Below are 72,089 nucleotides of genomic sequence, written 5' to 3'. Positions count from 1 at the left end.
CTATACTTGCGCGCACACGTCAATAATAAAGTATTATTAAATTAATATACAATTTACCTATTTATTCAACGATATATATATATATATGTATATAAATGTATAATACCTAGGTATTGGGTGTGCTATTTGCGATCTCTTTCTATTGCCTTCGTACACCGCTCGCCTGCGTGGTATGCAGAAATTTAATATACGCATAATATTATGATCTTAGTGGCGCCACCGCGTGCAATACGACAGCATTCGATTCATTCATTTCGTGGACCAAATATAATATTTGTGTTTACTTTTAAAACGAATCTTATCTTATTTTTACAACGTCACAGTTGTCATATCAAACTCCGTGGTATTAAAGTCATTTCGCCCCGTAAACAGGTATAAACCTACAATGGCTATAATACCAACAAATAATATCCGGTGTGCTTAATTATCTAAATTATCATATATACGTATACACTATACATATTATATAATATATGGTACAATATAATACACATAAATATATTTTTTTTATTCTTTGTACAGCAGTGGCGTAACCAGGGGGATGGTTGAGGGGACTGCAGCCCCCCCACCCGAAATATCGAGAAAATTTAAAAATTATTTAATTTTTAATGGTCTATGAAAATCGCTACAAAAATCTTAAATTGTATTTTACAAAAATTTATCAGCCTCCCCCGAAAAAAAATCCTGGCTACACCACTGTTGTACAGCATCAACAACTTAGGTTATTAGCGCTCACAAATGAAATGAAAATAAAACGTTACTACACATGAATTAATACATAAGTTTTCTTAGATTGAGTTATACAAATCAATAAGTTTGAGAAATAAAATAATGTTTTTGTTGTTATCTTTATTTGGGCTCAGAGCTTCGAAGAGGTTGTCTGGTACCAGTGTACCACTGGCTTTGTACCTCTAGACTACTACTGGTTTCCATGTGGTTTTGACAGTGCACAATGAGGTGTTTGACTGTAAACAGTTCTCCGCAGGTATGACATGTGTTGGTTTTTCCTTTCGCATAAGATATCCGCGGGACATTTTTGAGTGACCTGTAAAATATAATATTATTATACGGGGTTTTTGAAAAAACTAACATATTATTACTTTTACGTATTACCAATGTTAATATTGTCAGTAACAAGTGTTGGGTAATTAAATGACACAGTATTTAATATTACTTCACACATTACAAGTTATTATTACAATAATTATTTGTATAGGTATTTTAAAACCTTTGGTATTCCTATTTGCCAACTGATTATTATTACACACTTAATATAAATTTAAAAAACTAATACTTATTGCTACAAAAAATGTATGATAATCCGTATATTAGTGTCAATAATTTTGTTTTAGGTGTTTCTTTAAATTCTATTTTTGTAATAAATCATGTAAATAAATGTAAATAAATAATTAACAAATAAAAATTTATTTAAAGCTTCATTATTATAAATTTTAAGGACTTCATAAAGCCTAATATGTTAAATACACTATTAATTTCCTTAGTCACATCCAAACTTCAATATGGTTCTGTTATCTCCTTACTTTTAAAAAGACTCATATTAAATGTTTAAAGAATATATTAAAAATCGTTTTCTATGTTTATGGTTTTTAAATGTAATATTTCTCACGTGTACTTACCACGTTTTCCTTACCAACTATTATTAGATACATTCAATTGTCCAAGACTCCAAGCTTATCAAATTGAAGAAAATCGAAAAAACTAAAATTTTTGTTTAAATTTTTAATGGATTTACGTGTGGTTATCATATTTATTATGTTATTTGCTTTTATATCCATATCTTTATGTTTGAGATTTTTTGTTATAACTTAAAATATTTAATAGTTTTTAAGTGCATTAAATTCACAGCCTTGGTTATAAGATTTTTTTAACTAGTAAGTAAATAAAAGTTGTTTAATGTAAGAATAATTAAAACGCGAGAAACTCAATATTACACGTCAATCAGTTTCAATCAGTTCCGTATTCTACATTAACACAATTGATTGATTAAATATTCTTGTTTTCAACAATATCCTAAACGCAAAAATGTATTGAAAAATAAAATACCGATACAAATGAAAAATTAAAAATTAAACAAGAATCTTTTAATTTCCGTGTTTCGCAGTTTCTACACATAAATCAAAACACAGAAAACCTTGATGTGATGATATGCTCCACACTGACTCGGTCATAATGTAATTCTTATACACCTGTAAAACTGACGCTGGTGGCTGGTATATTATATAATAATTATATTATATTACAAGTAGCCGTTGTAATGATATACTATTAATGCTACTACAACAGGTTGAATGTATATAGTAGTGTAAAAGGTCATTCGATAGTTCCCCGCGAAAATACACATACACACACACACACACACATATTATATATATATATATGGTAAGTATCGTATTTGGACATTATTTTGCTTTTATTTCTGTTTTAGGGTTATCAACAAATGTATAAAATTATGCGTAAAACGATTCATGGTTATACTTATGAAAATATCAAACCGTAACATATTGTCTTCTGGACATAGGAGTTTAACTTCTTTGAAAATGCCTGCATAGGTACCTACTTATTTTTGTGTTATACTTGTCCTTGTAACATAAAAATCTGAAATGTTTATTTTCAAATATTATCTATATGACCTGTACGAATTTACACAACAGTTGTAATACGATGTTTATTTGTTAAAAGTACTTGAAAATCCGTTATATTGTCCGTCTTATCATATATTATGCATTATTTATTAGTCATTACAACATTTTTCATTAAGGTTTTCAAAAGTAATTTCAAAGTAAAGTAGACGCTGGTACATAAATATCATTAAAATGATTTTAATGACAATTTATGGTTACCCTTGGTCCATTTTCAACACAAAGTTCTTTTTTAGCATTATATTAATGTACATTTTGATTTTAACTATAGGTAGGTACGTCTTAAATTTGGCTTGAATAAAAATAAATCAATACGATAGTTTATGTATATAAATACGTGTGCGTATAATATTATGTATTATGCGTATATATTTTTAGAATAATTTGGTTTTATTCGATTGGTTTAAAATTTAAAAAAAAAATGCACTCATAACCATGTTAAATATTGGTTGGTATTTAAAAGTTCACGATTTTTTTTTTATGCTTATTACTGTGTTACTGCACAATATATTTCTGTTAGATATAATCTGATTGGATTTGCATTATTTATATTTGAAAGCATACCTATAAAGTTGTATCACAGATATGGCAAATCGTGTTGGTCATTTGTATGTCTATACAATAGTATACGTGCATACATTTGTATTTAGATAAATAGTTTTAATGATATTTATGTACGATGATCTATAGTGACCTATAATAATAAACATTTTAATGATACAATTACTGATGTCTTTAAATAATGTAGAAATACTATTGCATTACATTGTACTACTAATAATACAGTTTGTCAGTTCAACACAAAAACATTAAAATGTCAAGTCATTTGGATTTTTTCTTTCCCCAAGGTCTTTAATTTATTATCTTCATAATGTAAGTTTGAACGGAATCCAGATCCAGATCTCCATCTGTACCCGTAAGTAACATACACATACATGTTTCTCACAAGAACATCTGATTTGTTATCAGATTTTACGTTAGATATTATATTTTATTAAAGCATTTGGTATCACAGTTTTTATTGCCAGAATTGTACTCAGGGCTGTATCTTAGACGTGTAACACGTCACGTGTTAGCATGTATTATAATATAAAAATAAACTTAAAGATAACAATTTGTTAACGATTATTGTTTTCTCAATGAATGTAATAAGTTATGGTAAAACAATGAAGAGTTTGGGAAAAAAACGCGACTTATATCTATTCTGTAAACTACGCGTTATTTAATATATTCTTATGCGTTATTATATTGTTTAAATAAACAAATGTAAGTTAAAAAATAAATTAGAACATTTCCAGAAAATATTGTGTATATATCCAATGTATAAAGTATTCATACATTCTAATCATATTTAATGCATAAAATATATCATACATTTTTGCTTTTAAACGTTTATAAGTTCCTTTATTTGATAAACCAATAGAAAATGGTTTCCTGAAAATTATTCAATCTTTGAACGAGTTATGATGAATTTATTTTAAACACTTAAGAGTAGATTTCTGAAGTAGAATCAGAACGTGTAAGTAAATATGTGAGGTTGAGCACTGGATAAAAAGTAAATATTTTAAGTTTGGACCGGGAGAATAGAAATTGAGTGGGCATATAACTGCTTATTTATATTTATACCTATGTAAATATAGTAGGCAAAGTTTACCAGGTGATTCATTTAAGTATGTACACTCGTTATTTTGAAGTTTTAATTTGTTTAAAAATATTTTTTCATATAACTTGTTCACATTTCAATACAGAATTTCTAAAAAAAAAAAATAACAATATTTTCATCATTATCATTTTTAAGTTTTAAAGTTTTTAATTTTTGAATGATACTACATTTTTAATTTTATCTTACGAACCCATAATATAATTTAGAGAATTTTTATTTACAAAAATCATATTTTTTTATAAGCATTTAACTATTTATTTTAGATTCAATTATTATATATCACAATACTTTGAATAAAATTCCGCTGCAATGATATTAAAAATGTATAGAATCATTCAAAAATTAAAAACTTGAAATCTTAAAATTGGTAACGATGAAAGTTTTGTTATATTTTACCATTTTAAATAGTAAAACACTTTAAAAATAATAACGATAAAACATTTTAAAATAGATTATTCTTTTTCAAAATTGTTGTTTTAAAATTACATTTGGTTATGTAAAAGAAATCGATCACAAACTTTAAAATATATTATTATAATTTAGTATTTATCGATATTAATATTTTATTTAAATTTTGTATTAAGTCATGTTTTAATAATAAAAAATAAATACATAACATAATATAATATGTATTGTATTCAAATTTAAATATGTTATTTTACACACAAGATTAAATAATAAACATGCTTGTATTATTCCAGTTTACGTATAATTGTATTAATTTAAAGTTTTCGTAACAATTGTTTTATTTAAATTTAATTATATTGCCGATTTATGTTTATATTATATCATTTATGAACAGACCAGGTCAACAATATGACTACACAGTAATAACAAGACATACCTATCTTAAAAATAATATGTTTAGGTATAATGTTATAATGTTTACATAATAAAATATGATTATTTTAGGAAACTATATATATATTAGTTTAAGACAATCCATATAATTATATAATTGATACGAAACGATTAAAAATACTTTTAATTCCGGGAAAAACTGTTTGTATAATAGATCAGTCATCGTTGTTGGAATAAACAGATAATCATATCCAAAATGTACAATCATTACATTCATTTTAGTGTTACATTCTAATCGTATCGTACACAGCATAGCTTTTATCAATATTAATTTATCAAATAATTCCTATTAACAACGATGAGTTTTTATGTAGGTCACAATAATTGTTATGTAAGGTTCATGATACTACAAGATAATATTAAAATGTTAAAAAATTAATTTTGATATCAAATTTATTTCCATTTGTCCATATCTTAGTTTATTTGAAATCGTTTTGTTATTGTTTAGGTATATCTAAATACCCAGCTTTGCGCTTTACATTAATACTTTATTATATTTGTTTTTTGTACTTAAAAAATTAAAACTTTTATCGAAGGCTTAAAACTACATTCAAAAGTACACAGTAAATTTCAAGATACAACATATATATCAGATAAATAGTTTTTTGATCATTAAACGTAAACATTAATGCAATAATACCGCGTTTTTGTGATTTTAATAATAATATTAATTTAAATAAGAGCAAGATTATAGTACGTGTTGTAAAAACTTAATTAGTTTTTAAAATTACTAAGTTAAACCGGGTTCTTGGCCTCATATATGACATAATATGTTTGAACTAATTATGTCAAAAAGTGAACAAAAAATGTAAAACATGTGGGTTATTTTTTCCTTCAGTTTTGAAAGGAAATTCGAAGACCATTATAATATGACCCACCCGACTTAAAAATGATAAAACGGACGCTAGCTATATTTTTTTTTTCTTTACTGGGTCAAGGATCAATCAAAATATTTAATTTTAACATTGACTTTTGTATGTAAACAAAGTTTTGATTAATTCAAAATCCCATAGGTATTAACCAAACATTTGTAATGCATTATGTGATTTTTTTTTTTAAATTCAATTTATAATTTTTTATTATTATTAATATTTAATCGCTAAATTTAGAAATAATTATTTGAATTTCAATGTAAAGCTGATAACAAAGATGTGACAATAATATATAATGATATACGATCGTTGTATTGGCTTTATAGTAGGTACAGTCTACCAGTCTATCTACTCGGATGGAGAAATAAAACATAAAAATGTACATAATAGTTAAATTTTTTTTATAAAATGTTGTAAATTACATTGAGTACTTATTTTAATTTTTATATTGAAAACTGTTCGATATGTATAATAATATACATAGTGTATTATCAAATATTTTATTCAATAGACCAAAATATTATGCCTAATATTTATAGACATTGCAAGGTATGTACATTGGTGTAATATTAATTAAGTAAGATAAATTTTACCCGATAACGAATTAAAATTAAATGTGGTTTAATTTTTACTGTTATCATATTATATATATATATATTTTGTTTTTAGTGGGAGGGAAACGTATACAATTATTCCTATATTTAAAATTTTTAAATACCTTCGAAATTTTGGACTTTAATTAATTAAGGTCTATGCATTTTTTAATCTAGCCCTGGCTCGCATTCGTATGGATGTTACACATATGGACAAACTGAAAAAATTCACTATTTTCTAATACAAGTACTATTTTATTATTTTTCCTACAATACTTAATTAATTCCGTTATCTTAAATTTTAATAATGAAGACAGTATTATGGAATTATATTATTATTCGTCAATATAATATTATATCTATAATATTCACTTACACAACGATCTGCTATTTTTATGAAACGCGTAAGTATACTATTTTTCTGTTAAGTTAATGTGTATCGTAATTTATTACACGTAGTTGAAATTTATTGACTATTTTTAATTGTTTTCTTTGTCGTTTTAGATGAAAAGTCATAAATGATTGATTTGTGAGTATATGAGAGATAAATAAATAAAAAAAAAACAATAAATAATTCTCTACAGTTATTGCATAATTATACTATCCTTAGAAATAATATTTCTAAAGATTTTACAAAAACAAAAAATAAAAATATATATTATGGCTTACAATTTCATCGAGTATCTCTTTAAAAGGTTAAATATAATAGAACCGACATGATCGGTAAATTAGACGGTTGAAAACTGTATTGGTGGGAGAGTAATAAAATAGTATTGATTGTAAAGGACTTTTGTTGAAAGGACTTTATGAGATTTGAGATAATCTGAGAGGAATACACATTGGTATAATACAGTATGTGAAACTATAATGATATAGCCGCGAGGGGTGGCTTAACTGACCGAGCTAGTGCTGATAATACGTGTACACAGAATGAATAAATATTTTATTATTTTATATATTTAAAAAAACCATATTTTTTAATAAAACACAAATTTACAACTATAGTTGTACACAATAATATGTACATTGTGCGTATTTATACAATATTCATTATTAAAATTTAAAAAAAAAATCGTTACATCTTATACTTATAACTTCGTATATTATAAATTATATCTTATCAGTTATAATAATTTATAATAAGAGTGTCACTCGTTAAGTAGGCGGTGTGGATAAACAGTAAATATTGATTTCACTAGAGGCATTGAAGGAATCAAAATTGATTTTTAATAATTAATTATATACATTTAAAATATTATACTGAATAAATATGGATATCTTTTTAAAAAATAAATTGAATATAAATATAAAATTGCTTACTAGAAATTGATTAAAAAATATTTTAGAAAGTCGAATTGGAAGTCATCACGTTTATGTTTTTAATGCGATAATTATAAATTTATAACTATTATAGGCGTATATAAAATTAATCGTTCCCTAGCTGTACCTATACTTGCATGTATGTGTAATATCCATTGTATATGTGTGTGTGTGTGTGTGTGTGTGTGTGTGTGTGTGTGTTTTGAGATATCTGTCGTTTGGTATACTTCTACTTAGTAAAAAACAGCTGAAACTATCTTATAATCATTACCATCATCTCGTGAAATAGAAAATATTAATAAAACCTAATATTATTAATTTTAACTTTTATTACATCAAATATCTACCGTCGAATATTTCCGAAGATTTCCATTCCAAATTCATAAATAAAATGCGAAAAGAGTCTTAATATTATATATATATATATTTTTTTTTAATTATTGAAAACCGACTAGAATTAAATAAAATATTTCATAGCTGCGTGTGTTTTATAATACAGTCATTCACCATGGCTCATCCTATTTTTGCATTTGATAATATTAATTTATCCAAATTCTGGTTCTTGAAATTTTGAAATTTATTTAAAGACCATATTTTTAAATGTTTAAGATTTCATGTATTATTTATGAAGTGTACTGTATTGGTGCAATGTTATAAAATTTTCAAATCACCTCGATAGGTTTCATGGTATCTTCTTAACCCATTTTCGTGGATCTTAAATACAAAAAATAAATAAAATAAAAACATAGAAAAATACTCATTTGCATTTCGATTTTTAAAAACTTTAAGAAAAAATATGTTCACTAATAATAATTTACAGTAGAAACGGTTGTTTGTTATTGGAAAAACAGGAGTTTGTATCTCCAAAGGATACCTCTAAAAGTAGAAAGGACATCTTAAAAATTTAAAACACGGTCTTTATAAGTAGGTCTACTTAAAAATGTCAAAAGTTAGAATTCAAATAAATTCATTATTAAATAAAATAAAAATGGGGATGAGCATAATATGCTCGGTTAATCGGCCTGTATAGGATTGCAGTATACTACACATGCATACACGATCGAATGTCATATTTGCATGTCATATCATAATTTATAATATTATATTATTTTCATTGCCATCCCCGCAACATTGGTCATTTGTATATTTTGTAAACATGATTATTATTATTGTACACAACGGTGACCGATATTACGACGCGCTACTTGTTTACGTCAGGGAATTCTTCGGGTGTCCGAGAGTGGAGACCTTCCTCCGGCCAGGGGTAACCGGTTTTCCCCTATACACACACACACACACAATATAACGTTATATGTATCGATTCTGGTCCGAAAAGAAAGCTTTCACCTCGGACATTACACATTGTTTAGAAAGTCGTAATCGGCGTATTGTTATCACATATATGATATTACACAATGTCGTCTTAATTTTTTTTTTCTACTCCCCGGTTTTACACCGAAAATAAAATCGTGCACGTTATTCGAACGGTTTCTGATGAAACTCTATATATTATTATATATAGACACGAAACTCGTCTAATTTTCTCGCCACGCCTAAAACCGTTTAAACGCTCACACGCCACAGCATAATCAAACTGCAGATAAACCGTTTATTCGATTGAAAAACATTTAGACTCTAAGTACGCGAACAAATAAAAACGGTTGTATAATAAATAGCCTATTAAATAATCAATTTAAGGTTTATCGTTGTTCTGGGTTGTGAACATCATAAATCGATTGAAAAAAAAAAATAATAAATAACAAGACAATATAAAAGCTATGAAAACGATTGTGTAGTATATACGTATAGAGTCGAGAATAGGTAGTTTAGACTGTTTAGAGGGAATTGCATACACGAAGTCACGAGTAAAGTCATGAGATGTGATGATTTAATAACAGATGATGGATAAATGGGTACACATGTATGAAGTTCGTGAATTCTGACAGTTAATCAATATACAAACAATGATGACTTAACAAGGAATTATTTATAGTTAACACAGACCTCATCCGCTATGTCTTCCTTTATAAACATTTAAATATGTAAGAAAATACTTATCCAAACTTATAATTATTATTCACGTGATACATCAATCTGCATAACACATAACACAATCTACAAAGTGTTATTAATTACATTTTAAAATGAAAACATAACGTTTATATATTTTTTTTATTAATAATAATACAAAAATGACACAACATCATGATACCGATAAATTTAATATGTTTTGTACCTACGTGAATATATTAATAATTATTATAATACATTTGTTGTAATATTTTCATCGCAATGATTGCATTAATATAATATATACCTACACAGTTTTTACATTTTTATACATTGATATATTGTATAATATGTGTATTAATGTATTATTATAATACGCGTCCAAGTCTAATGTGCATGCATTGCATTTATACAAACGTCATTTAACAACTATTTCCTAGTTTTATTTTTTAATGACGTTTGAATATGCGCGTACATTGGAATTATCTACCACAGATATAGAAGGTATATATATATGTATAGGTATAAATTACTATTTCTAATCATTTCAAAAACGATTTCTGTATACAACTGGCATATTTGATATGTACCTACATGCAGCGTTATTTCAAATGATTGTAATCGAAATGTAAAACGACACAATATCAACGTGTTTTCTAGTGTCCATTTAAAGCATTCAAGGCAAAACGGTGGTTTTCACTTTACAGTATACTCACACCACGAATACCAGGTAAATATAGGCTATCTTGGCTACGTGCACATTGCGCACGTGGAATCTTCTGCACACGCACTTACACGTATTATATTTATGATTCATTTAAAGTTTTAAATTTGAAGTAATAATTATAGCACTTTGTTTTTGAAAACAATTCTAATTTATTGGATAACGGTGACCTTTAAAAATTGTTTTAATCATTTATTTGACGTCGACGTATATATTATATTATATTAAATTATATTGATGCACAATAGAATATTGAATAAATATACATATTTTCTATCAATAATCATTCAAGGTTCAAATGAACATAGTGAAATTGCAATAACATAATAGATATATGTCGCGAATTTTTTAATACACTTTACTGTTCTGTTTATCTAATAATAAACTGGTTGATAAAATAAATATAGGTTTTCATTGTGAAAACTTAAAAACATTATAATTGGATACTTTGTTGTAAAAAAAAAAAATATATTGAATTATATTAAAAATACTTACTTAAAATCATATTATCAAAACGTATTTTTTTTTTTTCAAGACGGGAAAATTGAAAATCAGAAAACTAACCATTTAAAAGGATCGTCTATATTGCATCTTTAACCGTAATCATTATATATTATATATTCAAAAAGAATTCTTCGTTTTCATACAGAACGACTGTAGTTCGTATTCATCGAAATGGCGATAAATAACCGCGCTCGTTTTTTCGGCCATCGTGAATTATTTCGTTTGCTTCGTATAATATAATAATGGCTGACTGTACGCTCGCATTCTTCGGCGTCCGTCCGACCGCTGTTGACAATGAGACGGTTTTAAACATTCAAATCATACGCTCGAGCTCGGTCACCTGAAAAAAAAATAAATATAATTTATTGCCGGTTCGCTATTATCGCGGAGCCCTCGGTTCGCTGTTATGAAAACACGGTGTTGGCGGCGGTGGCGCTGAGGTCGTACTTATTCATCGCGAGAGACTGCTGATGATGCAGTGTCCCAAGGTTTGTGAACTTAACGTTATTATTATGTAGACGACCGTTTTCGGACGCGAGCCACTGGACGAGAATCGATTAGATTGAGGACAAATCATAATATTATAATATTAAATTTAGTGTCGCCTTCGGGGTGCGGACCCAATACCAGAGATCCTATTAACGACAATGATGCCTACAGTAATAGAATACGCGACACACGTAGCCTCCTCATGTATAATAATAATAATAATAATAATATGTAACGCGTTTTCGCCTGGCACCGTGAATGCCAAAACGATGAGTCGGTTCCCGGCGGACTTAACGCGTATAATATATTATTTTATATACGTTAATGTTCACCACGTGCAAGGCGAAAACATGACCGGTAAGCCGTGAAGTTAATTATAATACATACGCGCGCGTAATATGTACTCGATTTTATTGATGAGCTTGCGCAGGAGGCTTCGCGTACCCGCGGGATGTATACGTGGTAAATACGGTATTATATTATCTCTTTTAAAACGGGTGGTTCCGGAGGCGGAAATTCGTGGTGATTTTTTTTTTTTTTTGACTTTAACATAATATTATACTATAGGTACCGTGCAGGACGAATACCGCCGTCGTTGGTGAGACGTCCGAGAAGGTTATCAAAAACACGTTCAACTTCACTAATAAATTTGATTGTTTATACGGTTTTAATTATATAGTATAGAAATACGTGCGAAATCACAGATTAGCATATTTTACAAGTATCGCGTACTTATTATAGTAAATAACTAATCGATCTAACGTTTAAAATATATTGGCAACTTATATTTTACATAGATATGTGGCTGCTTAAAAAAATTATCTGCATTTAATATACCAATTAATATGTGTTTGTAATATGTATAAATATTTATTTTGTATGAAAAGCTGTTAAAAAAAAAAATCATGTATTACAATAATTTACTAGCACGGAATTAATTTACAGGTACGCCACACTTATTAACAATTATAATATTATTATTAATAACTTTTAATATAATATGATGAGATATAAAAATGGTTTAAAAAAATCATTTAAATTATTGTGTGTCTATATAAAACGTATATAACATATATTGTAGTTAGGCCTGTTATAAAATCTAATTTAGAACTTTGAATAAAAGCGGTAGTAAATAGCAGGACATTAACCGATAGATAATATCGGCGATGTGCACGGCACGCGTCTGAAATCACTACACTTTGTGCGTAATGCAGAGAAAATTCGAAAGTGAAAAATGTAAGCAATGGTACAGGAAATTTCTACCGGTCCATTTGATAAAGATAAAGTATTATTGTTTTGATTATAGGCGTGATGAGAAAAACATTTTTAAGGTCGATATGACTAATATTTGTTCTCTGAGACTTAAATTATTTTAATCGAGTGCAACATTAATAATTTCTTACGATGGTTTATTTTATAAAATTATAAAAGAGTAATAAACATACAAATACATACAAATGTATAAAACAGTAACACATATTTTTAAAGGTTGTATATTATAATCATTAAAAAAAGAGATTAACATAAATAAACAATTTACTAACGAAAACATAATGACAACCATGTAATTATTGTTACCACAGTATTGGTATACAACTGATGTGCTCATTAATCATATCAAGATCCGTGTAGTTCAGTCGAGAAAACATTGTGTATCTAAACAGATATTTTTAAAATGCTCTATGCTTTCCGGTACAGGACTTTCTTTCGTACACGCGACCTTGATCACGAGTGCTGCAAAAGTCACGTGTTGTCTGCGTAGAGACTATTAGGTTTTGCAAAAAAAAAAAATACAATATATTCACTATTTTGCGTGACAATCTCATTATCTTTACGTCGATTGTTCAATAAACGGTTTAATGTCAATCAACAAAATAATAATACAGCCATTCGTTTTCTCGCGTTGAATAATTTTTACAAACATATCTGTATACATTTTGTTTAAGTTTGTTCGCAATTGGTTTTCAACAGAATATTTGACTAGATAATTGTGAGCGCTCGTTATACTACATCAGCGTAGGTATTGTTTGCAGCGACAGATATTTCGTATTCAAATGGGTTGAAAATCATTTTATGAGTTTTACATTACGTTTGTCGCCTTCGCATCGTACGGTAATAATATTCGAAACCACATCGATTTTCTTATAGTTTATTTACAATAATGTGAGTTGAGATATTCAGTGGGATACAATTATAGTTTTTTTTTTTTTTTTAATAGTACTATAGATTTAGTTTGCTTCCCTCCAAAACGAATCACTGCAGAAATCTTTGTAAAATATTACACGTGGAAATACGTTTTGAGTTGTAAAATCACAACTTCATGCGTTTAATATAATCGTTTGTGTAAGATTTTGTCGAGTAGTTTAGTTCTATTCGTCATCTGTTTCGTTAATGTTGCTCGATAGTGCCCAACCCCGTAAAGTTTGAAAGATCGCGATCTATATCCATCATCGTACTATCACGCATACGGTATTTCGATTTTCTACCGAGACAGGAGAAATTTAATCAGCGATGACTGCGATATTGCCTATGTATATCATATAAACGCAGAGAGTTGCTAGAGCAGCAGGTACTGCAGCTGAAAACAATACTGACAACTAAATCAATCCATTAGATCTATTTAGATTCCAATCAATCGTAATATACAATCAAAATGCTATCAATTATACCTGTACGGAGGGGCGTATTTATGAATTTATTATGTCCTATCATATGTAAATTGTATAGAAGTTCAATATAATTAAAAATACTTCAGCCCTTCCCAAAAAAAATTGCTTAATACATCCTGCCTGTACGAACAATTTCCTATATAGAATGATGTGATGTTTGATCGGGGTAAGTCATAGTCCCGGGATACATATATATGTATATGATTTTAAGTAAGTATTGATTTAAGATTGTTTTTATTAAAGATAAAGTATCGACGGACATATTATTTACATATAATTTTCACTAAAAATCGTAGGAACTATAATAGTAAGTTTGAATACTGTGTGATTGGTAGACGGTAGTCAACATAAGGGCAGTGTATTATAATTTTGTGCATATATTGTGTTCGATTTTCCTCAAAGATAATTTTGCAAAACGTCGATAAATAATTAACGTCAACTGTTATAAATTATAATAATCATTCTGTATATATAATATATGCCACTCCAGTATCCAGTAGCGAATCATTTGTTACTTTAGCCTTGTTTACATCGAGAATAAAAGCTCAGGGAACATTCCGGTTTTCGTTAAGTTATACGTTTGTTTATCTGTACCACGTTAAATATTCATAACTGCGTATCGGCAACGAACCTGTTCCAATATCGGATTACTATGTTACTTATTACACCCACTCAATGTGAAATGGAAATGCTTTCGTACCGTTTACCACTAGGCTATTTTTATAGATTGGCATAAGTTGACTAATTGCACATACAATGGAAACTTACCCAACTTATAGTTCACCCACTCAAATGGACTTGTAAACAACAGTTATGAAATGTTGGTACATATTATAAATTTATCGAATCACTCGTGTCTTGAAATTATGAGTGGAATATTTGTATGTAGATATTTATATAATATATATTAACGATTAGTTGTTCATAAATAAATTAAATAAATATATAATATATATCGCGCATATAATATCGACATGTTATTCACAACTATTTTGTTGATTAACTACAGTTTTTATCTACACATTAATACATTACGTTTTTGATAATGTAATAATGTATGCCATATAGAATAAAATACCATTTATTTATGGTTTTTATTCATTTATTGGTGATTAAAAATTAAAATACTGTACACTTTTAACAGTTTTTTGTTATCCGTACACTTACAGAATTATTCGCATTACAGTAAATGACGAAGTACTCATAAAATGATATTATTAAATACATATAGTACTAAATTATTATTGATAGCCTTGAGACTATTGCTATATTTTTCTTTATATAGACGTTGTTTATAGATAGAAACAAAAGCCAGAATATCAAAATGAAATCGAAAAGACACAAGTCTATAATTTTGTTTAATCAATAATTATATTAAATATTAAAACAGAATAATAATAGTAATAACACATCGGGAGCAAAGTAATAAAAAATATAATTTAATCATATAGGTACACAATAATATCTGGATGCTCATTTTATGGCCATCAACTAATGTAATTGGTCCGTAGTATAATAATGGTGAGGGAAAATGTCCGCGTGAGGTCTTCGTTTATTAATATTCAATGGTGGAGAAGTTCTTCCGAACAATAGCATCGCAAACAAAAGTTAATATTCATAATAATAATTGCAATTATTGTATGTACGTTTATTGCATATAATTATATAATACAGTTGCATACTTGACATTGAATTTTTTTTTTGAATATTGATGGTGTGAATTATGTTTATGAATGTTGTGTTTATGAAATGTATGTACATTTAAATAATATATGGAGTGTTAATAGTGTTATAGCTTACACAGATATTAAATTGCAAAGTTTTAAATTTTAGGGTAGTGCTTAATGTAGTAATCGATAGTCCTTAATATTATATGTTATAAATAAATATACCATGTTGTTGTATTTATACTATAAACATGAAGGGTAGAAATATAAATAAGTATGTATATAAGTAAGAGGTTAAAATCGGTACCTATACGTTTTTATTCAATAATCCACTGAAATTTTAAGATGTATTAATAAGAAAAACAAATATAAAAATGTATCACCATATTAACTAAATATTATTGATTTAATAATATACATTATTAACTGTTTAACTCAAAAATGTAAATTTTAGTTTTCGTCTGATTAAAAAGTTAAAATTACTATTTCATATTTTTCTATATAAATGTTTTATTGAATACAAATTCATCATAACTAAACTTTAAAATTATTATTAATTTTAGTAAATCGCTAATAAAATATAATATTGAAAACCACAAAAAATAACTTCAACAAAATTACAAAATAGTAACTGAATACATAAAGATTATAAATTTGTTTTATTTATTATGAGTCAAATTAGACACATACAATATACTTAATAGTTATTTAATACTCAGTTTTATAATACCTATAATTATCATATGTATCTATAAGTGATTGAATTCATGTGTTTAAAATTTATGTTACATATAATAGAGTTCCATACATTTTATTAATTATATATACTTTGTATAATAATATAATGTTATATAAATATAATTAGTTTGTCAATTTCGGATATATACCTATATAATTGTTTTTATATACAATTATCTATATAATATATAAAGTATATAAATAAATATATATATACTATATATATGTTTATTAATCAGACCATTCAAACCCAGCTTAAAAAATATACTACACATTATTAGATCTTGATAATAAAAGTGGTAGTATTTTATAGCATTAAACAATTCTCAAATATGCGCTATTTATATCTCAAAAATCGTAAAATATACTCATTAAATTAAAATTATGTCGTTTTTAATAATAATTTTTATATCAAAAAACTTAATTATAAAATTAATTTATAAAAACAGTTTTTACATTGTTTAAAAATTATTAACATACAATAAATACATACGGTTATAATTGAAAAACGTACAATTTCGATAAAAATTAAATTACATAACTTTTACGGTTATTAGCCAATTGTATGCGATATCGACTCTTCGATAAAAACTAAACAAATGTATAAACAATAGGTAATTGTAAGTTATAAAAACTGATAGAATAACCATAGATTAAAATAGCATAAACCATTATTTTTCTTCTATTGGTATTTAGGTGATTTTTGTAATCCACATAAAATTACTTTATGACCGCATTTTTCTAGTCGTTCGATGATAAGAATAACAAATTTCGATTGAAAATTTAATACAAAAGCAAATAAAACCGGAAAAGTGAGGCTCAAAAATGCAAAATATGCACATTTAACCTAACCTTGGTAAAATATGAAATTTTATATTTAATTGCTTGACATTAAATAAAGAAACAAACTTGTAATTTACTTTGTTATTTTTATGGAGCATTCTATAAAAATATATATTTGCTATAAAATCCAAACACTGAAAATAATATAATTATAATGACATTAATAATACAATAAAATAATTAGTACAATTGATAAATAAATATAGTTATCAATATTTCAACAATCGAATAAATTAAAGCTTAATATGTTTAACGATAAATTCTTATCAATACTAACTTTATGTACTATTTTTATAACAAGTAATAAAAATGATTTTAAACATAATATTATAATTAAAATTGACTATAAAATTATTCATATACACTCAGTATTATTATTTTATAATGCATATTGAAATTTTAATGAAAAAAAAATCAATAATCGGCTTAAGAAAATACTATATGTATTGTATTTGTCTTACAAAATATGTACCACATAAGACATTTTAATTAATCAGAAACAATTCTGTACGGTAAGTTTTTTATAAATATTACTTGAATAGTCCAATGAATAATGTATAAATTGATCTTATTTATTATAGATATATATTAGATATATATTATTATAGATCTTATTTATGATAGATTATAGATGTTCGTTATCTGTATTTGTATGTTAGTGTCTTATGATATTTAAAATTTTAAGCGAATTATAAGTATATATAATACATTACATTACAATCACGTACGAGTAAGCTCGATTCTAGTTAAATTCACTCTCATATAAAGATAACAACGCAAAATATTGGTGTTACTAAACCCTCATTCGCCATATTGAAGGTATACGTTTGTTAGACAACACATACGGGAGTGGCGTCTTCTTAATGTCGTGAGTAAACAATTTCAAGACATTTTATTTGTTTTAACTACTATTAAGCCAAAAAGGAAAAAAACAAACGTACAACTTCCTATCATAAAAATATAATATTGATTAAAATAGGAATTTCATTAGATCACGTTTTTGTAATTAAATGCTTAAAAATATATTAATATTAAGTCAGATAATATTATAAATTAAACAACCTGTATTAAATCTGAAGGATAAACAAAACATATGTACATGAGTTTGCAACACATCGCTGGTAATGCAATTCAATAAAATATAAATCTGATACTTTGTATATATGATAATGAGCATATAGAAATGTTGTATAAAATCATCTATTGTTGTATCGCATAATACTATTCATTTATTACGTGTAATTAATATGACCCGACTGTCTTTAAATTGAATTACCCAATATAATATGATTTGACCCTGTTAATCATTTTTGTGTTTAACTTGATTGATATTGCTTATTTATAGCTGGTCAGAATACATTGTGTATTTAAGTATAACGTGTATACATTATACATATATAAACTAGATGTTTAAAACATAACGTGTATATGATCGTAACTTACAAACATCATAATTGATTAAGCAGGCATTATCCAACAGACTAAGTACATAATATAATATAATATTAACTTTATGTTATTGAAAAAACTCAAGTGTTTGCTTGTTGGAAAATAATTTTATTAATTTCCTATAATTATGTAAACTGTTATTATGATAAAACATAAGTACACTAATGGATAACTGAGGCTATTTACAACAAATATAAAATTATGCAAACAAATTAAATACCCTGAAAACATATTGTGTTGTAGACATTTTTAATACTTCTGTTTTAATACGCCACTGAATACAATAGAATTTTAATGAGGTATGCCATTAAAGTATTGTACAACTAATATAGTATTTTCGTTAATAGTATAATATTTAAGTATTAATCAATCATTTGTCATCACTCAACACTCGTCATAAAATGATTTTCTCTTTGAACTGTGATGCGTATATTTATGAGAAATTTGACTGTACTCACCTTTCTATACGACCTATACAACCTTTTGTTACGATGCAAATATTTGTCTCGTATCATAAACGTATAGCAATAGACATGAAATACAATATAATATGAGTAATAGGCATGTACCTATAGGTATATACAAAATAAAAATAATAAATCATATTAGATTCTTATTTTGGTTATTATATATACTATGGGTAGGAGTTGTACTATAATCAAAAAGAAATTCAATTTTAACCGATAAACACCACTTAAGAGTGTATTGTTATAATTTTCAAAATACAAATTTTATGATATTCACATTTATTTTATGAAATTAGATAATTTATCTGTGTATCATTTCTCTATAGTTAATGTTCTTTTTTTCGATTAGTGTTATAAACAAACATTTAAGGGATTTAATTATTTGACGTTTATTGCGATTTGCAATGTTTTGTTTTTTTCAGTATTATGGAAACTTGTTTATATTGTTTATCCGATATTATGCAAAATTAATTAAAGTAATAGTAATAATTGATCTCTCAACAGTGTGTTAGTTCTTATATATATATTACCTAATCATTTTTTTATTTTGAATTAATTAGACATATTTAAATTCATTAATCATTGGCCGATGACATGACCTAGCGTAACTAACTATATAACGTAAATATATTTTTATAAAAAGTTACAAAACAGAAAAAATTGTTTATCATCGTAACATACATCCATTAGTTAATAATATAGAATATTAATTTTATCAAAATTGTACAGCAACACTATATGAGTGAATTCAAAAATGAGAATATAGACGACCAAATAGTTGTGGTACAAATATTTTTTATAAAATAATTTGAAAAAAGAACGGAGGAGGAAATTATAGTTTTTTGAGATACTTTATTTTTTTAAAAGAGTAAAATAATTAAAAAATATATATATTGTAGTATTATCCTAGGTGCTGAAAGTAATTTTAAAGTACTTAAATGGGATTAAATCCAATTGATGGCTTATATTAATTATTATTATTTTTTTTTTTTATCTAAAACATATATTTCTTAAAGTTAAATTAAATTTTTATTATTGTTATTATGTGCAACGTCCTTGCGGTGTACAATAATTCTTTAAATAATTGCGCTATTGCGCATCTATAACCTAGCATTAAAGTCTCCGGAAAATTATGAACTTGAAATTATTTATACTCTAGATTCAAATATATTTACCGAAAGTATTATAGAATTTAAAATTGTTGTTACTGTAAATTTTTAATATTATGTCTTGATCGTAAAGCTATAAATTATAACTATTAAAATATTGTAATTTAATTTTGTAATTACATTGTCCGTGAATTATTGTCAACGATTACAGCCGTTAACTGTACATACTATAATATTAATATGACAAACGTGTAATGTGTATATACTACACATATATATATATGCATAGGCAAATCAAATATCTCAATATTGTGATTATTGATTTCGCTAAATGCTAGATTATTTATTACCCCCTGTGTGCAATTTTGGAAGACATAGATGACATCCCAGGATTATAATATCAAGAGTTTAAATTTCCTAGGTTTTTCGTACTTCCATGGAGATAAAATAATATCTTAAGATATTTGTACCTTAAATTTAGAAAATACAAATAACGATGCAATTTTTATCGATGTTAATGAAAGGCATAGGAAAATCGAACCCCAGCAGGCAGCAAGTATGAATATTCTGAGGCATCTATAATTTTCCTATCACATATTTTTCAAAAAAAAAAAAGTTGTCAAAATTCTTTCGCGGAGAAAGGGGACATGCATACATCAATTTTCGAGTAAATAATTTCTGTGAATGATATTTGTCTACACACCATAATGTTATTGTAGATTTTGGAGTTTCAACTTTCAAATTCAAACCGCATCACATAATCGGCTATAATACGTGCCATTAAAGTAATTAGATTTGTTGACTATATTTGATCTAACTAATATTTGTTATTGTGTACATTGGACGGGGAAAAATTATTAATCGTCTGGAAATATGTAGGTATATTATAATGTACAATTAGCACAAATGTTTATCGTGTTCAAAGTGTTTACCATGTCGTTAAAACGTTGGAGTTTATCATGACTACCTACCATTATAAAAGTACACCCCGAGGACCGAAACATATTTCCTCGTATACATGTTGATTGGTATATAATAAAACGAGAAAAATAATAATATTCACGCATAATAATAATAATAATATAATATTAATTACATTCGTTACTCATTAGTTAATGCGATAGCAATATTCGAACTTCGAAGATTTCCTCATATTATTATTATAGACATATATGTATATATTATATTGTTAGGCGTATAACTATAATAATATCATTATATGTATATAAATAACATAATTTATAATATTAATACGTGTGGTCGAACACGAGAGGTCCGAAAGTCACAACGACTTTATTCGGACGATACGCCGCAGAACAAAGTATATAATAATATTATTATTATATATGTAGACACGGTATACTCGGCTGGCCGGTCGGGGGTTACGCAATTGCGAACGGCCGAGCACACCACGCACAAGCGCCTCCTCTTCGTACGGCGGCGGCTGCGGCTACGGCGGCACATCGAAAGTGACCGTCGGTTCACTCTCACTATCGTTGTTGCGCTCCCAAGTCGTACACACACGCGCACGGATCAGAATAGATATATGTAGGTAACTCATGCGCACACGATTTATTATAATTACTGTCCATCCGATAACCAAGTGTACCACGTACATTTTTCCAAAACTAAAAAAGTAACATTTTATCGTTTACAGTTTTTTTTCTTTTCTCGTCTAACTCTCGTATATATTATCTCTCTCTCTCTCTCTATCTATCTCTATTTTTATCTTTTTCTCAAACTTTTTACCAGTGGATAAGACAATCTATCAGATGGAAGTTACCAAGTACGCGGTGCTTCTTTTGAGCATCGCAGCCGCCGTTTACACGCCCGCCTTTTCGGTAAGTTCACCGCAGTATAATATTGTGCACACAGTATATTATTATACTAAATATTATTAAACGTGTATTGTTAGTATCATCATCGTATTGTAAATTTATATATCTAAGATTATACCACATCATAATGACGCGTATATGGTCACAATATTGCGATTAACTAGTTCGCTCGAGACGGGTTCGTTATCGCGGGACGTACCGGTATTTTCTATTGCGATCGAATTACTACCATAACAAAACACTTTAATTTTATAATGATCATGTTTAGAAAAAAATCGTATATTTTCCCATATTTATAACATTAAATTTATGATTTTTATTTGGGTATATTATAATACAATATATTGTAGACATTAACCAGTCTTAGGTGGACTATAATAAAAATAATAAGGCGCTTCAGGGTAACGAATAAATTATATGGTGCTTAATTTTGTAAGGATAATGCTTCAAGTATTTACGTGATTTCAGATGGAAATGAATAAATAGTTATTTAAAATTGATAAATTACAATAAAATATAAATCAAAATTGTTTATCAAAACTAATAAGTTGGGCGCGGTAATTTGTCAAAAAAAGAATTTTAGTATAAAAAAAAATAAATAAAAAATATTTTCATTATTGATTGGATTAAAATTTTAATTTTTTAATTTTTGTTGATAAATAAATTATAAAAATTATATCTATCAGAAGCTTATACCTATATTATTATAGTGTAGTATTCACCCCCATTAATTAATTTATCAGTATTTTATTCTTAAATACAATTGTACAAGATAGATAACACCTATAAATTATACACATCTGGAATGTTGTGCTAGAACATGAACTAAATTTGGATCATATAAATGTATTATTTTATATTATTTTATTTATTTTACTAATGATAAAGTAAACGTTACATATTTTATTTTTTATTAATTATTTTTATATTGTACTTTTTTTTAATCAAATGTTCGCTGTAAGTACAAAATATAAATACGATAAAATCATCTTTATAAACATTTAATTTAAAATATTCATTATTATTATTATACATAATAATAAATTAGTAAGCAAAACTACTTATCTAAATCTTTGAAAATTAAAATGTTTGCTTATATACTTAGAAAAGTTAATATTTAAATGCCAAAAACCAAAAGACAGGGTATAATGCATTAATATCTGATAAATATTCAAACGTATATAATAATTATTCAAATCGTTACTTAGTTATATAATATTATTACAAATTATTATCACATAGGTACATGGCTACAGCGGCCGATTCGACGCGCGGAAACGTTTTATTTTTATTCGTAGAATGCACGCGTGTTTGAAACTTAATAACGAAATGAAATCTCGCCGTTTCAAATGAAACAAAAACCGGTTGGTCGCTTAAATCGGGTTCCAGAATTGACGATAATTAATTTTAAGCATTTCTTTTTGGGGAGAGTAGAGTCGCATTGCAAAATGTCTCGTTTGATTAAAAATTAAAAGCTTAAAACTAGTCGAGTAAGTACTGCTTATTTGTTACTCGAATCGTAAAAATCAGAATATCAAAAAATATTCTGCTTTGGAACAATATGTGAAATTAAAACTTATTATTATATCATCGTTTAAAATGGTAAAAATATAAAAAAAATAACGGTAATAAATGAAAAAAAAAACAAAATATCGAGTCGTAATGATTTCTCATAAAAGCAATATATTTTCAAAAACATAAATAAATTCGGCTAGAAATGGACCGTTTAGCGATGCGAGTGTCACTCTGTATAGTAAGGTGTATATAGATAGGTACTATAATATAATATTATTATATACACAGCTACAAATTCTATGAACGCGGACGCGTTCGCATTAATCACGGCGTAATTATTATTATTGCTATTGGTGTGTACACGCTATTCATTATAATATATACATATATGTATCGCGACGCGGAAGATATTAGAACCCATAAATCGCGGGTAAGGATGACTAGGTGTTATACTATTATATTGTAGACGGCATGAGGACGAGCACCGAACGGGTTACTCATCCGGCCCGTACACAATAATATTTACGAACGAAACGAACATCGGACGGACAAGGGCAAACGGCAGCGGCGCGACATTGGGAGCAGCGGCGTGGCGTGAAAGGGAGCAGCAGCGGCGAATAATACACTCGCGCGAGTGATTGCTGAGCGTTTTCCGAACGTGTTTCGATGAGATGTTGTATGGGCACAAATAATGACAATATCAAACACGATATTATAATATAATTAGGGCCCGGATTACAATGCACAGAGCGTTATTTTTCGGCTGTTCTAGGACATCGCATTCCAAGTGCATAATTCGTTTCATTTGACAGACACGACACTTCAAAGTTGAAACTCATATTTCTGAATTTTTCTATTTTTTTTTTTTTCGTTTAAAGTGCATTTTTTAGGATTTCTATACCATTTTATCAATATTTTCAGAGCATATAATATTATGTAAATCAGGAAATTCAAAATGTGATGCTATAAGAAATAATGTGTTTTTTGTATTTTTCGTTTTATATTATGTGAATTCGATAACATTTTTATCTATCTTAACAATTATTAACGGATGTGGTATTTTACTGGGAAATAATAACAAATATTAATTGGTCAGTCAGAGATACACCTAACCGCGTACTGTTTATAATTTACTGCGGGTGCCTAAGTTTGGTATTATTGTTTAGCTTAGTCAAGACGAAGTGCTATTAAAAATACGAAAAGTTAAGCCGTCGTTTCTTATTGTTTGCATCATATAGTTGCGTGCCCAATTAAAACGAATTTTGGTAATTTACTATAAGGGCATTATTGCGTTTTTTTTTTTATGGTATTTCGGTTATTTTTTTATACCTTTTTTGTTCAGTTTTCAAGGCATTTATATCCGGCCCATAATAATTGTATATACCTAATAGTTATAGAATACGAGTGTTTTTTACGTACCCGATCGTCGTCGTTTGTCGGTTTTCCCCGGCGTTTGTCCCGCGGCGTAAATAAACGTCCGGAATACAATAATAATAATATATTTACCCAAAGATAATAATAATAATAACAATAATATCATCATCGCGGCTGTCATCGGGAGGAGGTGGCGTTATTCGCCGTCTGTTCAAGACGTTTTTCGTTGCGCGCGTACACGCCGACGGCCGCGATGACGGTGTTATCGCTGCGTGTTTTTCGTCTCGTGTTCTCCGGGTGCCGGCGCGCAACGACGACCGCGACCTTGAACTTGCCACAGCGCCCGAACGCCGCGGTCCAGCGGTGCCTCCACCGCGGGCCGTCACGACCGTCGGCCGACCAAATGGCGTTTTTTGTATTTCTTATAACACATAAAGGTATATATATATATATATATATATATATATATAAACGTATTATTATAAACGTCTGCGGCCCGTAATTATATCATTGTATACGTATTATAATAATATATATATATATATAAGCGCGCGTACCTGTGTATACGACGCGTGTGATAAGTCTATTATTGCGAAAAACAAATATTTGTATTGTGCTCACCGTTTTGGATTTTGTTTTTTGTTTTTTTTTCCCACTGTCTGTTTGGACAGGCGTCTCGAGACGTCATCGCGTTGATATCGTGCGAACCGTCCTCGAGTATTACTTTATAGTGCGCAGTCCGAGATGATTTATGTTCGCAATGACGTACGATGAGATATATATAGATATACCTACTGTACGGCGTGATCTATTTAGCTATCACACTCGGACTTGGAGCGTATGGTTTAATTGATTTATATTTTTTTTTTTACTACAGAAATTTTTACGGTATTTAATGGCGACACCTATATACTTGCCTCGTTTAATAATCTGGAGCACGATGATGTTTAAAAAAAAAAATGCCGATGTATTTATATCAGACACCGAATAAATAAGCATTTCAAGCATAAATTTAGGCGAATAATAATTAATACTTTTAAAGAGTATACCTCCTGTTAAACTGTTAGTTATTAATAACTACTTAAAAATATTCTGGTCCAGATTACGGAAAATTAAAAATAATAGTTGTCGCATTAAAATAATTTTAAAAAAAAATCAAAGAGACAGACCACTGCGATACAACAAATTATAATTTTTCGTAAATGTTAGGTGTTTTAAATACTTCAAACACATACATTTACTTGAATAATTAGAACAGCTAAGTAGTTAAATGGACCACGCCGTATATTATACAATATATATAGGTATATTTATATTTATAAAGTCAGAACTTCCGTGATTAGTTGAATACAATAGTACGCGGTTACTAAAGTCTTTATCTTCATCATGAGTACACTATTACTATATAGTGTGCGCAGTTAAACTAAGTGATGGTCAAAATCGATTCGGCGTAGTTAAGTTCATCGCAGTACGATCGTTTTATTACCATACATTACCTAATGGTTTATATTCGTCATATATTTACTACTATAGGTACAGGAATTCCGTACCACCTAGAGATGTTGTTATATTATTATTATATATACAGGTAATAGGTATATAGCACCAAAGTCGTTCATTTTCAAACGCAAATACACAAAAGTCATAAATGGCAGGACTACAATACATATTGTACAGGTATTGATTTTTGAATGGCACGCTTTGATTGACGAAAAAAAAACTTAGGTATGCTAATTTTTTACGCATATTTTTTGTTTTTTTTTTAAATATAATTAAAAATCCATGTACTTCTTGTAAATTTCGAATATCGTGACATTGAGACATAATATATACATCGCGCGTGTTCGATTCTTACAAAACTCAGAAAATATACAATATAAATTATTACATAATATGAATAAGGCTTTTAAATGTTTATCCGCCGTGTTTTAGTTCTATTCAGATTTAAATGTATTTGTTTGTTGCTTTTAATCTATTATCCGACGCGCGCTACGAGCCCAAGCTTTTTTTTTGGTCTTTTGATTATTTCATGTATATAGGAACGCACATAATATTATACTATATATGCATTGATAAAATATAGTGATTTAAACGAAATACGCACTATGCTTTTTTGTTCAAAATAAATAACAGCGGAGCGTATATTTATAAAAACATTAAAACGCAGAAACAACGATGAATGTAACCATTTTGTCTATATATCTTTTCAAGTTATACATTGTGAAATAAACTTCATCAGATATGGTTTTGATGATCCAGTCTATTCTGCGCACATCGTATGTTTGAAGGAAAATCGTTTTATAGCTCTATAAATGATCGTATACAAATACCATCTTGGCAATCCGGAAACATAATATAATAATAATATATTATATTAGTGCTTTGCTATTTACTCGGCGATGCGTTTACACAAGTGAGCTAGCTAACACAAGTTTTTTTTTTTTTTTACTGTCATACATATTTTTAAATCGAGACAACCATTCCCGCAGACCAGTCACGACTTCATAATTTTACAAAAGAAATGACACCAACGCACCTATATAATGATCTCGTATAGGTAATCCGCAGCAGTGTGTGACGAAACAATATTAATAGCAAAACTACTGATCAGCTTTACGCAGAGTGTGGACATTCCTGGCCGCACAGATAGTCTTAACCCAGACGGTCTTGACCTAAAACAGCGTGTTCTTTATTGTATTTGTTTTCAAATCGTATTAGTTACATCTGTTATTATTATTATTAACTACATGTTTAGTATTATAGGTAGGCACATCCAAAAGTGGAGTTCGATGTTATCAATGATTTGGGTGTTAGTTAATTTTAAATTGCGTTTTATTCAATATTCGTTGTGATAGTCCATCGCGATGTTGACCATTATTGTCACTCAATCACTGTCGTCTGTCAGTAAATCAATTTTTCGATAACCTTTGATCGTATATAACTATGGTATTATTATTATTATTAATATTTATTATATACATTTATTCGAATTAAAAATGTACATATTTTTCAAAATAAATTCATCGGATGACGAAACTGAAATTTAATTTGATTTAGATGGTGTTTTTGATGTCAAGGTTTTCAAAATATTTATCAATGCGTATAATATCCCTGTGCGCTGTCGTTGACCCACGTCATTTTATTTTTATTATATAATAAACTACTGTAAAACGTTTAAAATAATATAATATGTAACATACAATATGATATTATTATGATGGTGTAATGTTTTAGTACCTAAGTTATTATAATAATACGATACGTTATATGTGTATCGGATGTAGCCACCGCTCGCCGAAAATGCGGGGGCCATTAGATCACCGACCTTGGTCACGAGTGGACCATAAACGATGTAACACAGAGATATAAATGTTCCAAGGAATTTATTCGACTCAAATTTTAGAATGTTGGAAAAATAGTGTACCTAGTCAATGACTTCTGTGTACGTATATTATGCATTTTGTTTTATTTTAATGGCGCTATTGTTATTATCAATTATAATATATTTTATTATGCGGGGGCAATTAGTTTTTAACATGGAAATTAATTGCTCGGACACATTAACTGCTGCATGTTTTGACGTGTTGTGGCGCAAACCGTGGTCTGTTGTGAAACGTGCGCCTATATAGGTAGTCGAATATATTATCGTTGTACTATGCTTTTAGCTTGGTTTTAATGGATTGTCAATTTTCCACGGAAAAAAACATAACAAGTTATTTATTGCCAATGAGATTGTATTCGCAAATTGAATCATCATCGGTTGATGGTTAAATGATTAGTGTATTTGTTTCCAAGAAAATATGGAAACGATTACGACACAAATACATTACGTATTTTAAAATGTTTGGATTAGTTTCGATTGTGAAACGAGCGTGGACGTGTATACCTACATGATGTACATCATCGTTCATCATGTACGCGCCTACAACATCATCGGGGTTTGGAGTACGATCTCCTTAATCATCATCTACAAATTCATTATGATATTATTTGCGACTTGACAGTTAGTGAACAGATAATATAGTATTATACTAAATAGGCGAACACAATAACAACGGTGCCATTGAAATACGCCGGTCCATTGTTTTTATCCTGCATTTGCATGATATTATTACAATTTGCACATACATATACGTTCCGTCTTTCGCACAAGATGCGATACGTGAGATGCGATAATAATATAATTATAATGCCATCGATATTATTATTATTGTTGTTGTTGTTTTTGTTTCGTATACGCAAACGTTACAACGTTATCAACGCGCGATTCCATCTCGGACGTACAATCGGTTATTGGCACAGATATCCGGAAATAAAATATTGTTCTAACGGTTCGTGTGCAGTAAATTATAATAAAAAAAAAAATTTACATTTTTTTACGATATTATGATATAATATATTTACCGCGAGACAACAGACGACGTATTGATAAATACAAGTCGTAAATAAAATAAAAAAAAAGACCATAAATGGTCGTGGTGCAGCTGTGTGGTTTTACAATAATTTTTTTTTGGTTATTCGTAAAAAAATACAGTTGTGCGGATTTTAGGTCAAGACCATTCGCGTTACACAAATTAGGTAATTATCATATTACAATAATTCCGCCATTTGTTTATTAAAGTGCCATAATATGCACGTGCGTACGTCTTTTAGCCAAAAGAGTCCAATGTCAACCGGGTTAGCTGTAACAATTTTCGTTTTTTTAGGTAGTATAATAATTATTGTTTATAGTGTACTTAATAGAGGCACGTTCAGAGCAGAGTATAATGTTCTTATTCAGGTTTGTTTCGGTCCAATTAAAATCGTATTATAATATAGGTACTGTCCTATCTACATGCAAAGGAGATAATAACATTAAATAGCGAGTTAACATTCAGACGAGGAAAACAGTATTATTATTATTATTATTATTATTATTATTTTTTTTTTTTTTTTACAATGATATCATAATAATATACAACTTTATAGTACTCGAGTATTATATAATTCACCTATTTATTATCGTGGTTGATGACAATCGGAAAGGTATTAAATTCTATGTAATTATATTATTATAATAACAATATTCAATAATAATAATAATATATAATAATGGTCTTTTAACCGTCGGTTTTCTTCTTGACGCTGTCGTATCAAACGTAATATAAATTACATTATCATCAAGTACATTATCATTAATTAGCAGATGATATTATATCATCAGAAACCATGCGATTATGGAGCCACTGTGTCGGAAACCTCTCACACGATCTATATAATATACACACTACACAGTATGCATCACACTTTAAACATTACAGCATATTATAATAATGTATTATAATATATACCGCGACTTGCGAGTGTCTTTATTGATGCACGTCTCAACTAGCGTAGTTATTCTATGGATTTCAAACGAAACGTATCCATCACGATTACCCTATACGTAAATAATATATTATGTATTTATATATATTTTTTTTTATTATATTTTCTTCGCGCGTATAATAATGATAATAATATAATATTATTATTATTACGGCGGTGTTGAGGTAGGTAATCGTAAGGGTCACGCGCGTCGCTGTCGTATTACGCGGTATAATATTATGATGCGTGCGCGAGCAGTGGGTCGCATATAGACCGTATATAGGTGTACGATATATTATACCGATATGCGTGTTCTGCGGTCACGAATACGTAGATAATTATTTATGATATTATTATTATCATTGAATTTGTGAAACGCACAAAAACACTCCGGAAACCGCTGTGTTGTCGTTTTGTTTCGGCCGTCTGGAACTTGCAGTTTATATATATATATTTTTTCTAACAAAATTCTATATTTAGCCATTTGTTACAATATAGAACAATAAGCTTAAGTGATAATATAACAAACAAAAATAAAACAGGCAGAAGAGACGGAGGAAAGAGGCCTCCCATTGAAGGTACTTCGACGACATAATATATAAATTAAATATATTACGCGACCGTGTGACAATACCGTGATTTTTTCATACTATATGTGATCAGAGATGAGTGTGAACAAATGGGTGAGCTAGTGGTATATATAATATTATATAATTTACTATAACGTTTTAGATACAATTTCATAGACGTAATTGTTAGTTCTTTAAATTTCTCATAGTTTTGCATTTTAAATTTCTAACATTAAAACGATAAAATATTGTGTAGACAAAAATCTTATTTTGATTAATATTCAAGAGAAAAATAACCCTCAGCGGCATGGCCATTTTTTGGTGTTGGATATTCCATAGTCCTTTAGGCTCTCGAATATTTCATCAGATAATTGACACCACATGACGTGTTCAGAGGGGTTAGTCTAGAATGACCTATTCTAAGTATATTTATGACAGTTTCCTTTTTTCCGTGAAAATGATTTTTCGGCTATCGGAAAATAGTAAGATTTGATTTGTTTTTTTGTTTTAACTAAAGGTTTTGTCAAGCTTGTAATGCTATTATAGTTTTATTGTTCGTTTAACATCTTGAGACGTGATGCGCAAAATGTTATCTATGGAGATTTATGATGCTGTGTTCTTGGCATGCATGTCGGCTTTTTCACTACAAATCTTATAATTTATAGAATTGTTGACTAAGCTATAATTTTAAAAAGATGCATTATAGTAAAACTGCTTATATTATATACAATATACCTACTGAAACGAAATAAGTATGTCAAGTCTTGTGGATTTTTCTCATTTAAGTTCTTTTATTTCGAAAAACTGTGGTACTATTTTTGTTTTTAAGATTTGTAAGGTATATCGTTACAACAGTCTTATCAAGCAGCTATACGCCTTTGATGAATACCGTTTTAATAATGATTAAAATAATAAAATATATATTTTTAAAAATTACTGATTTCATGTAATGACACCAATATTATATTCGATCAATAAATCACAATAATTTAGTGGATACAATAAATCGTACGGCGCGGGAGTGACTAAGACTTCATCAATAAGTCTCTCCAACAGGTTAGGTAGCTGCAGCTACCTACCTATATATAATGAAATATACAAGTGTATTATACGTCATAATGCTGGTGCACGACTGTTTACGACGGTTTCGATTTAACGGTATATACGGTTTGAAATCGCTTGCCGACGACAAGCTCGAACGATACTCGGCCGTCGAGGGGGGCGCGGCCGCTGTTGCGTTTCGGAAAGTCGCGTGCCAAAGCGACGGTCCATTGTCTGCGATGCAGTATCAGTATATGTATATTAACGGGCTCTTGGTATTTACTACACGAAACGCGTGCGGAGTATGCAAATCGACTTTCTACCGTTTTGTCATCGTAATATGCGACGGGCGTGTGTGGGCATATAATATACTACGCGTGTGCATATATACCTACGATCTTGACATTGCCGCAGCACGCGGACGACCGCAGAGATTCCACGCGCGGTCGCGAAAGCTATCGATCTGCCGCCGACTCGGACGTTTCACCTGCAGCACCTACCCATAATATAACGATACGAGTTATAATGACAATAATTAGGTACAGGTATACCTGTATAATATAATATACGTAATTTCATTATTGTAGCGCGCGTGTAGCACCGCGAACCCCATCATTCACCCGTTAAGATATCGTCGATCCATATAATTATGGCAGTTTATACACACTATTATAGTATTATACTATTATTATATACAAGCCGATCTTGCACGGCGTTGTCCGTGACAAATTAAATGCCCGTGGATTTACCCTTTCTTAAGCTCGTCATTAAATATGAGCTGCGCGGGTTTTAAACGCAAGTTGTTTGGGTTGTTTTGACCAAATATAAAACACAGGTCTAAAAATATGATATCATCCAACCATAATAACTATTTATTTTATTCTATAATTAGTGGCAACGGTATATAAATAAAAAATAAATGATAGTTTTTCGTGAGTCGACTATATACGAGTATAGTCAATATTTTGTTGAAAATTAAAAATTGCCTATCATAATAGAGTCATAGATCTTGTTGAATTTATTGACGAGCACTAAGTGAAAATCGGTCGAAAAATAGATTAGCATATTAAGGGTTATTCGTTTAAGGCCTTTTATTTTACATAATAGTCTTAAAATCCATTAATAATTTAAGCTATACACATATTTTAGGTGTTTTTGACCAAACATAAAATACAGGTATAAAATTATTATTATTATTATTACAATGAACATTTCATTTTCTGTATTCAATAGTAACTCTAAGTAACCCTATATATATATATAAAAAAATTTTATTGTGTTAAACAATTATTGATGATTTTCTTTTGGATTATGACGCGTATGCCCATCACGATGGTGATATCTGTTACACATATCATATGCATTAATATACAATAGGTATACATTTCAAACATTTTATCATATTTTGTCACATTATTAATGTACGTGAAGAATCACCCTTTCAAAAAAAAAAAAATAAATATCCTGTCGATCACAAACCAATATTTAGGCCAATAGTTTTCAACTTTCTTTCAATTATTGGAAACAAAGTTTTATAATTTTCAACATAAATTTTCGTTTCTCTAAAATGTAGAGTCTAAATCAATGCCTGCAATATGTTGAAACTTTTTTTGCAACTTATTTTCCATTATTTTAAATCGACTTAGATGTTCAACTTCACGTGCGTTTATTACTATTTATTATTATTATGTCCAGAGAACGGCAATATCTGAAAAAAGATAATTAACAGGTATTAGCCATAGTAGTGTATATATATAAGGTAGTAACCTTTCATTGAAAAATAAAATCGTTTCCGTGATAAAAAAAAATACATTTTATTTTACTGCATTGGATTCAGTAGTGAATTGCACATCACGTATATGTATTGCTGCTGTTGCAGGTACGTGGCTCCGACACTAATACGTTTAGTGTACGTGTATGTTGTAGGTATAAAAACACATTGGATTGTAATAATTTATATTGCAGTACTAAAATTTTAAAAAGTAAATTTTCCAAACCGACTTCTACGATAATAAACGTAACGTGGTTATAAAACAGTTTGAAAAAACAAAATTGAGCCAAAATGAAAACCGTTTATACATACATTTTGTATATAATTTATATTATAATATTATAATATATTAAAAATGTTGCGATTATCAAAATGGCTCTAAATTTATTTTTTTTATATGCACGATAGATTATACTTAGAACAATTTAAAATTTTTATAATATTTATGGATTCGTTTATGATGTTAAGAATATACCTAACTAGAATGAAAACATATTACGCGTATAATACACGATTATTAGTTCTATGATATTATCATACCTAAAATAGCCATCAAACTGTTTCATCGTAGTCTGTTATATTTATGATTCTTTATTAATTTATTTCACACGAGTTATTAATGAAATTTTGATCTAGTATACAGTTTATGAAAACAGTAATCGTTGTTTAAAATCTTCTAGTCACGAATACCCTTGAGTTGAGTTTAAGGCGATTGTATAGGACAATACAGAAATTAAAGATAAATAAAAAAAGAAAAACGAAATACTGCAATATTAGCTATAGGATGTTCAGTATTTATATGAATTTATATATAGTAGGAACCTATGTAATTTTTTCAATGTTCTGATTAAAACCTTAATTTAAATAAATATTTGATCGCGATGTATAATAGTTTATTAAAATAAATTCAATCAATACTCAAAAGTTATTTAATTTGATTACTAGATATATGTTTATAGTTTTAAAAATAAATTCTCACAGTTTACAGTTATTTAATATTTTATATCGACCATATTTGGTGCTATACAAATTCCAATTTCAGTAAGAGAAATTTTGAACTCGTATCAGGCAATTTAATAATACTCTGGCACTCAACGTTTTCTCGTGTGGTTTTTCTTCCGCATAGAATTTCACATTTAAATCATAATAAATTACGAAATAGTAAACAGTCATCAATACTTTTCAAATACGTGTGATACATGCGAAATATATTGAGCAACATTATGGTATTGGTTTTAAAATATCATCATGAATCAGAAAATATTTTACGCGATTAATGAATTTCATTACGGACAATCAAACAACAAGAAACGCGAAAAAAAAATATACCTATTGATCAGAAATATGTCTAACGGTTCGTCAATTTTATTATTTATTATTATTAATATTTGGTAATGGGCTCAATTAACAATAATATGCAAGACACGTCGATAGACATCACGTCCAAAACGGTCATCAACATTATATAAGAATGAGAATAAAACAATAAACGTCGTTGGTCACAACAATAGTGTACGTACATGATGGTATTTATTTTATGATGCTAGCGAGTCTAAGAGGTTTACACTTACGGTGTAACTTTACGAACGTTAGCGCTTCTCCACCGATTTCTCTCGATTATAAAATACAACAATACTATTATATTATAATATATAGGTACAGGCGTATGCCGTATACCTTAACAGCGTTGATTTTACAATCACACTTTATTCTCGTATAGGTCACAGGAAACATATATCATTGAGTTACTCATAATAAATAAATATATAGTGGAGACTATAACATTTTGTCATTCATTATAGTTTACTTCTATTTTAATTTCGTTTTCTCCTTTTGAACTATACACCTGCTAGCTAATAGCGAGCCCACTCAATATATATACACGAGTCCTGCCCAACGACAGGAAACGGTAAAATACCAAAAAATTATTTTTGGGTTTTAATTGCAACACCCGTCCTCCCACCGCATCTTAAGTCATAATATATCACCTATACTATTTAAAAATTATGTCTGTGATCAACTTTATAATACTGAAATAGTGAATAATGTCGTTTAAATAGTTGGTGATATGCTCGCTGTGGTAGACACGCAACTGTAGATGTACTAGAAAATTAAATGCATATAAAATGGTATTATAATATGATATTATCGATGTAACGCGAACAAGGTTTAGGAATTATAATTTGTAAAAAAACACCGCTTTAAAAAGTCTTGGATGGTTCAATGGTTTCCAAATTTGTTGTGCCTACAGATAATGTCAGATGCATCCATGTGTGATCGCTTGTATCCCCCTCCTCTAATGCAACGAAACAGCTTTCGTGGTCGTGTTATAACTTGCAGGCGCCTGCAAGTCGTTGTGGTAAATGCGTTAAAGTCATTTAGATACTCTATACGAATTACGTCATAACAATAATATGTCGCCCTCGCTTCATTTGCATTTCTATCGAAACGGACAGCGAAAGTGCGTGCATACGACCAGACCGTGATCTATATTAAATTATTTATTGTACAATACACGTTTTCTTTGTATTGATTTCAACAATAATATATACACTCAAGATTTTATATCGATTGATTTTGTTTTTTTTTTTTATTGTTCCAGGCCGATACGAACAACCGAACCAGGAGGCAAAGTTTTGTAGATTTTTTGCCATGGAATTCAAGAATCGGTAAGTTCAAGAAAATATTAACGAAACAATATAACAGCGTAATTAAATAGCGAGCGATATTATAAGGCGTCCGTACCTTATTTTTTCCATTCGGGTTGAACAATTGTTCCGGGTTCTTATTGTTTATTTGCGGTCTGGAGAATATTCCGACCGCCGAACCGCATTGTTGTACACATAATTATTATATTTAATCTTGGAAAGTTATGTACTATACGAGCAGATTAATAATATTAAATTAGTCATCTTAACCGAAAAAAAAAATAAAAAAAATAGCATCCTAAAAGAAACATGACGTGTTTATTATTATTATTATTATTATGTATACCTGTTTTGTTATACGTGCATAATATAGTATATTATAATAATATGTAGAGTAATATTAATAAATTATAAGATTTCCAAAGACGACCAGCTGCTGGTTAGTTTGAATTTATTATGAAGTATTGACGTTAGTTGAAAGTTTAAATAGAAAATTAAAACGAGCATTCGAGAAATGCATACACTTAAAGGTTTCTATCCAGTTCCACGAGTGTCCAACAATATAACGAGACATTTGGGTTGCATAATAACTAATACAATTATCCTATTTTAGTTGGCACACACAGTTTAAATTTCAAACAAAATAAATAATGTAATTATTATCATTTATATACTGTTTGAGTTTAGTTTTATTTTAACGTACAATTTAAAGCAATTACTTAAAAATGATTATTACAAAACATTTCAAGTGCACACCGAAGTGCTATCGACAACTATTGATTTTTACAAACATTCGTATAATTGATATTTTATCATTGCTACCATGAAGTTGAGGTCATCTAGGTACATATTATAATATTTCGTTTTATGATATAATATTTGTCAGGATGTATGAATCATGCCAATCATGGAGACTTATGCATTTAATATTACTGAAATACCAAGACTCTTACGCATATAATATGTATGATAGGCGTACCACTTCATTTTTGAGATAGGTATATAATAAGGCTAGTGTAACCTTAATAATATACAGCTGTGTTAGATTGGAAATTTGAGATTTATGCATGTAAATTATCTGCACGGTAATAAATAATACAGACGATTTTTGAAGCGACTAATCAACTAATTATTATTATGCAAATCGTTGTGCATACGCATTTAGCGTACACTCGAATAGAATCGAATAATGTAAATACACAAATACCCACGACTAGTTCATTAATGGATCCTCAAGCATAGTTATTTCGAGGACATACCTAAGTTATAAAATAAAAAATCGTGGTCCTAAATATTTTATAGTCATTTATTTCCGTAGTTTATTAATCGTTTAGCCGTTTAGCGCACAGATGCATTATACAAATTTTAAATCGAGAAAGTAAATTAGAATATTATCTAGTTGTATGGAATGAGCGACGTAAATTCCGATGTAGAACCTTCGTTTTAGTAGTTTTTTCTTCTTAAAGACTCATCCGGTGATTTAACTCTTAGATATTAACACATGATCATTTTTTCATACTTCCTAGCTCGTAACCAACGAACCAAACAAATTTAATTACCCGACCTTCGCGTCGAAGATAGCTGCTATTCGTCAGACGAGAAATGAGATTTTCATATTTATAGATTGAAGTATTTTAATGATTTTAGTTTTAAGTATTTCAACACAATTCCCGAAATTTAACTTCGATCAAATGTTTTGTTGTACGTTTAATATTAACTTAATGCCCATAATATAACCCACAGTTTAAAATTATACCACTTGTTTTTTAAAATTTCAAATCGTCATTTTGTAAATTACAATTATTACGGAATTTTGTTTTAACATTTTTCTTTGTGTAATGCGAGCATGATTTCTTTTTAAGAATTTAACTTTGTACATTATTTACATAAGCGTTTTAAACTGATTAGTTGAACATTAGGTGTCAATTATTATTATCTAAACTTAAAAATGTAATTTCAAAAATGTACTTATATTAATTTTCGTGACAGTCACAAAAAAGAGAAATAACAGCAGTGAAATTGTTATTCATTTAGACTAGAGAAATTCGAATAAAATATCAATGACTACTAAACATTCCAACATATCAACTAAATTGTTATATAAGACCAGCTAGTGGTTATTTACTAACTGAAACCGTTTTGATTAATGAATTTCAGTCGAACATAAAAACAAAACGCGCGAATACATAAAGCACTATTATTAATAATATTATAAACGTGTAATACGAATGTAATGTATATTATTGTACATTAAATTATATACATACGCCGAGAAGCTTTTATTTGCGATTTTTGCAATTGTCCTACGAAAAAAAGAAAATCTCGAAACCTCAATTCATCGCAAAGTCGCTTTCATCGAAACCAAAACATTGTGCGCAGCCTGCACTATATTATTATGTAGATAGGTATTATAATTGTATGTATGTACAGAGTGTTTACGGGTAATGGAATCGTAATGGTATTATATTTTCTTTTCGATGAGACTACAGACGGCTGCCGAAAGCTCTTTGTGTACCATAATGTGCCGGCGATATCCGTCCGGTTAAATTTCACTCGATACGGACCTAAATTATTATTTCGGACACGTTTCGTACAACGATTTATTATATAATATTATCGTCCGACGACCGACCGCGAAACGACTGCTGTGGCGACCACTTTACCGCGAAGCATCGCGATCGACGATTTGATAACATTATAATATCATTGTGATCACAGAATATAATAACTATCTTTAAATTACCTACCAATTTATTGACAAAACGTTTTTTTTTTCACTTCAGATTTAATTTAATTTTAATAAATAAATTCACCAAACTACTCGCATCGGCGATCGCCATCGTTCTTCCGCCCTTCCGCCCATCGCGTACCGTTCGCCGGACTGTCGGGCTATATACAATTAACGATTAATATTACCTATTATTATTATTATTACCGAAATAATATATTACCGTAAAAAAATCACGACCAGTGCGCCCTGTATGCGACGCAGTAAATCGGTCGCGTAATAATATATAATATATAACGATATTGCTGTTTTCGGCGCACGACGAACGGTGTCTAAGCACGAGCACGCGGGACGGGTACGACGGGTACTCGACAATATAATTTTATGATTTATAAAATTATATGTTTTTCAACCGGTCCGTTTTTGATTTCACGAATCGGAAACGTATTTCCGATGTCCGGATGTTATACATAATGTGTGATGTGTTTGGACGACGACGACGATGATGATGATGGTACCTCGAGGTCACGTGTGTCCGTTTCTCGAACAATAGATGACCTCACCGCCGCGTTTCCTTCGTCTCCGTAGCGTACGGTGTACGTTATTTGTTATTTTTTACCGGCTGATGATGGCACGCCGACGTCGACTTTTCACGCGCCGCGCATAAAGACTATACATCGCGTACACGCACAAGCTGTATTATACAGGGTGTTTGTGGAAGGTAATAATAATACGACGTATTTCATTATTTCGCGATTAGCGCGTGAAATCGACAAGTTCTACGGTCAAGCCCTTATTGACACGCATATTATATGATATTATGTATTTTGATGTACCTATCGGTGTATTAATTTATTCCTCATTGTGTCCTGTTTCAAAATAATAACGATAATATAAATGATAAAAAATATTTCCTCCGGAATTCGCGTACTCGCGTTATTTTCGCGTGTTCCACCCTTTCGGTCGGTCATTTTGTTTTTCTCTTTCTTCTATCGCGCGCCAAACGACCTTTACGCTGTCGCCACCGTGGACTTTCACTCGAACCGTTTTCCCGTATGCACGTTGTTGTACGACGGCGGCGGTGACTCGCGTGATCGTTATCAAGTTTTCAAACAGTTCAAAGGTGCGCCACGCACGACAAAAATCACTTATATTGTCGGCGCCCACTAAATACGTTTTTTTCACTCATCGATTGCGACGGAGTGCCCCGTTTCACGATCTTCGTCAAGGACAATGTGGAAACGGTTCTCGACAACTCGTCTCGGTGGCGGGTTTTAATTTTTTTAATTTTATCAACATTTCAATATTATAATTTATAATATATTATTTAAAGTAAAAACGTGACAACGGTTCTGGTTAAAAAAGAAAAAAAAACTATTGGCTTAAGAAACCTAAATTTGGACACATCGCATCGACTGATCTGTATGCACCCGTACATATAGACACATATAGTTGTCCATTCATGATAAGCGCGATGATTTGATTTTAGATTTTTCCACGGCAAATATTTCGAACAGTGCAGGAAAAACATTAAGAGTGTCTTGTAGCCCTCTATCTATCTATCTGTCTCTCTACCGGTAATTGGAAACGAATATAGCTACATTAAACGATCTATAATTATTTAGGTGGTCTAAATGAACTACATAAATCTGACATTTTAAATTATTGCTTAACCAAAAATCAAAAGTTAATTACTATGAGTGTTTGTTCACTTTATTCATAAATGTTTATTCAAAATGTACAGAGGTTCTAAGTAATATAATATTAAATTAGGTATACCATTTTTGTTTAAAATAAAAACAATTTTTACAATGCATTAAAATCGTGGTTGCTTTGATTTTCCGCTAGATAGCGGACTATTTAGCATATATTAATCGTTACGGAAAATGAACTTATTATTTTGTGTTTTATTTACATGTACTTTAAACAATTTAATTTAAATACAAATGGCTGTAGTATTTTGTGCAAGTTAAAATATAAGAATAACGCATTATAAATTATTGAAAATCACGCAAAACCCCGTTTAGATTACATTTTTTTTTTGAATTTATACCTATAGGTCACATTTTATATTTTTTATTTTAGATGAAAAATTAGAAAATTGTCTTGTGTACCTACGTCATATTATTATTGTTTTTATCATATTTGCACCTAATGTGTTATAAAATTCATCATAGAAACAAATAAATGTCTATTGTGAATATTTCAGTTGTAGCTATTGTTTTGTTAATTATAAAAATTTATTTAGATTCAATTTAAAAAATATTATTTACTGTTACAAAAAAGGTATATCAAGGATTTGATATTTTTAATCTTAAATATGATTTAATTTTATTCAAATAAACTAATTTTAATTTATTATTAAAAAAATTGACAGAAGTGGTTTTTTATAAGTATAAGGTCAAATAAATAATTACAAATATAAACGTTCAAGTAATATCGGTCAAGTATCTACCGTAGCAATTTTCTTTGCTTTGTTCCTACATTTTAGAAAAGCATCCTATTAAAATCATGCACTTATTACTTTGTACAAAAACGATAAGTTGAATGTAATTATTGTTTAAGATAAAAAACGGAGCAATAAAACACCTTTATCCTTTATAGTTTTATTATTGTTTAATATATTATATATTTATCAATGTGGGTTCAACATTTTAATAATATATAATATGTACTTATTGTACTTAAATTAATAAATAATATGTAAGAATTGGCTATTATTTATTCGCAAAATCTTATTAATGTTAATTAAATCCTCAACAAATTATTTGATGTTTGATTCAAATTATAAAGAATAAATTCAGATTATTAATTATGAACATAGATATAATTTATCTTATACATCTAATGAAGTATTTCGATAATTTAAGTCTTAAACACTATATTGTTCTTAGTACCTGCCTTAGAAAATAGGAGATTTCAAATAAAAAACTACATTAGTGAAGTGCACACGACAGACTGTATCGATGTTACACACTTACATACTTACAATCTTATGATTTCTCATATATCACAATACTTAGATTATAGGAAATATTAATATTATGGAGGATTTTTAACGCGTGCCTCGTCTTATTTCCCATTACCAAATCGGTTAGTACTCTTCGCAATAGCAGTTAAATAACTAATATTAATATTATAAATATTCGGATTAGACATTTTTTCGCAATGTTCTGCGTATCCGTCAAAATTTCCGCCTCAACACGTTTGAGAAAAAAAAAATAGATAAATAATAAAATATGAATCAGGACAAGGTCACTCGTGGAACTGCAGTTTAATCGACATTTGATTATACCATCCGTTCTCGTGTCTAATCCGGCGGTGCTGTTTCACCGCGCACGGTGTTACTGGCTGTGCAAAAAATAAGAAAAAGAAAATAATAATAAAAATATGACATCATGTCCACACAACTGTAGTGTTTGCGCGACCTATCTGTACGTCTGTGTTGTCATTATTGTGTTTTCCGCAGGTACAGCCGACTCTCAAGTCTCCGGTGGCACGATGGTCACGGGTGCCCAGAGTGTGACGCTTCAAAACGTAGCCGACGTTTGTCTGACCAGCATACCTTGCAACGCTCGGGCTCGTTACAGGAGCTTCGACGGTAGTTGCAACAACTTACAACAGCCGGGCTGGGGCTCGGTGAACACGGCGTTGGTCAGGTTGTTACCAGCTGCTTACCAAGACGGTGAGTAAAACGTTGCTTTTCATAAATTAAATGTATTGTATGAAATTGGTATAATAATAATGTATATTATTATTTCTTATGCGTATAATATTATTATACGTCTTATACACTGAATACTCAATTATTACAGTTTTAATATCATTCGATTAAATTCAAATTTTTTTTTCTAGGTCTTTGTAGAATATTTATTACAATATTAATTAATACCTACCTATATATTGACATTTAAAATCAACAAACAGTTATTATTTTTCAGTTTCATCTATGTTTACCTTTATAACCGTACCCACCTATTTAATTAACTTTCTACTATAATGTTTATATTTGAATGTTTCACTTCTTACATATTATTACATATTAAATGATAATCAAACAGATTTTAAATTAAAAACTTTTCATGGTATAATAGCTACCAGTCTATAACGACGCACAGGTACTGCATACATTACGAGAATATTATATATTATGTACGTTCGAACATTTAGATGACATAATAGCTATAATATTATGTACCTATTAATTATTATAAAACACGTTTTAGACAATATTTATATAGATCTGAACGGGTCTGCTCTTATTTTCATGTACATGATAATTATAGACCGAATCAGTTTCGCCAAGGTTATATACCTACTTACTTATATGAGTGTATATACTTACATTAAAAATATAAATCGATACACTAGTAAACAGTGTGCTATAATTAATTTAAAAACGGTATTTCAATATAAGGTGTTCGTTTAGCGATTAATGCGCATCAAAAAATCATTTCATATACTTTATATTATTATTATCAGTAATTATTGTCATAATATGATTTAGTTCGACCAAAACAAGGTGAACCTCTTGAACACTTAGTTTTCGTAAGTTACTGCTAAAGCAAGATGCGCAATATTATTTTTCCAGTAAATCTACTATTTCTACAAACTCGAAATCACAAGTGAAATAGGTATAGGTGATTGCCTACACTTTTATTTACACGTTATTGATATGACGTTGTGAAATGTATATAAAATGTGTTATATATATATTACATAGGTATATATATATATTAGGTTATGTATATAGAATTATACGCTAAACTTATATAATATACAAACATATATTTCATTATGAAATCCTTAAGCTTTTATATTATCTCTTCTACCTATTTCACGTTCTCGGTAATTAACGACTCTTCGAGCTTTTTTCAGCGTCGTATTATACGTCGTGGCAGGATCTTTGTTGAAGGGACGTAACCATGGTTACTTCCTTCGGTCGAATAGGCTCTTTGTATATTATACAGTGTTTCTATAATTTATTATTATAAATTATACGCTACTATAATAGAACATACGAAAATTACAGACATTTTTAGACTTTGAGAGTAGTATCAATTTTCTTCAAAATCTAAGTTTTGTATGTAAATTGTATTAACTCAGCGTAACTATATTCTAAAATAATATTGTCTGTCGCAGCCAGGATTCCAATATTACCATAAACCATAATGTTCTATTTAAAGCTATTATAATATAATAATTATTATAACGTGCCTAATAATTATATACATTTTAGGAACGACTTTATATTATGCTTTATTATTAATTAATCGTATAAATTAATTATTAATTATCCAAATATTATGGTTTCTGACCACCGTAACGAATTATCGAATACTAATTGACGTAATTTAATGAAAAAGTTGTAACTTAGAAACTAGTTTTATTTTAGCTATAATCGCCTTAGGACATCCGGAAATCCAAAGCACTTAGTGTCGATGACTATACATTCGTGTTTTCACATAGGCTCATATATGCAGAAAACATTTTTACTTTCTTTTCGAAACCGGTATCATAGTTCCGAAATATGCCGGACCTTAGTCGAAACTTTTAGTTTTATTTATTATATCCGGAAAACAAATACGGTTAGTAAATATTATAGTTACTACCTACAACGGTTGTTGATATTGAAATGAATTAAAACGTGCGTTATTCCGCGTATACCTACCTAGTGTATTGACTTTTTATTATAACTGAAAGTTGAGTTTCATAATTTGAATTTCATTGTTAGCAAGTGTGTATAATGACAAATTGACTACTTAATTTATATTGTACATTTGTGTGTATTGGGCGCATGCTATTTTATATTAGTCCATTACGGGTTGTGTCGAAGAACAACTTACTATATAATACCATCGGCTCTTGTAATGAATGATGCAAATACAACTTAGGCGTATATGCATCCGTATATAATTACAATAATTACAACTGTTGTGTGTTTGCTTTAGGTGAGAGCAGACCGAGATTGACCTCATTCGGCCGGGTACTTCCCAGTGCTAGGCTGATCCGTACGACGCTGTTCCCGGAGAGGAACGTGCCTGACATACGATTTACGCTTGCCGTTATGCAGTGGGCGCAAGTCGTTGCACATGACGTCACTCTACTCACAGAGAAATCCGGTAAGTCGATGTGAAAAATATAGTATAATACGTAGCAAATTGCAAGTACCTATTATATGCATGTGCACAGGGTGTGTTTATGTAAAACATCATTTGTAAAACGCTTAACGAATTTAAACGAGCAAACAGCCATTATTTTGCGTTTATTCTTGAGACTGACGTTATCTAACTACCTATAAAATAAATTTTGTAATATTAAAGTTTTACAACTTATTTTAATTTAATGATCTCGAGATGATGTTAACATAAAAAAAAAAAACTAATTGTTGTAATAATCGTGGATTAATTACGTGTAAAAGATTTTAATCGATCGCACAATGTTTGAAATTACATTAAACTCACACATAAATAAAAAAAACACATATATTCCACATTGAATAGTTTGTACTTTGTAGTGTTTATACTGATGTGTAGAAAATAGTTTATAAAATACATTATGCCACACCCGTTACCACGTGAATTGTTAAAGTCAAAACGAGATATTGATATTTTATGTATTCTAAAAGAAAGTAAAAATCGAACAGCAAAGAATAGAAAATATAACATCGGATATACTGTGCGTATGCGTGTCGATAATGCGACGATTTGTTCGTTGTATTATGTATATACGTGTTCATGTGCTGCAGCAGACAATAATTTATGTTTGAATTTTGAAAAAAAATAAGGTATAACTCATACCTGATTTATAAGTGTAAAGTTTGATGGATAATCGTTGTATGTTTATTTCGTGTTATGTATAATATATTATATTACACGTCAAACGTCTCATTCTATGCTCGAATTCGCGCGTAATGTAAATTTTTTTTTTTTTTTTTTTTAAAGCGCTGCAATTAAAACTATCATAATAATATTATAGACTTATAGCGGGCAACGATAATATAACACTGGTTTTAAATAAGTGTAAGCATCTATATAATTATATTCAGTATGTAGATTTTTTATTTATTTATTTTTTTTTTTTAAAGTAAAACATCCTTAAAATTATTCTTGGAAAGTTATGCATAATCGGGTTTAAAATGTAATATTACATGATAGCACGCTTTATCTATTATATATCTAAGTGGTTTACACAATACTAATACTCTACAGCCAACATTAAGTGCAAACTCCTCATGATAAAAGTAAATCATCATCAAGTTATTAATATCTATGTCAATGATCATTTCTGTTCAGAAAAATATTAATTATTGTAGGTATTATGTTTTTGATTGTTTTGGGCATAGATAGCAACAGTAATTAAAAAGTTAATTATTTATCAGACGAATAAAAAAAGTACAAAATTTAATTTTTATATCAATTCATACAATACTAATTTATTTTACACTATTTTTTTTTTGATTATTAAGGCTCTGTTTGCTGTAAATACAAATATTTATTATATGTATAAATTCCAGATTCGTTTTTATGCTTAAGTATTTTTTTTTTTTATTATTTCAAAGGGAATCGCACAAATAAGACATCAATAATATAACTACGTGGCTACTGCCTACACAGTACAATAATAACATAATTCTTACTACATAATATAATAAATAGTAAATACGTATCATATTATGATATGAAATAGATACATAATATGGTACCTATGTATACCACACAGTATACATATATTTCACACAATGTGTTTAAAAACGGATTTATGAACAGTATAACCTTTGAACAACAGTCGTGGAAATCAACATTTAGTAATTTCACGAAATGTCCAAATGAAAATTTCGTTGACCTCTCGAAGAACAACGAATATAAAACGTGAAATCACATTTTCAATAAGACAAATATAATTATAATATAATGTTATTGTGTAATTGAATATTTTCCGGCACAAATACGACAACCTGTGATCTCGCGGGGATTTCGTGCACAGGGCTCCCTGAATTACGTATATAACGGGTGCACAACGTGATTTTTACACGTATGGAATTGGTGCACGGAACGAGGTCGTGGACTTGACACAGTTTTGGTCACGGTTGTATAATATAGAGGTATGCGCACCACTATCATGGCAAATCGTACACTTAAGGAGATCGAGAGCACAGATCTGCCGCCTCTGTCTACATAACATAATAAGTAATAACTAATAACTAATGATTGCACATGTGATTATTATTAATGTGTTATTAAGGTATAAATATTTTCAACGGACCGCTAACGATCTGACGGTGCTGCGATAACAATTCTCGTAACATAATTGAATTCATCCGATTTTAATGGCCATATAGTTTGAACAAAATCGAAAACGCGGGAATTTCGATCTCAATTTATTATAAATTAGTGTAGACTTTATGGCGATGGCGAACTCAAATAGCGTTATGTCTACAAAGTCGATTAGATCCGAACGAGGTTCGTTGAAAACAGCGCCCGTCCAGATATTATTCCTACGAATTGTAGTGTATGCACCTGTGGAGACTGTAATCCACTCGACAAAAGCGAGAACACGTATACCAATTTAATATCTCCGTCGTCTTGAAAATGCATGTCATGGCAAATGTTCAGTAGAACCTATTAATTTTTGTTTGTTTCATTATTAGAGTGAATTTACGTAACGTTAGATTTAAAATTAGGGACATTTTATTTTGTGTTCTAACGTTGGTTTTCATCCCGATATTGCTCTTATTCTTGTGTCAGTAAAAAATACGTTTAAAAATTTTTTATATGAATACAAAAGTTCCAAATCATACGACTGCGATCGTTATGTTCAATACCTATTATGACAAGTTTCAGATTAAAATAGTTATTTTTGTCAATTATTTTCAATTTACGTTATTCGTTTATTATATTCGAAAAAAACTCGCATCCTCCTAAATTCGGCGACTGCTACATTCACGATAATGTATTAAATATATTATAATGCCATATCATTTTACCGTGTTCATATTATTATGTGCATTAATCGGAATAATTAATAATTGTTGGTAATTAGAACAATCAACGCGCTACACGACGAGTTGGGACGATCAGGGAAACAACGCGTCTGATATGTACGTACATATTATATAGCGCGTGCGGTCGTTACGCGTGACGTAAACACACAGAGCGATACAGACGAATGCGATTATTACAATAAAAATAATATTATCGTTTAATTAATTTACCGGCGCGCGTCTTCCTCATACGCGTTAGGTATATAATATTATGATGTGTACTTGCGGACAAGTCGGGACATGAAGAGTATGTTATATATGTTATAAACGCATCGCGGGCATAATGAGACGTGTTAAAACAAATACCGTCGAGGTCTGCGGGACGCGTGAGTGCGTGCGTGCGCAATACGATATTACACTATATTATTATATATTTTGTTTTTTTTTTCGGTCGTGCGATCGAAAGCGTCTTTAATTAATCGGACGCGACGCGATCCGAGGCCGCGGCAGAACGCGCGGGCTACCCCGTGCAGAAGCTGCATTCCGGTCTTCCCCGTTTAGGACAGGCAACCGCCGCCGTTCGAGGTCGCTATCCGCGCGTTTTCCCCGCGAGACGATAATAAAATTATTATAATATCATATGTTGTTATTAACATCGTCATCATCGCCTTCGTAATAACACAACATCATTAACATTATAACATACAAGTACAATATATTATACACGGTGATCCGCCGAGCATGCTCACAGCCCCCATAATATCGTTTAATGATGAATTTATTCAAATTTTGAAATTTTTAATCATACTCAAATACCATATTATTTTTTAAATTCTTGAGATTTTTTCATACTGCGAAAAGACGCGAGTATCATATTATGGTGATGCAAATTTCTTTTTTTCAAACCAGAAATAAATTTTGTAGTGGATAATTTTTTTGAATATTTTGATGTAGGTTGGAGTTATTATTACTAAACTGTATTATAACTACTGAATAATATTCAGTTATTAAAATGTTTGTATCAAAGTTATCTTTTGTACACAAGTTAAGTAACTCAAAAGCTATTCGTTTTAATTTTGATTTGGAAATGTCAAAATTATCTGTTAAATAATTTATAGTAGAGGGTTATCATTTTAAAAACAGAAGTTTTTTTTGTAGCTCAAAACATCTCTAGAATTTGAAAAATGAGTATGGTTCCGAGTATATTTAAAAATTTTAAAAATCAAATTTTCTATGTTATTATTGAAGCAGGCTAGGGGGATGAGCATGCTTTGTGGATCATCCTTGATATACATACATACATACATAACTATAATGTTATTATAGTAATATTGTAAAAGAACCATTTATGGAAATTCCGGATCAATATATAGTCGTTGATCTACACACCTAACATTAAAATAATGGAGACAGATGTTCTGTCTAATTGTGTGTATAGTCTTAGAGTTAAAGAGTGTCTATGGAAAACAGAATACTTTTAAAATCGTAAGTGTAACGGGCAAACGATTTATTGTCTTACATATACTTTATTAAATAACTTTTTATTCTTAAGTCAAAATGAATATTTAAACTAAAATTGAGATATCGTTATAATATTAAGTCTATAGACTTTACTTTGAAATCAATGTTTTGTTGAACACCTGCTATAATATAGGCTATAGAGTAAAGACATTATTAATGATTATCAATTGGTACTAACGATACGCAAATAATTTGCACGTCACGCTAACAATTTTTTTATGAAAAAATGTTTATGTATTTAATTTATTTCATATTAGAGTCCATATACTTTAAATCAATTTGCTTTTGACCAAAGCTGTGACTCATCGTCGTGATACTGCACATCATACCATTTTTAGCGAGTGCAATACAAATTATATGTTCTGAGATAAATATTCAATACTTAGTCTACTTAGTTAGAAACATTTTGAAATGTATACGATTTTAGGAAGCATAATTTCGGAAATTATTTATTTTGTCGGACTAGTGGAATATTTTGTGTGAACGGGGAATGGGGATTATACATATATTATGTAGTATATACTATAGTATTATATTATGGGTATACTGTTGTTATTATTATCGCCATAGGCGGCACATTATATCTGTGTATTATAATAGATCGCGAAAAAAAAGGATGCGGTTAATTTTATCACGACGCGTGTGTTCGGTGGCCTTATCCAACCACACGAATCGTTGCGTTCTTTGTACTGCAGCAGTGATTTAAACGTATGTTATAATACTAATAACTTCATATCATATAACCGGTGCACTGCAGCATAGTAGTTTAGAACGAATTTGTTCATTATGCAGAATTACTTCGTCCACGAAAATGCAATTTTAAAAATTGTTAACGTTCAAAACGAAAAATAAATATTGTGTCAGTGTGCTATGACCGTGATAATAATATCTATTATCATTCGTATAACATAATATAGATATATATATATAGTATTAAGGACGTACTGTTTCATCTACGTTTCGTAATATAACTGTGTTCGATATTATAACATAAATGGCTTAATGTTTTTAAGAGTTTGCATAAAAAACGTTAGGAAAGCAATTCAGTCGAGCAAGCAACTTGAAAAAATAAATAAACAATAATAATATCCATAGTGCAATTAATAAATAATTGATTGAAGAATTGTATAGTGTCAGTGTGTCACCGGATATACATGTTTAACGGTTTTTTTTCTACAGCTCTACAGTCAAATATTCTATAACTTTTCTATAGTCAATTTTAAACGTAGGTATACTGTAAATCATATTGTACTCGTATATCGATAATGACGATCATAATTGCTTACTTCAGATAGAGTTTTTATCTTATTTGCTCATATTTTATAATATTTTAGGTGTATGGAGTATAGTCTGTAATAGTATAGTTTTTTTATCATTAACATTCGTCATATAATAATCATATAAGCATAATAATCCAAAACGAATATTACGATTTTGTAAAAAATTAAATAACACAAATTCTCGAAAATCAAAAAAAAAAAGGTGTACTTATGTACATTAATTAAAGATCATTATTTGTTTTTAAATTGATACATTAATATTCTAAAATAGTTTTGTATATCACAAAGACATAATTTTGTTCTTTGTATTTGATCATTTGTTAATTTTAATTATATTTATTTACACTATGTACAACAATTTGATACCATTACAAAGTTCACGTGAAATGTATTAATAATATTTAAATGATGTACAATTATGCAGATGCACGAATTACCCTAATCTTACAGATAATATATTCTTAGGTACAATATTATATAATTTGTATTATCCCTGTTGTCGGTATTTTAGAAACTCAACAAAACGATTACAATATCTTCAACGGAAATGACAGTGTTCTTTTTCTGTAATGACTGTGGCTATAGTGAATTTTTCTTTTATTTCATATACTTTCAACTCAAAGAATAGACGGAAAAATCTTAGTAAACGTTAAAATATACATGTCCGATAAAAATCTTATATTGAAAAATGTCTTTTCGCCATTATGTGAAGCACTTAATACTCCCCTTTCGTGCTATAATTCTATTTTCCATAGCGATAAAGATAAATATAATCTTAATATTTTTTAAGAGGTTAAATGGTAATATTTTGACAATCTTAATTACATTGTTCTTATCATTTACGTACTTAAGATATTTTAAACTGAATCATTTTCTATCAAAATAAACAAGTTAGCTAGGTATATGCTTATTTATTAACTCGTAATAAATGTAAAAACAATTAAAAACGCATTAGAATGGAGTTTATTTCCTTCAATATAAATATATAATACAAAAATAGAAATTAAAGTCGAATTAATAATATTACGTACTTATAATTTCAATAAGTACTTATGTAACGAATCGACAAATATGACTGTAAGATTACACGTCGTATTATTTTCTCAACAACTACACCTTATTAACAATTATAAAACCTTATTTATTTTTAAATCCCGACTTTATAAGTACTCATCTTTGTATAATATAATATATATATATCGTAATAACTATAAATGGGAATTTTGTTTAATTATTATTATATATATATATACATATTATAGGCGTTAGCTATACGTATAAAACAACTTTCAAATGTATCTTCTAAAGTTTACCATAACGAACTGCTGATTGTAGGTATATAGTATCAATGATTTAATGTTATTGTTACATAGAAAATATAAACATTTAACCTGTTACGAAATGTTTTCACCGATATTAACGGTTATTGTTTTATTCCTTTCATACGGTCGATGTCCACGGCGCGACGACGAGTTAATCGTTGTAACATTAATCTGATTGACGTTTAGCACGACATGTATCGCATTACGATTATATGCTATTTTTTAGGAACTGCATATAATAATATAATATGGTTATTATATATATATATACATACATACAATAACCGTATTGTAAATAGACGTTTAATCGGATTACGTCATCGCGGGTACGACTGTCCAGTGGCTTTCGCCCGGTGCAGCTTATACAACAACAATAATAATTATGGCGAGTGTATATTATATCAATATCGAATTAAATTCATTATTAAATTCATGTAAGTAGATATCATAACAATATGCGCGATGATTGAACACGCGTCCGTTCGAAACGGGATTTGGTAACAGTAGGTAGTTATTTTTTTTCTCGAATATCGTTCAGCCCTCTGGCGAGTCGGTTTTTATCGCCAACGCGGCCCGTACAAAACCGTTACAGCACAATATTATTATTATTATCGAACAAATAAAACTGGCGGATATCAATAATTATTATGATAATAATATAGTGGTAATAGGCAATATAATATTTATTGTGATGCGTATAATATACGACGACAACGCTATATTGAGTATAATATTATATTATAAATGATTCGAATAGGTGTACGTCAATCAGCTGGCGGCTACAGTAGGTGCTAATAACTGCCATCCCGTTCACTGCAGGAGTACAATATTATATTAAATATTTTTACTGCCTATCGTCGTAGAGTTGCGTAAATTATCATCTCAATCCGAAATTCCACTGCGATACACTATGATAATATTATTTTATTCACCTATCAACGGTTTATCATTGTAAATAACATTACCACGTGTACGACAAACTATTTATTACATAATAATATTATTGGTTTAGTGTCGCTAATAAATACTAATAATCACTGCTGTCACCGCGTTATTACTCCTGTATGGGTTCCTGTTGCAGTGGCAGTATGCGTGTTTTGCGTTTTTATTTTTATTAAATTTCGCGGACGATCGTAGAGCGAATAAATACGAACAAAACGTTTTCTACGCATTTGATAAATTATTATTATTCACAAGTGGCGTGATTCTAATTTGTCAGTTAATTAACGGTGAATATTCACCATCGCGCGTCGTATACTACGGTAATGAGTGTGCGAAAACAATTAACGTTATCGCGCAGGTTTTGAATAAATTTTTACGTAGCAATTTTATTTCGACTGGCGGAAAACGTAATGAGCCGACGACGGAAAGCGCTCGGAAAAAAACAAAACAAACACTGCATTTTCGGATTAATATTTTCATCCGTTCTACGGGATTTCAGTGTAGTTATAATAATAATTAATTGTCGTCGTTGTCGTCGTCGCATTATTCGCAGTCACGACGACGTCCGAATAAGCGTTCGTTCTAAATACACGTACGCCGACCAGCGATCGACGGCCAAAAGTGTTTTACGTAACTGTCCATTCGCCTGTCCGCGTGCGCACAACTGCTGCAACGGCACATCGCGCACATATAATTGTATATTATTGTTATTATTGTATTACGGTCTCGCTCGTGATCATTTTCGCTAACGATGTGACCGTCGTTTTCACTTATTGTCGTCCACGATATTATATATGCACCTATATATAAATGCGTCGGGCGGACCATAGAATTTATAATAATAAAATATAATATAATATTATTATTATTGTTGTTGTTGTGATGTGCCTGCGGTGTACGGAAGAAAGCACAATACTATAATAATATAATATGATATTATAAATAACGTAAACGTCGGAATATATAATATAGAGACACGATAATATGCGATGCCCAACAATATCGTATCGGTAGCCGACACCGTCGTAGTGGTCGTGTGTGCGGCGGCGGCGTTTTCTCTATTCGTCCCTCTCGCGTGCGCATTGTCTGCCGCAATTCCGTGCGCGTTGGCTCTGTATTGACTTTGAAAATCGCTCGTGTGTAGGCACTCGATGGGAACGCGTTATATAATAATCTGTATGTATATAATAATATGTGTGTGCGCTCGGAAAACGCCCATCGTTTTGTGTCGAGTCACACGGCCGGAAACGGCAAATCAGTCCCGGTTGACGGCCTCATCAGACCGCTTCATACGCCTTGTCGGGATATAGAAATCCACTGTATTATCGCGTTTGGTAGATGTCTTCAGCAGTTAGGCACGTCCGAGGCATTCACGGCCCACGACGGGGCTCTACGCGCGGACGAGAAGACCCCCGTGAATTATATTTTTTTAACGCCCGAAAATTATAGAAAAATCACCAATGCACCGAAGTCGTCAACAATAATATCACAATATTAGACCATAACAATAATAATGATAATATAATACACTGTGTTCGCATATCTCTTGCGAGGGCGGGCGCGAATTCTACCGATATGCATTACGTGCTGTGCACCAGCATTTGCACATTTTATTTGTATTTATTTACTTTATAAATTAATATGAGATTTATGTGATCTACGATGTCGCGCGTGTAATTTATAAATGCGTTACGCCGTTACGCGGAAAGCAAAGTTTTAAGTGCAATTGTTTTCAGTTTTCGATTGTTCTAAATATATTATACCGTTTTTGTTTTATGTAACTAAATTTCAATTCAATTATAGTTTAACCATACTTTCGTGTTAAGACTATGCATTTTTCCGCCGAAACCTGTTTTGGGAGTAGGACAATATAATATATTATAATAATATGGTACCTATACGTCTTTGCGCGTCTAAATATCGACCATATTATGATGGTCTCGTAACCCGTTTACCCGTTATATATTGTGCGTGTTACAATGGCTATTTTGTATTTTACTTTTTAGTACTCGATAATGGGTTCGTATTGATTATTGAGCACTATAATATAGGTTATAAAATATAATATTACGTAAATATTAAAAAAACACATTCATATGAGTGGGGGAAGTTTACATATTATAGGTACCTAATTTATGACTTTATAAGTGGGTGAAAACTATACATGGCACATTTTTAGACAGCAGACGTACATAATTGAACTGTATATTATGCGATTTGCCGATTTTCAGAGGTATATGTATACGTTTTTTGACGAAGTACCTATCTGTGACCTGTTTAAAACGATTAGTATACAAGTGAAAACCACTCAGTACCTTGACGGCAACAACTGTGTATCGCTACTTTGATTTAAAAATAATTGTTGTATCGATCATATACTCGTCGATTTACGCGAGTCGGCCAAAGATTCGTAATACGAGTACATTGTCTTGTTACTCTTTGTCGACATGGCCAAAAAAAAAAAAATGATAATAATGATTAATAATTATTGTTTATCTAAGAAATTATTTAATGCCATCTTCTGAATTCCAAATTGAATACAATTATATATGAGTATAAAAAGATTCACTTAAAATTGTTAATTCAATATCGTATTACATTTTTATTTATTAAGTTTGTTGAGCATTATCGATAAAATAATATACTTTCTACAAAAAATAATAATAAATAATGCATAAAAATATTATATTGTATTGCATATTGGATATAAATTTTAATTTTTCTGAACTTTTGATATAGGACGAGCATTTTTTTATTTGATAATCTTTTATACAACTATTTTGAAAATGTAATTTTACTTATGGATCCATCGAAGCCTATAAAAAAGTTATCCAGACTTTTATATAGTTGTATTATACTCCATTTCGACGGTGATTTTCAATTATTGATTCTAAGCATTATATTACGAGCAAAGGCATATCGTATCTTTTTACATTTCCTTATAAAATAATAACTTTTTTTTAAATTTATTACAAATACAAATTGACATGTTTGTGTATGATTTAGTAGGTTAAATAGTAGACAGGATACATTATTGAAATAAAATATCATCTCATTGGAGAAAAATAAATAATTTTTAAAATGTATTTATCGAAATAATTTGTATAGATTAAACAAGAAGCATAATAAATGTTATAAACAAATTTCTGGACATTTAATTATGCGTGAACGGTATAATATTTAATTATTAGAATTGGAATTAAATTTGCTATTGAATAAAATAAATAAATAAACAAAATAATATTTTAATGACATAAATCATTCATACTATTATTATAAAATGCATAGAAATAATTACTGACAAGCTAATTATAAAGACATAATATTATTATGTAAAATAGAAAAGTTATTGAATGCTTTTCACCACATAATCATTTTTTTAATGTGCCTATACACATAGACACATTTTACATTACGTTGTAAATACAAGTTGTATATATTATATATATACGAATGTAATAATTGTTGCTAGTCATACATATAGTAGTCACGAAATTTTTCCTTCCTGTTATTGTTGATTTGGAAAGTTAAAAACTAAAATAGATAAATTATAATGCATGTCACCATATGTCCAATATACATAATATTGCGTGTCTCGAGGATCAATTCTTTCTAAATCAGACACTTCTTTTCATATTAATTTAGAATTTTTATTTTACTATCACGCGCGAATAATTATAATGTACCTATACAAGTTTCCAGCAACGAGATAGGTTCAGAAATAATATTAATATATTATTATATAATATTATAGTGTATATGATAATATTGGTATAGGTTAGCCGTTAACTCACACAAATTTATTTAAAAAAAATACTTAATTTATATAAGATGATTTAAAATTAAAATATTTCGCAATGGTTATGATTTTAATTAACGATTATTTTGTTTATTATTTTTCAGCTCCCGATTGTTGTGCCAGCAACGGTAAACTGTTGCCCATCGAAACTCTACATCCCAATTGTTTCCCGATCCCCGTACCCGCCAATGATCATTTCTACTCCAGGTTCGGTACAGCGTGTCTACCTGCCAAAAGAACCGTATCATCCGACGATTTTGGATGCACCTTAAAACCACAGCAAAAGGTTTGTTGACTCGTTTACTGTTAATTATTTCGTTCATATTTTTACAACAGTAGTACAGTACCATATACTTTCTAAATCCCTTATTACTCATTGATTTACCTTTTATAAGAATTATTTATTAAAAATAAAATTGTATTATAGTTAGTAAAATATAATTTATTATAATATCGATAATAGAAAGTATTTAAAACTTAACATATGTATAAATTATTAAGTTAAATTTCTAATAATTCTATTATTGTGTTGACTAATTCAGAAATAATAAATATTGCAAAGTATTTTTTAATTAAATTTGATAATTTAATGTTTTAACGGCTATCCAGTACTTTTGAATTTTAGTTATTTAATATGGAGTAATTTTAAATTACACTAAACAATTCTGGACATTTTTCAAATTCAATTATTTTATTCGATATTGAGTTTTGTTCCTTTTCAGCAATAAATTAATTTTATTTTGAAATGTTTACATGTTATTTTATTTATCATAAAATACATTATTTTTGTGTCAATTATTTTAAACCAGAGATTGTAAACAATTTGAATTATTTATAACTGTTAAATATAGAACGCAGTTGTAACTGTTTTAAGTTTATAATATATAGTTTTCAATCACGCATAATAATTATTTATATTACACAACAATAACAAGAATAGGTAATTTAAATTAAATAACAAAAGAACGGTATTTTGGAGGACACGAATTTGACTAACTAGATAATAATATATGCTTTCGTTAGGCAGTTCACGGAAAATTGCGTGCGTGGAAAGCGCTTGTCGAGCGATGGATCGATTAATATTGATTTTTTTCTAACCACCTGCAGGTGATAGCGACGACCCATTTCCTGGATGCTTCACTTGTGTATGGCGCAACAGGTCAGACAGCCGGAAACCTAAGGTCTTTCAGGGCAGGCAGGATGAGGGCACAGATCACAAGAGACGGCCGAATGTTCATGCCAAACGTCAACACTCCCACGCAATCTTGTAACGTTGCAACGAATACGGAGGTCTGCTACAGAGCAGGTAATAAAGATCTATTGAAAATAAAGTTTGTTGAACACTTAATCGCCATCAATCGGTGATTAATATCGAAACGTTTCATCGATTTTCTAGTTCGTTTCGATTTGAAACAGTTACCCAGTAAATATTATGCATTTTTGAACCATTCTATACTTGAGGTGCCTGGGCATAATTTTTTAAACAAAATAATATTATTTTATTTTTTCTTATTATTCCCATTAATATGATAGTGTGTTGGTTTGGTCGAGTAATCGGGTCAAGTTTTACAGAAGCAGTTACGGTTGTGATGGCGTCGCATTTGTTTTTGTTGTTCGTAGGCAATTTGCAGCCAATTAAATATGACATAAATTCACATAGGCTATAAACACAATATTGTTAAACACAATAGTTAAATCTCACACACAAGGTGGTTAAATTTAAAAGGTCGGATTACAATGAATACAAGTAACTCGTGTAATACATATGTTTCAAAAATGTAATTTTCCTTATTATCATTAAATCTCTATGTTTAAATACATTTGCATTGCAATAGCACACGCGCAATATCTGCATAACATTTGTATATGCTACGAACTCTTCAAAGCCTCAAAATTTTTACTTTTAAGTTTTGAATTTGAAGGTGCAAAATCAATCTTGTTAAATATAGGTGCACGTAAAAAAATTGTGTGATAGTATTTTGTGTTTCTAAACAATTTTGAATACATTTGAAATACATTAATTTATAATACGTTAATAATAGGTATTTTTATCAGTGTAAAAAGTACTTTCATCTTGACCAGAATAATAATAATTATATAATTCATTAATTATTAATTATCATTATGATTATTGAAAAAAAACTTGTGTATGCAAAAATAATCTACCTCACAAAACTTTCTTCTTAATATTAAAAAACATATGAGAGTATGAGCCCCACATAAAGTGCACGTATCATTAATAATAATTTTAGATTCATAGCAAAAATATTAGTGTTGAAAGATTTTTAAAAAATATGTTCTCATTTCTGTCCACCTTGATTAGGCGACGGTCGAGTAAATCAGCATCCCGACATGGCCGTGTCTCAAGTAGCCCTTTTACGGTTACACAACTTCTTGGCGACAGAATTTGCGCAGCTCAACCCTCAATGGACCGATGAGATACTGTACCAAGAAGCCAGAAAGTTTGTCATCGCCATCATTCAGCACATCACGTACAACGAGTTCCTGCCAATTTTATTAGGTAATTTAACTAAATACCAATGTCGCAGTTTTCATTTGCTGCAGAGACCAAAACAATAGTACCTATACATAATATCCAAAATTAAATTGCATGCAACAATGTGCTATCATAATAATCTACTTAAGTTCAATTTAATTTTATATTACAATTTACATAATATAATTTAAAAAGTCAAGTTAAGTACGTAGTTATATAGGTAGTTTAATAATATAGATGCTATTATACAGTTTCAAACACTGTTAATTATAATTATGACTAAGATAAATTATATCTTAACGTCTTTATAGTCTTACTCAAAATACTTAAATTTAACACGTTAGTAAAATAAGCTTTAAATCTTTACCATTAGTGTTAGATTTATTTACATTTACATAATTTATTTCCATTCAATCTTATACGAGAGTAAAAAAAAACGAAATAACGACATTTTAACGTTTTAAAGAACATATACAAGATTACATAAATGTTATCAATTATATATAAATTCTACATAAGTCATAAGTTGTAATAATATGGAAATCAATGTCGTACTAATAGTAATATCAACAACAACCGTAATAATAGTAATATTATGTTACTCGTTATTTTATAACCATTATAAACTTTGGTTTTAATAATAATATCGTTATACCACTAATAAAAAACCAACACGTACAACATAGTGCATACAAATATAAAATAATTAAATCACTTTTGATTTTATTACACACAATAGATAGAATATTTTTTATAACGAAAGTATTACTAAAATAAACTGACGAGTGTTCAAATTATGTTCATAGTAATGTTTTTATATATATATTATTGAAATATTAAATATAATATTACCTGTTTGTCATTATTCCATTCAAAACATTTCTTGTTAAATAGTTTATTCAACAAAGACGACTTAATTCTGTATTCCTAAAATACAAAGATCCTTTGACATAAGGAATGTATGTAACTGTTTTGGATACACGTGCAAATAAATAAAATAGTTTAAACTCTATATTAAATATTAATCCTTTCTTTATTACATGTCTTACCGCGTGATATTATAATTTATATTAAAAATATTATAATATACAATATATATATCGATAGTTTTTTTTCGCAAATATAAACCATTAGTTAGTTATACACAGTTGATTTAACTCAATAGAAACAAATAAAACAAAAATAGGAAAACAATAATAATCGTATCGACTTAGTGGTTTTTCACCGTGTGAGTTGTCGCTAATAATAGTTGTATTGTTTATAGGTGAAAATTATGTTCGTGAAAATGGCATCTCTCCGCTGAAACAAGGTTATAGTAATTTATACAATTCAAACATTAATCCGTCCACATTGGCTAGTTTCGCCGGTGGAGCGTTTAGATCATTGCACAGCCTGGTACCGTCAGTTTTTAAGTGAGTGAAAAGATTACCCGAACACAAAAGACCAAAGCGCTTAATTGTTTTTATTTTCAATCTTTCAGCTTGGTGAACGAAGATCGCGAAAACGGTGCCGCGCCGACACGTTTCAGTGAATGGATGAACAAGCCCGGAATCATACAAAGACCGGGTAACTATGACATGTTCCTGAGAGGCATAGCGACACAACCTCAACAGGCACAAGACATATTTTTCAGTGAAGAAGTGAGTACTTACATAAATGGTGTTATGATTTATTACTTTTTCTCGTCTGGGTCATTCGTGAAATAAAAGTTATGTTTGCACCAAAAATACCACAACATTTTTAGTTTTAGTTGAGATGTAATCGATTGATAAAAAATCTATTTAATGGCTATCACGCTCATTATATACTTAACAATAACTTACTACTCTAAGACATTAAGTGTGTTATACGCGTATAAAAATTACATTGCATTTCTTTTGTTAAATTAAAAACGCAATCAATTAACACAGAGAAAATATTTAATGATATACCGAACAAATTTGCTAGTACTGATTTACCTTGCACATATAAGTTATAATTATTGATTTTAAGTAGAACGCGGATTTTTATTATTTTTTTTTTGTTTTCTTCATTGATTGTTATGTGGAATGATGCTAGAATGAAAATTAAGACGATCATCAAACACAGATTTCACAAGAAATAGTGTTTTTGCATACTTGGGTATATTTCAGGAGCTAAAGGATATTTAGTTTTTTTTTATTAATCCAACTAATATCTTGGAATATTTTGTAGATTATCTATGAAAAAAATAATACTAATTTATTTTAATTTTCTATTATTATTTTGAATTTTAATTGAACGAAAACTTTGTTAAGTTTATCACATTATTATTTGTGCATCTAATAATTTTAATTCACAGTCTTCATGTTATTTTTATTGTATATCGTTTTGATAAAAAAAAAAAAATTATTATAAGCATATATTTTTACGAGTATGTCCATTGATAATTTTTCATAAAAAAATAATTTTCTAATTGTTCAGAGAATATATTTAAGGAGAATGTTGGTAGGACTTCTTACAACATAACATTATCATCATATTTTGCATTTTTGGAATATAAAAATCCAAATGGGTGTTGACCAGTTGCCCTGAACCGAATGTACCAGTTGCCCTCAAACTAATGTACCAGTTCCTCTCGCATATTATTATTATATACATGATTATAATACCAATCCGTAAAAAAGAGGAGGTAAATATATAAATAATAATCTCAGTGTATGAGAATAAAATAATTTGTAATAATAATAATAGATAACGTGGTACAAAGAGTATTTTACCAGAGTGTGTAATTTTAGACGCGTCGAAGTATAATTATTGTATTTATTCTTTTATTACTGTATCGATCTATTCATATTATCTTTATAAATGTTACCTATCATTTTATAATATTTTTTTTTTATTCTTCGAATTTTTTTATGTTAAAAATTACAATACCTACGTACATATCTTTTTATATGTAATTGCAAATATAAATTTATGTTTTTATAATTTTATACTAATTTACCTTTTTGACAAATTACATTCAATGCCGCTTGTAATTATTGTATTTATCGTTTTATTATAATAATTATTATTATTAACGTATTTACCTTCCCTAATTTATGGATTTGTATTATAATCATGTACATAATTATATGCGGGGGAAATTGGTACATTAGGTTGAGGGAAACTGATGCATTTTATTCTATGTAGTTTAGGGGGACTTGGTATAAAAAAAGGTATTTTTGAGGGCAACTAGTACACGCCAATCCTAATTATTATAAAGCATAGGCATAAAGTACATATGTATCAACAATTTTATCCACCAAATTATAACTTTTTTATTCATTCGATGAATACGTAAAATAACTATTATTATGTTGATCATAATAATATTCATATCATATGGTATATATCAATATATATAAAGATAATTATACATTTACTATGTTTATAGCTTGTAATGAAATTCGAATAAACAATACAATTTTGTTTTATAATTCAATTGTGCATTTTAATTACATTATATTTTTGTAGAAATTTTCATTTTTTCATTATCACTATTAATAATTGTGTTTTCAAGTTACAACTAAGTTGAATAATCGCAATAAACTAGACGTTAAACGAAATTACAGATTTTTAAAATATTATTATACGTTTTATAATTTAATTGAATATTTAATAAACCAGTCGTTTTTTTCTTCAGATTACAGATTTGCTGTTCAGAGCTAATGGACCTCTGGGACAAGATTTAGTAGCGAAAGACATCCAACGTGGTCGAGACATGGGAATACCGTCGTATAATCACTTTAGGACGTTATGCGGATTACCGAAGGCTACGTCGTTCGATGATATCAGAGACGTCATGGACGAAGAGGTAATTTTCACAACAATAATAATTATTAATCAAGGACCGTTTTGACCGCAAACACTTAAACATATTAAATTTGCAGAGAATTGAACGATTAGCTAAAATCTATCCAACAGTCGACGACATCGATTACCTGGTCGGCGGTATGCTCGAAAGAATTATTCCGGGAACGCTAACCACTCCTTCCTTTAGATGCGTCCTCGGAGAAGGATTCTTCCGTTACAAAGCAGGCGATCGATTCTTTTACGAGTACGATATATCGCCTGGAGCTTATTCCCCGGGTAAGCATTAATGTTTTTCACTGAGTACTTCTGCAGTTGTCAAGCATAATAAATATATAATGTATACAATGATATTAGGCTCACGCTTACAAAATCACTCTTATTATAGTGTTCAACGAAACATTTAATACAATTCTGATTATTTGAATTTTCAAGTATAAATACTTAAATATCGTATTAAAATAATTATATTTTTATGCTATGTAAAAAGTATCCTATTACGTTACAAAATTGCTTTTTTTCAAATAAGTACACCACCTCCGTCCATTGTCTATAAATTGTTAAGCAGATGATTTTTTTTTTTTTAGAAAATGTTTTTATCTCCAAGTACAGTACAAAACAATGTTTACAATTATTATAAAATTACATCAGAAAAATATGTATTGTTTTAAAAGTTTTAAAATGATCATAGTCCCCATATATTCTAAACCTAACAATTAATAATTGTTATAGTACAAGTTTTTAAATGTATATTCAAAGATTACTAAAAAAAAAAATGCAATTTGAATAAATGCACAATTTAAAGACGAAATAAGGATTTGCATGGTCAGAAAATCATTGTGTATAGTAAAAACTAGTAATACACGTCATTATTAATTTACCGTCACGCTTGTACGGTCAACCAGAAACGTTTGTTTGTAATGACATCGTCTTTAACATTATTTTTACTGTTTTAGATCAACTTTCCGTCATTAGGAGGTTTTCGTTGTCCACTCTCATATGTTTGACTGGCGATAACATACAGACGATGCAGAGAAACGCATTCCTACAAATCAACCCCGGGTAAGTTTTTATAATAGAGTTGTAATATATTATATTTACATCAAAATAATTAGGTAGGAAATTCAAATTGCCCCATCAAAATTATAGTTAATCAAAAATGTAATTTTTAATATGCACCAAATAATGATATTGTATAACTTGTATCACGCGTAAATTGTATAGACGATATTATATTAAATTGTAAATTTAAAATCTATTGCATCATTAATCGATAATATTTATTTAAATTCAAGTCTTAGTTCCTCTCGTTAATCTAGGTTAAAAACACGACAGCTTATTTTGAACATGAGTTCTGAACACAAAAATAATACTTAATATATTATAAAGTATAAGTTAAAAAAACAAATGTGATCAGATCTAAATAATTGTACTTGTACAGTTGTATACGATTTTAATTAATCGGTTTTGCGGTCTAACATACATCGATAAAATATCTTACACATATTTTTAGTTGTTTTTACATAATTAATTTAGATATAACCTATTCAATTCTGAGCCATCGGTTTTAACTTCGATGTACAAATTACTACATTATCTTACATACCCACCCATCTATGTGGGCTGTAAATTAAAATTACATTTTACCAATTTTTATCAATATTTCTTTGTACTTGGGATCGATTTTCGTGCAAATCGCATACAACCGTTATATTATTCTAAAGTGGATGCTAGTCGCAGTGAAAACGGTTTTCAATTTTATTTGTTCTTTATACATATTTTATTTACATTTTATTTTATCTCCAAAACAGGAACGCATTGATCCCGTGTAGACAGATCTTGGCGGAACTAGATTTGTCGCCGTGGAGATTCCAAAGTTAACCTCGTACAGCCCGTGTTAACAAGCTTGGATGAAGATGAGAAAAAAATCAACGTTGCGTTTGTGATATATTGTGTGTATTATAGTACCAGAAGTTAGTCTTAAGTATTCAATGTTTAATTATTTTTATGTTTAGTCGAATAAGTTTAAATTATTATTATTTACATCGTTACCAAGTTTTAAAACACAAATCGTTCGAAACTCAGAATTTTTTTCTAATGAAAACGGAATTAAATTGTACCATTTTTTTTTTTTTTAATATTTATGTATAAATTGTTTTTGTTCATAAACTCTTAAAAATGATATTACCTATCTCATCAACGATTTCAATGACCAAAATGATAATTAGTAATATTGTTGTTTTTTATCGTAAAGTTTTTAACGTATTCTTGATTTTTTTTTAATTTAATATTTTTCGTGTACGCAATTCTTCTTACAACGAAGTGTGTTGAACATATATAAACTCTTAAACGTGCCATGGCAAAATACATCGAAAGAAAAAAATATTTTTAAGCAACGTACAAACATCTTTATACTTTTAAAAACGTTGAGCCAACATTTTATAACGGTTTTTGTTGACGGTGTCCTTTATTCCGTTAGTGAAATTATTATAAATGCTTCTTATGAATATATATATTTATGTGTTTATTCCTAAAATATTAGTTTTGTATTTAATTTATTTAGAAAAATGTATATTTACGTTGATCGTAAGTTAATGTATCGATATAATTATCTTATTAATTGTATGTACTTGTATAAAATAATGTATTGATTTTTGTTTATAATAAAATATATATATATGATATATATATATATATAATATGATTCTGTATAAATTGTAATGTTTTCTGTTTTTGTATTTGTATCGTTTAATTCCATTACAAAAATCCATCTTTTTCTAGCGTCCGTTTGATTTTTGCGATTTTCTCGTTGCTGATCGGCGGTAACGGAGATCGACACAAACCCCCTTTATAGCCCAACAGTTCCATCGCAGCTTTTAGACCGGCCGGTCCACATTCTTGCATCAGCTGCAAAACAACACAGTTTAAATCCCCAAGTCAATTTATATTCAATGAATATAACAATATTATTGCGATCGATATCGATCAACCGCAGTAAATCTGAGTGGTAGTAAATAATACGTTTTTGATACAATAGGTACCACAGGTGATATACCGTAGAAATTAAAATATTTATGTAATGTCTAGTTGTCACATCATATTATTTATATATTTACGTTGAGTGAACATAATCAATTTCTAAATTAATACTGTCGCCGCAGCTGTTGCACGACAGTCGTCGTATAATATAATAATTATTCATATACTACTATACGAAATGTCTTACATTATTTCCATTACACGCGTGCACGAAACGATTATGAAAAAAATATGGAAAATCCACAGTAGAATATAATGTAGTTTTTAGTTATTTAAGCATTTACACGGTCACTTTTAAAACGTCTATACACAAAATGTGAGTATACGCGTTATCGATTGACTTCAAAACGATTACACCTCTATTGTTGTAACAGTCTGATATTAGGCTAACTATAATATTTGGCCCGCAGGTATGTGTATATAATGCCAAAAATTCCAAATTAATAATTGTCCAAGGGAAAAATACCAAATGTTACACGTTTAATTTTTTTTTTTTTTTTTGAATAAATCGTGAAAAATATGAAATACTATAATGTAACAGAAATTCGCCATCCAACCGAATTCCAGATCGTGTTTTTTGACCGAATCGTATAATTAAATTACATCGATTTTAAGTGCACATTACGCACGCATTCTATCACGTTGTATGTATAAATCAGTCAAACATCTTACCAGCAAATCAATATTGACGAGTTTCCTCTGCAATTCCAGAGCCTGCTGCCACTGACCCGCCACTGCCAGTTCGTGCATTTTACACAACGGTTCGCCAAGCACAGCAGCCAAACCGTTTATTCCGCCCGAGCATCCTTGAAGTAAAAAAAACTTAACCTTAACAAAGTTATTTCAAAGGGACGATAGACATTATAAGAATATTTAAATATACAGGTCGTGCGATTTACCGACGAGCATGGCGGCCAATAAATAACTCGCCGAACCGGCGACGATTTGGAATCTTTGGTCCTGCGTTTCGGTGACCAGTGCTGCAAGTTTTCCCATCTACACGGCGTGCATGGAATTCCAGAAACAAAAAGAAAAACAAAAGGTAGTCGCGTGCATTACGTTTTGTAATATTCTCATTTCCGTTTATTCAAATAGCGCGCGGCTTACGTCTTTATCCTTAACGCCGACGATGTTCGGGTGTAAGGACATTTTCTTCAATACGTCGACGCTGAGGTCGATACCTGTAACGGGAACCATGTTGTACACTATGACGGGCGCAGGACACGAGTCTGCCACCGATACAAAATGATCGTATAACGAGTCCTCCTGAAATCTCATATTGTGATAAAAGATTTCGAAGAAAAAAACACACACATATATATATATACATTATTACATATAATAAAATCAAGTATTTTATTGCAAGTTATAGGGACTGAGGATATTTTCAAAAAAATGTTTTTTTTTTTTTTTTGCAAATCTATTAAATTTTGGTTTTTGACTAACGGTAAGACGGTTTAAAGTTGTCGTCATACCTAATGCATTAATCACGATTATTTTATTGTTGATTAAAATACAATTTTATTATTATATATATATTATAGTTATTTGTTCGAAGTCTAACACTACAACCGCGAGACTAAATATTATCAATGACATGTTAACTAAACCTAAATCAATAGATCATATTGTGTAAAAATAAGAATAACCTAGTATTCTATCAGAATATAATTATCGTAATATTCCATACTATTAGTGTTAGACTTCTATTAAAATTAACACACCGCGAGAGTGAACGAGCATTTTGGTTTCACGGTATTGCAGTATTTTATATTATAAATAAAATTTGTAATTTATTTTATAATATCATCGCGTATCTTTGTACAATTGGTTTAAAATAATTAATTCTATGGAACAATCGTGAACGAAAATTATGTGAATGTATAAAGTAATTAAAATGTAGGTACTTTTCCGTAACGTTTTATAATATTGTCACAGAAGAAGAAAAATAATCACGACTGTTGTACTTATTTTATTTTAATTAATATTAATTATAATATATTACACCTATTTTAATTTTCATTTCCTTTTTTTTTAGTATACTCGTAGGCAGGTACATACATTTTATATACAGGATGTTTCGATATGTTTGTCCTTGTCTATCTCCCCCATTTATTATAGATAATATGCTATGCCTACTCCTCTACCCCGTACCTGCCTCCTGCCTAATCCTTAAAACCCGTTATACATGGACACATCATGGAAAACATTGATTTAACTTTTAAAATATTTATATTAATTAATACTGTAAACTGAGACTTAAACTTTTAAGACACATGTTAAGAAAAACTATGAATTTTAATAATCGTACATCTATTATTTATAGTGAACGTTTTTAAGTATCATCATATTTGAAATATTTTAAACGGAAAAAATATTATAGATACAAATACGGCAAAACACCCTGTATATAGGTTTAGTTTAGTTTTTTAATTTTATTCCTTTTTGAACCTTTTTAATTACTGGTCATTCTACGGTGTTTTAGTTTAGGGATGTATTTTTTTTTTTTTTTTTTTTATCACTTTTCGAACTAATTAACCATATATTATATGATATTAATAATTACAAAATGTAAGCAGAATAAAAAAAAAAAAATGTTTTTATAACGTTTTATTCATTAGATGTTAGGTACCCACCGTCATTCTAGTTTTAAAGTAGAATGGACTCATCACCAAAACGCCGTCTGCTCCAACTTCAGCCGCAGCTTTACTAAGGTCACACGTTAACTTGGTAGCTATGCAAGTAAAATAAATTAAATTTATTGTATATTATTTAATTTACTACTCTTATCTACAATTTGAATGTATTTTATAATTTTATTTGATTTTGAAAACATAATAGAGTAAATACTCAAGTATACAATATTATAATCATACATACATTTGTGTATTCCATTTACGCCTATATATATTATTTAATATTTAAATTTTTTATTATCTTACATTCACAGGTCGTTCCAGCAATCAGTAATTTGTCTTTTCCAATCATAGATCGAATTTTGGATACCATTTCTATTTTTTCTTCGGCTTTTAAATATGGTCCTTCACCATTAGATCCGCCCACACAATATCCTGAAAAACATCATTAAAGTTAGGTACTTATTTTTTACATGACTGAATTTCACATAAATATTATATTAGTTTTTTCCCAAATAGTCAAAAATTAATACAACAAATCCGTTGCTTATTAAAATAAAAATTCACGGTGTACAATCTATTTTTTTACAAGTTCAGTGAATGAAGTGCTTTTGAAATAATTAAAAGTTAAATTTTAGAACCACCATAATATAATAAATTATCATTAATAATACATTATTAATTTATTATAAAATAAGTTTTACAATTTGCTATTGTTTTAAACAGAACTTTAAATTAAACTTTTGTCTCTTTTATTGATGGTATAGAATCGAGTTGGTCGTACAATAGTACGAAAATAAAATGGTTTTTGTAAAGCGTTGTACAAGAAAGTTGTTATGTAAAACTAAGTGCGTTTAATCATAAAAACGTATAATAATTTTTCAGTTGCATGTTATACTTTGTTGTGAAAAATAAAAACGAAACCACACTTGTTGTGGTAATGTATTCTTTACAAACTTGATTTTTGTGGAATGAAATAATGTATAAATTAATAATATTTTCTATTACCTAATATTAAATATTTAAATCAATTTTTCTTATTTTTTTAAAAAACATAATTTTAGGAGCCAACTGCAGACAATGTAAATTGTAATTGTTTCCGTCGACCCTTATGAGTTATAAGTTACTTATTGTTGAATTCGAAATCTACATGATTCTCATAAAACAAATAAGTCAATAAAGAATATTAAATTTCAATTTGTTTAAAATATAATTGCTTATATTATATTATATATTATTATTTACCATCACATAAAATGTAAGTTTATTTTATTTCATATAATAATAAGATTTCTATGTTGATTCTACATACTTATGTTTTATGCTCATTATCTAGTAATCTAGTTTTATTTGTTTATTTGATAATTATTTTACTTTGAAATACGTTGGAGGTAAAGTATTAAAATCACAAAATTGGCCGAAAACGCTCAACGTTTACGCTTAGTTATAACTATAATATAAGCTTACAAAATATGAGACTATAAATCACTACCTATAATTTTTTATTCGTATGCATGAAATATAATTTTGATTTACTGTTGAATTTAGTTATTTGCGTATATATAAACGCATATATAGTACATACTTTAAAAATATATTAAGGCATTTTATAATTTACTTTGTGGCCAGCGTTATGATCGTATCAGAATTCCGTTCTATTTACAAAGTAAACATATGATTGGTAGGTTTGACAAATATTATTAATCATATTTAATTGTTATGAATAAAAATTAAAAACACACGAGAAAGATAAAACTCAAGTATAAGTACACTCGTAACGTCCAGTAAAATAAATCGAGTCAATATAGCGATGATAGGTCCCTTTTCAAAACCTATTCGTACTAAAGCACTGTCTCTTAATATGCGTAGTATTTAATTAATGAATATCGGCATTGTTGTCCTTATCTATCAACCGCGATGAGTAAAAACGTTTGTGTATAATCTATTACTCATTTTGTTTTATTAATTGCGGAAGCGGCGCTAACGTTTCAAGCCATGCGTCCGCCTCGTGTTACGAATCGGTTTTATATTATTTATAAATATTCGATTTTCGGTTTGAAACGACTATGAGCTCATCGGCTAATGCTTTTAGACATCATCATAATACAGCAAAACGATAAACAAATAATAATGTATTGATATATATATATAGGTTTTCGGATCCTCGGTCACCTCTAAACGGTATTTTTTCCCATCGTTCGAAATTGTAGGCGAGCGCTCCGTAATCGACGTCGCCGTTGGCCAGGTAAGGCGTGGGTATGGGCACGAACACTCCGCCGAGATCGAAATTCGCCGATGCCGTGGACGAAGTCAGGTGCCGGCGTAACGCTGCCGCCGGTTTCAACGCGTTGGACAGCTGTCGTAGTTGTAGACCGCGCATCTTGCGATTTTCTATAGCCACTCACACTTGGACTCGGTTTCTGAAACGGACTAAGACTGCAGCTCGGACGGCACTCTCAGTAGCGCGTCGCGGGCATGTCCGGGCAGTCGCGATCGCCGCGAAGCCCCAAAGGTTGCCCCGGCGAAACGCCGGCAATAATAATTCGATATCGCCGGGGTATCGCGTTCGGTGGTCTGAGACATTAGATCCCGTCGTGACGCAATCGTCATATTATCGTGTGTGTGTGTGGTATACATTAGGTTCTCAAATTATTTTTATTTTCGAAAGTAGAAAATATGTACAATACAGTCGCACATGTTTCTTCGGCGGTCTAAACAATATATTATTTTATAGGTCGGTCGACCAATTCGACAACAGTATAGCAGTTACTGTTTGATTTACCGCGTGT

At 29.3% G+C, this 72,089-nt stretch overlaps 2 protein-coding genes across 2 annotated transcripts; one reads left to right on the top strand and one right to left on the bottom strand.

The window, feature by feature from the left end:
- Nucleotides 1–22,093: 22,093 nt before the first annotated feature.
- LOC132929135 (peroxidase-like) lies at nt 22,094–66,340 on the top strand. Its single transcript, XM_060994255.1, has 13 exons — nt 22,094–22,479; nt 36,695–36,761; nt 42,938–43,153; nt 45,420–45,590; nt 57,420–57,601; nt 58,423–58,621; nt 59,639–59,836; nt 61,077–61,224; nt 61,293–61,452; nt 63,459–63,629; nt 63,706–63,904; nt 64,582–64,687; nt 65,437–66,340. The coding sequence occupies exons 1-13, from the start codon at nt 22,411–22,413 to the stop codon at nt 65,504–65,506; spliced, it is 1,956 nt and encodes a 651-aa protein (XP_060850238.1). The 5' UTR covers nt 22,094–22,410; the 3' UTR covers nt 65,507–66,340.
- On the bottom strand, nt 66,330–71,775 carry LOC132929136 (4-hydroxy-2-oxoglutarate aldolase, mitochondrial-like). The gene is made up of 7 exons (XM_060994256.1): nt 71,473–71,775; nt 69,607–69,735; nt 69,301–69,398; nt 67,772–67,930; nt 67,564–67,660; nt 67,337–67,470; nt 66,330–66,532 (listed from the first exon to the last, which is right to left on the bottom strand). Exons 1-7 carry the CDS (start codon nt 71,678–71,680, stop codon nt 66,383–66,385), a joined length of 975 nt encoding a protein of 324 aa, XP_060850239.1. The 5' UTR covers nt 71,681–71,775; the 3' UTR covers nt 66,330–66,382.
- Nucleotides 71,776–72,089: the final 314 nt, after the last annotated feature.

Source organism: Rhopalosiphum padi, chromosome 4 (assembly GCF_020882245.1).
Source record: "Rhopalosiphum padi isolate XX-2018 chromosome 4, ASM2088224v1, whole genome shotgun sequence".
Lineage (NCBI taxonomy): Eukaryota > Metazoa > Arthropoda > Insecta > Hemiptera > Aphididae > Rhopalosiphum > Rhopalosiphum padi.
This window is presented reverse-complemented; position numbering and strand designations above follow the sequence as displayed.

Excerpts from the sequence above, each read along its gene's own strand:
- LOC132929135 (XM_060994255.1), top strand. The coding sequence starts at position 22,411 with ATGGAAGTTACCAAGTACGCGGTGCTTCTTTTGAGCATCGCAGCCGCC. Across the intron at positions 59,837-61,076 it reads GTTCCTGCCAATTTTATTAG|GTGAAAATTATGTTCGTGAA; the intron begins GTAATTTAACTA and ends TATTGTTTATAG. Across the intron at positions 64,688-65,436 it reads TTCCTACAAATCAACCCCGG|GAACGCATTGATCCCGTGTA; the intron begins GTAAGTTTTTAT and ends TCTCCAAAACAG.
- LOC132929136 (XM_060994256.1), bottom strand. The coding sequence starts at position 71,680 with ATGCGCGGTCTACAACTACGACAGCTGTCCAACGCGTTGAAACCGGCG. Across the intron at positions 67,931-69,300 it reads ACTTTAAAACTAGAATGACG|GAGGACTCGTTATACGATCA; the intron begins GTGGGTACCTAA and ends ATGAGATTTCAG. Across the intron at positions 67,471-67,563 it reads ATTGGCCGCCATGCTCGTCG|GATGCTCGGGCGGAATAAAC; the intron begins GTAAATCGCACG and ends TTTTACTTCAAG.